Below are 71,727 nucleotides of genomic sequence, written 5' to 3'. Positions count from 1 at the left end.
ATTCCAGTCAACATACTCCCGTTGGTTTTGTTTGTGAACACTACCAGAAAGCAATGAATACCTTCTTTATCATACTAGCATTTTCAGAGAGTTAAATATAGAATTATGGAGGGTTGGAAATGAGTGAAAAGGCTATAATTTACGCTAGGGGTTCTGATGGCATCAAAAACCATGATAGCAGTTTTTAAGTAGTTTATGGATGTTGCCTCAACCCAGAGATTAAATTACAGCCTTCTACTGTCTACCATCTGTGTTTTCTTAAAAACAATATACACTGCACCCTCAGTAAAATGGGAATGATGCTAATGACTCTTAAAGTGGCATTGTCGCCACTAAATATGCCCTTCTAATCGCTTCCTGTGTATGTCTGTACGATGCACTGATTGCCATGCCTTAGGCCCCATGTTCTGGAATTCCTTCCCTAAACGCCACCACCTCTCCTCCTTTAAAACCCTCCTCAAAAACCACCTCTTTTTACCAAGGTTTTGGTCACCCCTCCTAATATCTCCTTCTTTGGGTCGGAGTTCATTTTTGTCTGAGAATAACCCTGTGAAATGCCTTGGGAGATTGTTCTACATTAAAGGTGCTGCACGATGTTGAAGATGTAATTTCTTTGATAAAACACCATTGTATAATTTGCACACAGCAAGGTCCCACAATTAGCAGTGAGATACATGACCAGATAACCTGATTTAATGATGTTTGTTGAGGGATAAATATTGGCCAAGACACCTCCCTTGCCCTCCTTTGAATAGTTCCATGAGATCTTTTATAGCCACCTGAGAGGACAGACAAGGCCTTGGTTTAATGTCTCATCTGAAAGACGGTGCCTCCGACAGTGCAGCGGAGCTCCCTCAGTACTGCACTGGAGTGTGAGCCTGGATTATGTGCTCAAGTCCCTGGAGTGGGGCCTGAATCCACAGCCTTCTGACTCAGAAATGAAAGTGCTACCACTGAGCCAAGGCTGACACCTATCAAACTGCTTATCCTAAAAAAAAAATTCTCTCTTCCTGTGAAGAAATGTCTGGTCTCCCCTTGGCAACTAACCTAAGTGACATGATTGAATTCAGAAGCTCACTGTGTGGAGAGTCACAAAGCAGGCCCCATCCGTCTTTGGGGCAACCTGGTACAGCATTCTAGAAAGTGGCACTCAAATAAGACATTGGTTGAGATTGTGATGTATAGTTAGTGACACTAGCTTATGGCATATTCGAAACCCCTCAGGTGTTTGCACTGAAGAGTTAACACTGGTATTAAAATAGTGGACAAAGTAACATCATACAAAGGTGTTAATCATTCTTCCACTGATATCTTTAACAGTAACATCTAAGCTCAAACTTATGCTGTGCTTAAATAATCAACAATATCCTTATTTATATTTATCTGTATAGATTTAACCGGCCAGCTAGGGAAGTGGCATTTGGCCCTCTTTCCACTAGAGGACTGTGTAAAGGAAAGTAGGAAATTAGATGAAATCTTCATGGTTTTTGCTTGAGCATCTTTGTTTGTCCTCACAGGATTATGGAGAATATTTAACAAAGGTAAGTGTTGGCCAACCAAAATGAGCTTCAGGTCTGTGATTGGTTGTCAACTTGAATTGCAAACTCTTAATAGGAACGTGTGTTCTTGCACGCTTCTAATAGTGTGAATTGTAAAAATTGAGGGCAAGCTGCATAAATAGGAACTGTATGAGGTCAGCACAAGAAATGTGTTTAAATGGTTTTTGTGGGTCTGCCTCTCTTTTGCTGATCACAAATCTTGTTCCCAATGGTCCCCTGTTTTTGACAGTTAAGCTGTCCCAGGTTTCCGAATCTCCTGGAGAAAGCCCAAGGCATTTCATGTGAGGATGGTACTGACCTGTACAGGACTGTTTTAACAACAACAACCATAACAGCTCGTATTTATTTAGCACCTTTAATGTAGTGAAATGTCCCAAGGTGTTTCACAGGAGCATTATCAAACAAAATTTGACACCGAGCCACATAGGGCGATATTAGCGCAGAAGACCAGAAGCTTGGTCAAAGAGAGAAAGACTTGCATTTCTATAGCGCCTTTCACGACCACTGGACATCTCAAAGCGCTTTACAGCCAATGAAGTACTTTTGAAATGGAGTCACTGTTGTAATGTGGGAAATGCAGCAGCCAATTTGCACACAGCAAGCTCCCACAAACAGCAATGTGATAATGACCAGATAATCTTTTTTTTTGTTATGTTGGTTGAGGGATAAATATTGACCAGGACACCGGGGATAACTCCCCTGCTCTTCTTCGAAATCGTGCCATGGGATCTTTTACATCCACCTGAGAGAGCAGACAGGGCCTCGATTAACATCTCATCTGAAAGACGGCACCTCTGACAGTGCAGCACCCCCTCAGCACTGCACTGGAGTGTCAGCCTAGCTTTTTGTGCTCAAGTTCCTGAAGTGGGACTTGAACCCACAATCTTCTGACTCAGAGGCGAGTGTGCTACCCACTGAGCCACAGCTGACACTTTTAAGGAGCGTCTTAAAGCAGGAACGAAAGGCAGCGAGGTTTGGGGAGGGAATTCCAGACCTTAGGGCCTTAGCAGCCGAAGGCATGACCGTCAATGGGGGAGCGATTAAAATCGGGGATGGTCAAGAGACCAAAATTGGAGGAGCGCAGATATCTCAGAGAGTTGCAGGGCTGGAGGAGATTACAGAGATGGGGAGGGATCAAGGTCATGGTGGGATTTGAAAATAAGGTTGAGAATTTTAAAATCGAGACATCGCTTGACCCCGACAGACTGAGTTGGAGACTGAACTGGCCCGAGTGGGCAGTTGGATCGATCAAGAGGTGTAGCACCAGGAGACAGACAATTTAGTGTTTGGGTTTAGCCCACAACAGATTCAAAGAAGTTCAACTAAATTTTCAGGTGCCAAGTTTATTCGTTTTTTTTTTTGCAATTTTCTTCCTTATTCAACCATGCTGTCCTGAAGGTGTTGGAGTACAATTTCATGTAGCACACATTAAAGTCAACTCTGTTCTCAGCGAGATATCACACACTTGATATCACATCATGCACCACCTACAAGATGCACTGCAGCAACTTCCCAAGGCTTCCTCAACAGCACCTCCCAAACCCGTGACCTCTACCACCTAGAAGGACAAGGGCAGCAGACGCATGGGAACACCACCACTTCCAAGTTCCCCTCCAAGTTACATACCATCCTGACTTGGAAATATATCACCGTTACTTCATCGTCATTGGATCAAAATCCTGAAACTCCCACCTTAACAGCACTGTGGGAGTAACTTCACCACGCGGACTGCAGCGGTTCAAGAAGGTGGCTCAGCACCACCTTCTCAAGGGCAATTAGGGATGGGCAATAAATGCTGGCCTTGCCAGCGTCACCTACATCCTGTGAATGATCCAAAAAAAACTTGAATCTGTCTCTAATCAAATACCTGAAAAGAAATCTTAGGGAAACAGCTCCTCCCAATGGCTGAGTAGGTAAATGCACCAAGTCCTACAGGCTAGAAGGTCCCAGTTATGATCAGTGGTCTTAACAGAGTGAGTTGATCTGAGCTACAATTGGCCTCAGGCAGGGTCACCAACCCTCCAGGACTGTCCTGGAGTCTCCAGGAATTAAAGATTAGTCTCCTGGACACTGCTCCTGGTTAAGCAGCGCCTCGATTTCAAAATTCTCATTCTTGTTTTCAAATCCCTCCATGGCCTCGCCCCTCCCTATCTCTGTAATCTCCTCCAGCCCTACAACCCCCCCGAGATATCTGCGCTCCTCTAATTCTGCCCTCTTGAGCATCCTTCATTCTAATCGCTCCACCATTGGTGGCCGTGCCTTCTGTTGCCGAGGCCCTAAGCTCTGGAATTCCCTGCCTAAGCCTCTCCATCTCGCTACCTCTCCTCCTTTAAGACGCTCCTTAAAACCTACCTCTTTGACCAAGCTTTTGGTCACCTGCCCGAATTTCTCCTTATGTTAGCTCGGTGTTAAATTTTTTGTCTTCTAATACTCCTGTGCAGCGCCTTGGGACGTTTTACTACGTTAAAGGCGCTATACAAATACAAGCTGTTGTTGCTATTGTTGCTGCAAGCAACCCAGGAGAAAATTCATCGGAGCATTAAAAATAATTGTAGTGGAGTGACTTTCTGAGTTTGGTGTTAAGACATATCATTAGGACAGAGGGGTTTTATTGTGCATGTAGCTGTACGATACCTAATGTGGGAGTGTTTGATGCTGACACTGGGTGACAAAAGTGCTCCATTGCCCAAAACTAACACCCCTCAGCCCAGCTGTGGATTGTAAGCAGCACTCCCCGATTGGTGCAGGAAGGCAGTGTTCCACGAGGATGGACACGTTGGGTGATCAATGGCGGGAGCCTGTGGGTAGGGCAGTTGGAGACGGGAGGTCATGGGATGAAACTTCCGGGAGTACATCCATCCAGAGTTGCCAATCCTAGCCTCAGGGCCTCTGCCCTCTGCCCTAAGGAGAAGGATTAACTAGGGTTCTTCCTCCAGATTGTATTCTCAAATAGTTTCCAGGAATAATGAACTGTCTATCATACCCATGACGGATAATAATCAATCCATATGAAATAATGTCCTGAAGCTTGCTTCGACAGCACCATCCAGTTCCGCAAACTGTGCCACCAAGAAGGTCAAGAGCAGCGACGTCATGGGAACAGCATCACTCCAAGTTCCTCTCCAACTCACATACCATCTTGACGTGAACATATTGTTGCTTCATTGTCACTGGGTCAAAATCTGGGAATTCCCTACCTGAAACCATCTTGGGAGGACCATCACCACAAGAACTGCAGCAAATCAAGGAGAACGCTCACCACCACCTTCTCAAGGCAACTATGGTCAGGCAATAAATGCAGCATTGTTTACGTCGCCCACATCCCAAGAAAAATTCTATTAAAGTATTAAAAATCCTACATCTGTGGACACTTCCTGACAATGTTTTACCATTTATGTAAAAAGGAAGAGAGTAGCAAAAGTAAACATTGGTCCCTTAGAGGCTGAGACAGGAGAAATTATTATGGGGAATAAGGAAACATTAAACAAATATTTTGGGCAGGATTTTCATTGGGCCGTGGAGGCGGGATTGGAGGCATGTGGGCGTTAAAATCTTGAAATCGGGGGGGCACAAAACCATCCCGCCCCCCAACCCACCCCCATGCCAGTTTCAATGGAGGCGGGTACCCGACCCGCGCTGGGACCCGCCTCCCCAAGGCGGGAAGGGGATTAGTGCCAATTAACTGCCTGTTAGCGGGTAGCTGTAGTTAACAGGCAGTTTTTAGCCTAATCCCTATTTTTATTGGTGAAGTGTGGGATTCCCGACGGCTCCAAACCGTGCCAAGTTAGCGAGGCGGGCCGTTGGGATGAAGGGCTTGGAGGGGTCGAGATGTCCGGTGTTCAGGTGAGTGATGGGTGCATGAGTGCAGAGGTAAGTGTGTTTGGTGTGTGTAAAGTGTTTAAAGAAGTTTTACTTACATGTACTTACCTTTACAGCCTTCCTTCCTTCAGGTCTCGGGAGTCCCTCATCTCACCGACACAGAAAGCAGAATGGCCGCGATCTGTCAAAATCTGCAGCTTTCTGTTCCGGAGAGATCGCTAAATCATTCTGAGAGGAAGGAATTAACTTAGAGTACAGATTGTCGGTGTTTGACAGCTTCAAACAGCTGGGAAATGCTGATATTTCATCTGTCAAAAGCTCTTGACAGATGAAATGTCAGTCTGTGACGTCACCTGTTGCTGGGTGGCCCTTAACTGGCCTGCTGAGCCCGCTGGGTGGGCTCAACAAGGTCAATCAAGTGAAAATCATGTGGGTTGGCCACAACTCGATGGAGGCGGGACTACAACCCCAAAAGTTGTAGTCCCACCTCCTACACGCCTCCTCAATGAAAATCCAGCCCTTTGTATCTGTCTTCACAGCAGAAGACACAAAAAGCATACCAAAAATGGTGAGGAACCAAGGGTCTAATGAGGTTGAGGAACTTAACATAATTAATATAAGTAGAGAAATGTACTAGAGAAAATAATGGGACTAAAAGCCAACAAATCCCCTGGACCTGACGGCCTACATCCTAGGGTTCTAAAAGAGGTGGCTGAAGAGAGAGTGGGTGCATTGGTTTTGATCTTCCAAAATTCCCTAGATTCTGGAGAGGTCCCAGCAGATTGGAAGGTCGCAAATGTAACACCACTATTCAAGAAAGGAGGGAGAGAAAAAACAGGGAACTACAGGCCAGTTAGCCTGATATCAGTCGTCGGGAAAATGCTGGAATCCTTTGTTAAGGACGTGGTAACAGGGCACTTAGAAAATCATAACATGATTAGACAGAGTCAACAGGGTTTTATGAAAGGGAAATCGTGTTTGACAAATTTATTAGAGTGTTTTGAGGATGTAACTAGCAGGGTAGATAAAGGGGAGCCAGGTGCTACATAAAAGATTATTACACAAGATTAGTGCTCATGGGGTTGGGGGGTAATATAGTAGCATGGATAGAGGATTGGTTAATGGACAGAAAACAGAGAGTAGGGATAAACAAATCTTTTTCAGGTTGGCAGGCTGTAACTAGTGGGGTGCCGCAAGGATCAGTGTTGGGGCCTCAGCTATTTACAATCTATATTAATGACTTAGATGAAGGGACCGAGTGTAATGTATCCAAGTTTGCTGATGATACAAAGCTAGGTGGGACAGTAAGCTGTGAGGAGAACACAGAGTCTGCAAAGGGATATAGATAGACTGAGTGAGTGGGGAGTAAGGTGGCAGATGGAGTATAATGTGGGGAAATGTGAGGTTATTCACTTTGGTAGGAAGAATAGAAAAACAGAATATTTTTTAAATGGTGAGAAACTTTCAAACGTTGGTGTTCAGAGAGATTTGGGTGTCCTCGTGCAAGAACCACAGAAAGCTAGCATGCAGGTACAGCAAGCAATAAGGAAGGCAAATGGCAGGTTGGCCTTTATTGTAAGGGGTTTTGAGTATAAGAGTAAGGAAGACTTGCTACAATTGTATAGGGCCTTGGTGAGACCACACCTGGAGTACGGTGCACAGTTTTGGTCTTCTTATCTAAGGAAGGATATACTTGCCTTGGAGACGATGCAATGAAGGTTGACTAGATTGATTCCTGGGATGAGAGGGCTGTCCTATGAGGAGAGGTTGTGTAGAATGGGCCGATACTCTCTGGAGTTTAGAAGAATGAGAGGTGATCTCATTGAAACATACAAGATTCTGAAGGGGATTGACAGGATAGATGCTGAGAGGTTGTTTCCCCTGGCTGGAGTCTTCTTCTTCTTCTTCTTCTTAGGCAGTCCCTCAGAACCGAGGATGACTTGCTTCCACACTAAAAATGAGTTCTCAGGTGACTGATGAGTCCAATGCGGGACCTACAGTCTCTGTCACAGGTGGAGCAGACAGTGGTTGAAGGGGCGGGTGGGTAGGGTTCTTGGGTTGACATGCGCTCCTTCCGTTGTTTACGCTTGGCTTCCGCTTGCTCCCGGCGAAGAGACTCAAGGTGTTCAGCGCCTTCCCGGATGCTTCTCCTCCACTTTGTGCGGTCTTGGGCCAGGGATTCCCAGATGTCGGTGGGGATGTTGCACTTTTTCAAGGAGGCTTTGAGGGTGTCCTTGAAGCGTTTCCTCTGCCCACCTGGGGCTCTCTTGCCATGTCGGAGCTCCGAGTAGAGCGCTTGTTTTGGGAATCTCGTATCGGGCATGCGGACGATGTAGCCCGTCCATCAAGTTGATCGAGCGTGGTCAAAGCTTCGATGCTGGGGATGTTGGCCTAAGTGTGAACACTGACGTTGGTGCGCCTATCCTGCTGATGGAATTGCAGGATCTTGCGGAGGCAGCATTGGTGGTACCTCTCCAGTGCTTTGAGGTGCCTACTGTACATGGTCCATGTCTCTGAAGCATACAGCAGGGCGGGTATCACTACTGCTCTGTAGACCATGAGCTTGGTGCTGGGTTTGAGGTTGTGGCCTTCAAATACTCTCTTCCTCAGGCGACCGAAGGCTGCACTGGCACACTGAAGGCAGTGTTGGACTTTGTCATCGACGTCTGCCCTTGTTGACAGTAGGCTCCCGAGGTATGGAAAGTGGTCCACGTTGTCCAAGGCCTCGTCATGAATTTTGATAATCGGGGAGCAGTACCGTGTGGCGAGGGCAGGTTGGTAGAGGACCTTTACAGCACTGTCTGTTCCCTCAGGCTCTGTGTTGTCTAAATACAGCATTATACAACAAGACTCCACCCTCCAATGGTGGAAGGGTGTAATTACAGCATGTAAGTTTATATAGGCAAGGGAGCCCCAGGTCGGCAGAGGAAACGCTTCAAGGACACCCTCAAAGCCTCCTGCCTGGAGTGTCTAGAACTAGGGGGCATAGTCTCAGGATAAGGGGTAGGCCATTTAAGATTGAGATGAGGAGGAATTTCTTCACTCAGAAGGTTGTGACTTTTTGGAATTCTCTGCCCCAGAGGGCTGTGAATGCTGAGTCTTTGAGTATATTCAAGGCTGAGATAGATAGATTTTTGGACTCTTGGGGAATCAAGGGATATGGAGGTCGGGCAGGAAAGTGGAGTTGAGGTCGATGATCAGCCATGATCTTATTGAATGGCGGAGCAGGCTCGAGGGGCCGTGTGACCTACGCCTGCTCTTACTTCTTATGTTCTTACTATAAAATCCAATGTCCACATTTAAAATGGAAACTGCCTATATAAACTTATCATGCTGTCATTACACCCTTCCACCATTGGGGGTGGAGTCTTGTTGTACAATGCTGTATTTAGACAGCACAGAGCCTGAGGGAACAACCAGTGCTGTAAAGTTAGAGAACATAAGGCCTTAGAGAATAGGTAGTGTAGTACAGTGTAAAGCATCAAAGAACTGATAAGAGTTTATTCCATGCAACAGACCTGTCCCATCTCAGTCATTTGGAGTGGGGCTCGTTCATTTTTGTTTAAAACCTGACCTATTTGATGTATTTCACTTAAAAAAAAGACAGCTTCATGTTTGTCTTACTGTTTTTGATCATAAACTACGTTACTAACATTACCTAAGAGTTAGCGGCTTTGATACAAAAGGTGTTGGAATTAGTGTGTGTTACCCTGATTCACGCTGAACTGAATGCAGTGTGTGTTATCTCTGATTCACATTAAGCTGGATTTAGTGTGTGTGTTATCTCTGACAGACACCGAGATAGAAATAAAAAGAGAAAATACTCAGCAGGTCAGGCAGCATCTGTGGAGAGAGAAACAGAGTTAACGTTTCAGGTCGATGACCTTTCGTCAGAACTGGAAAAAGTTAGAGATGTAACAGGTTTTAAGCAAGTGCAGGGGCAGGGAGAGGGGGGAGGGGAGGAAAGAACAAAAGGGAAGGTCTGTGTAGAGTGGAAGGCAGGAGAGATTGAATGACAAAGCAACCCGCTTGATTGGCATCCCCATCCACCACCTTAAACATTCACTCCCTCCACCACCGGCACACCGTGGCTGCAGTGTGCGCCATCTACAAGATGCACTGCAGCAACTCGCCAAGACATCTTCGGCAGCACCTCCCAAACCCACGACCTCTTCCACCTAGAAGGACAAGGGCAGCAGGCACATGGGAACACCACCGCCTCCAAGTTCCCCTCCAAGTCACACACCATCCTGACTTCGAAGTATATCGCCGATCCTTCATCGTCACTGAGTCAAAATCCTGGAACTCCCTCCATAACAGCACTGTGTGGGAGTACCTTCACCACACGGACTGCAGCGGTTCAAGAAGACAGCTCACTGCCCCCTTCTCAAGGGCAATTAGGGATGGGCAATAAATGCTAGCCTTGCCAGCGATGCCCACATCCCATAAAAACTAATTTAAAAAAAGGGATGATTGTACAAAGCAAAAGGAGATGGTAATGGGACAAGTAAAGAAACAAAAGATAAGTCTAACAGAGGTGTAAATGGGAATAACAGAATCATCAACAGCTGCCATGTGAAAAAATAGGGGCCGAGATTATAGTCTGAAATTGTTGAACTCAGTGTTGTGTCCTGAAGGCTGTAAAGTGCCTAATTGAAAGATGAGGTGTTGTTCCTCGAGCTTATGTTGAGCTTTGTTGGAACAGTGTAAGAGGCGGAGGATGGAGAGATCAGAGTGGGAGTGGAGCGGAGAGTTAAACATTGAGATAGACTTGGTATGTTATCTCTGACAGACACTGAAATAGACTTGGTGTTAGCTCATGGAGACTAAAAGGGTTAAGAGACAAAATATGTGGAAAGGCGCCCCTGATATATTTTTGCTGTTGCTCTGCTGTAGAGTGGGAGCGCGATTGTTAATGAAAGAGTATGTTCGCAGACGGTGTGGCATTTTGCTCGGAGAGGGAGTTACACTGATCTTTGGTGGAGGCGGAGGTCCCCAATGGAGGGCTCTCTACGCGGGAGTCCTCCCTTGTTCCATCGGTGACTTGGCCTGGAGGGTGTTGCACGGAACGGTCCCATGCAATATGGTTTTAAATAGGTTCACGGACTCCCAGGCCGCCTGTATTTTCTGCGGTTTGGAGGAGTCCGTGTTCCACGTATATATGGAGTGTGAGAGGTTGCAGCCCCTCTTTCATTACTTGAAGGGGCTGCTCCTCGATTTTTGGTTGCACTTCAGTCCCACGCTCTTGATCTACGGTCACCCGGTGCGGAGGGGAGCAGGCAGGTTGGAGGACCTCCTCGTAGGACTGCTCCTGGGCCTGGCTAAGAAAGCCATTAATTGGTCCAGGCAGCGGGCGGTCGAGGGGGTCGTTCAGCCAGATTGCCTGTCTCTCTTCCGCAGCCATGTTCGCGCCCGGGTGGCCCTGGAGATGGAGCACGCGGTGTCCGCCGGCAAGCTTGAGTACTTCCGCGACCGGTGGGCGCTGCGGGGACTGGAGTGCGTCATCGATTCGGACAACACAATTTTAATTTGATTTGTTAAGGTTTATTTAAAATTTGATTAATTTACAGACAATTTGTTTTTGGTCCAATCAGAAGAGTACACTGATCTTTGGCGGAGGCGGAGGTCCCCAGTGGAGGGCTCTCTACGCGGGAGTCCTCCCTTGTTCTATTGGGGACTTGGCCTGGAGGGTGTTGCACGGAGCAGTCCCGTGCAATATGGTTTTAAATAGGTTCACGGACTCCCAGGCCGCCTGCCTTTTCTGCGGCCTGGAGGAGTCCATTTTTCATGTTTACACGGAGTGTGAGAGGTTGCAGCCCATCTTTCACTATTTGAAGGGGCTGCTCCTCGATTTTTGGCTGCACTTCAATCCCACGCTCCTGATCTTTGGTCACCCGGTGCGGAGGGGAGCGGGCAGATCGGAGGACCTCCTCGTAGGACTGCTCCTGGGCCTGGCCAATGTGGCCATCAATTGGTCCAGGCAGCGGGCAGTCGAGGGGGTCGTTCGGCCCGATTGCCTGCCTCTCTTCCGCGGCCATGTTCATGCCCGGGTGGCCCTGGAGATGGAGCATGCGGTGTCCGCCGGCACGCTTGAGGCATTCCGCGACCGGTGGGCGCCGCGGGGACTGGAGTGCATTATCAATTCGGAGAACCAAATTTTAATTTGATTTGTTAAGTTTTATTTAAAGTTTTATTAATTTACAGTCAATTTGTTTAAGCACCCAATCAAAAGAGTACACTGATCTTTGTATCTTCTCTATTAGAGTTCCTAGACCACAGTCCTTCTCTCACAGAGACGGAAGGGTTAACTTTACTACCCACAGCGTGTGCGACTGTCAGCTGACCCGAGAGAGAGACAGACAGACATTGATCTCAGCTCAGTCTGAGCAGTGCTGGGACTTCCTAACCGAGGTAAGGTGCAGTGGGGTGGGGGAAGAAATCAGTAAACGATTGAGCATTTTTCCCACTAATCTCTCGCTACTAAATGCGGATGCCCGGCACACAATGTAAATGCCGCTCGCCTTGCAGGGGCGGGTTGCGTTGTCATTGTAAGGTGAATGGGAATCCGCCCAAAGCGGATCTGCAGGGCCCGGCTGTTGCTTCACATTTCACTCTGTTTTTGCACGAGTTTTTCCTGAGGTCCTGCTGGTTTCATTGCAATCTCGTTTTTTCTCCTCACTGGTAAGGATTCGGGCTAAAGACCACGAGTTGAAACATTGTGATCCCATCGGCAGTGACAGATGGATTGGGCCCGATGAAACTGCACAGAGCAGCTGGAAACTGACACTGATCTGTTACTGCAACCATTTAATAACGGTACAGTTACACTTCCGGTCATAGTTTGTAAGCGAAAAAAATCTTATAATCATCTGTCAGCCTTGGCTCAGCGGGTAGCGCTCTCGCCTCTTGAATTAGAAGGTCGAGGGTTCAAGTCCCACTCTAGGCTGACACTCCAGTGCAGTACTGAGGGAGTGCTGCACTGTCGGAGGTGCCGTCTTTCGGATGAGATATTAAACCGAGATCCTGTCTGCCCTCTCAGGTGAACGTAAAAGATCCCATGGCACTATTTCGAAGAGGTGTTCTGTGGCCAATACTTATCTCTGAACCAACATAACAGAAACATAATCTGGTCATTATCACATTGCTGTTTGTGGGACCTTGCTGTGCGCAAATTGGCTGCCACGTTTCCCACATTACAACAGTGACTCCACTTCAAAAGTACTTAATTGGCTGTAAAGCACTTTGAGACGTCCGGTGGTCGTGAAAGGCGCTATAGAAATGTAAATCTTCTCAACCTAAAACAGATTATCTGGTCATTATCACACTGCTGTTTGTGGGATCTTGCTTTGCACAAATTGGCTGCCTCATTTCCCGACATTCCAAGAGTACTTCATTGGCTGTAAAGTGCCTTGGGACACCGAGGTTGTGAAAGGTGTTATATAAATGCAAATTCATTTTTCTTTGGTACACTGTGCTTAAAGTGGGTGCGGTCTGTCTGGGTCCCCTGCTGTTCTGTTTATAGACCCCCCCTCCTCCCTGTTTAAAGAGACTAACACTCATTTAATTTCTTTCTTTAATTTCTTAATGGGAATCTTTATTGAAAAGGGACCAGTTTTCAAACATTGTGAGGTGATGGCACGGTCTGTGTTGCAATAATGTCCTTGCCTTTGCTCGTGTTGTGGTAGAATTCCACATGTGCCCCCTCGTACCCCAGCCAAAGGGCCATTCTCCATGCTTGAGCCTTGAAAGTGAGTGTCAGCAGGCTAAACAACTGCAGGAGGCAGATCCTGTCCACATGCACATTTTCAGTGGGGGTTGTTGAATAAGAATCAGGAGCAGGAAGATTGACTCCATTTTCTCTCTCCCGTAAGTCTGGGGCACTGAGGCCAATTATAGAACAAGTGCTGCTGCCTTGGCTAATTCAGTCATACCAGGCATCAGACCAAGGAGCTTCTGGGCTGAATATCTTGGTACTAAACCTATATTAGCCCACTGAAAGAGATAACTGTTCTTTCTAGTGTAAATTTTCAAATTAAATGGATATGGCAACTTTGCCTTTAGAGTAATAAAAGTAAATGGTGAGTTTATTTTAATATTCTTTCTCTGGATGTGGGTGTCACTGGCAAGGCTGGCATTTGTTGCCCTTGAGAAGGTGGTGATGAACCACCTCCTTGAACCACTGCAGTCCATGTGGTGAAGGTACTCCCACAGCGCTGTCAAGAGAGGGAGTTCCAGGATTTTGACCCAGTGACGATGAAAGAACACTGATATATGCCCAAGTTTGGATGGTGTGTGACTTGGAGGAGCGGGCAGGTGCTTGAGCTTTTATGTGCTGTAAATACTATATGTATGTAATCCTGAATATCCTTGTTTTCAAATCCCTCCATGGCCTTGCCCCTTGGTATCTCTGTCATCTCCTCTAGCCCCACAAGCCTCTGAGATAGTTGCGCTTCTCTAATTCCAGCCTCTTGAGCATCCCTGATTTTAATTGCTCAACCATTGGTGGCCATGCCTTCAGCTGCCTAGGACCTAAGCTCTGGAATTCCCTCCCTAAACCTCTCCTCCTTTCTACCTCTCTTTCCTCCTTTTAAGATGCTCCTTTAAAACCTACCTCTGACCAAGCTTCTGGTCATCTCCTTATGTGGCTCGGTGTCAAATTTTGTTTTATAATACTCCTGTGAAGCGCCTTGGGAATTTTTACTACATTAAAGGAGCTATATAAATACAAGTTGTTGTTGTTGTTAGTGTGATGCCTCTCTGCCCCACAGAATGGCTGCCAGCACTGTCTGTGCTCCCTCTTCCTGTGACTGCTTTGTTGCTCTCCCCCCGGCCACTGAAGGGAAAGAGGTGATTTTTGGGAAGAACTCGGACAGACCACGGGATGAGGTTCAGGAAGTGGTTTACTTTCCTGCAACTGAGCATGCATCAGGCTCCAAGGTGGAGGTAAGAGTTTGGACTGCAGCAATAGAATAGCCAGTTCCATAGTTCCCAGGTACATGTGGAATCTGACAAGTAGTTTATTGATTATAAATAAAAACAGAAAATGCTCGAAACACTCAGCAGGCCAGGCAGCATCTGTGGAGAGAGAAAGATTGGGTTAATGTTTCAGGCGGTGAGGGAGGGGAGTGAGACTGAGACAAAAGTAAAGTAGAAAGAGAGCAGGCTTTTTGCAGACTTGCCAATGCCAGTTTCCTTGGCTGGAGGGCTGAGAGCTTTTGGTGTTGCCCAGTCGGAAAAAGATTGAGAATGAGAGAGTTTTGTTCACATTTATTGTCTGGAATCACATTTGGCTTGAAAGAGCCCTGAGAGAAGGCACGTGTGGGGGCTTTGTATGGGTAGGGCGTGTGTTTGGGTGGGAATTTGGTATCTCTACCATCATTTTGTCCGTACACAGTATAAGTAAGTTCAAGAGACAAATGCATTTTTGGAACAAGGTGGGATTTGAATGCAAACAGATGGACTTGAGATATATTTGTTGAATCTAATGGCTTTTTCATGTTGCTAAAAATTATTTTATTGTATAAATTTAGTTTCATAATCTTATGTCAACATCTAGTATCCATATGCATACAATTTCTCAACATTCTCTGATACAGAATGACCTGATATAATTCTGGAAGTTGTTATGAGCTACAGTACTGCATGAATATTTTTTTTATTCGTTCATGGGATGTGGGTGTCACTGGCAAGGCCAGCATTTATTGCCCATCCCTAGTTGCCCTTGAGAAGGTGGTGGTGACCCCCAGGATGTTGATGGTGGGGGATTCAGCGATGGTAAGGCCGTTGAATGTCAAGGGGCGGTGGTTAGACTCTCGCTTGTTGGCGCGGATGTTACTTGCCACTTATCAGCCCAAGCCTGAATGTCATCCAGGTCTTGCTGCATTCGGGCATGGACTGCTTCATTATCTGAGGAGTTGCAAATGGAACTGAACACTGTGCATTCATCTTTGATCATCCCCACTTCTGACCTATGATGGAGGGAAGATCATTGATGAAGCAGCTCAAGATGGTTGGGCCTAGGACACTGCCCTGAGGAACTCCTGCAGCGATGTCCTGGGGCTGAGATGATTGACCACCTACAAGTACAACCATCTTCCTTTGTGCTAGGTATGACTCCGGCCAGTAGAGAGTTTTCCCCCCCGATTCCCATTGACTTCAGTTTTACTGGGGCTCCGTGATGCCACACTTGGTCAAATGCTGCCTTGATGTCAAGGGCAGTCACTCTTGCCTCACCCCTGGAATTCAGCTCTTTTGTCCATTTTTAGACCAAAGCTGTAATAAGGTCTGGAGCCGAGTGGTCCTGGCGGAACTCAAACTGGGCATCAGTGAGCAGGTTATTGGTGAGTAAGTGCTGCTTGCCGACGACACCTTCCATCACTTTGCTGATGATTGAGAGTAGATTGGCTGGATTGGATTTGTCCAGCTTTTTGTGGACAGGACCAACCGGGACAGTTTTCTACATTGTCGGATAGATGCCAGTGTTGTAGCTATACTGGAACAGCTTGGCTAGAGGCACAGCCGCTACTGGAGCACAAGTCTTCAGCATGACAGCTGGGATGTTGTCGGGGCCCATAGCCTTTGTTGTATCCAGTGCGCTCAGCCGTTTCTTGATAACACTTGGAGTGAATCGGATTGGCTGAAGACTGGCTTCTGTGATGGTGGGGACCTCGGGAGGAGGCCGATATGGATCATCCACTCGGCACTCTGGCTGAAGGTCGTTGCAAACGCTTCAGCCTTATCTTTTGCACTCGCGTGCTGGGTTCCGTCATCATTTGAGGATGGGGATATTCATGGAGCCTCCTCCTCCCGTTAGTTGTTTAATTGTCCACCAGCATTCACGACTGGATGTGGTAGGACTGCAGAGCTTTGATCTGATCTGTAGATTGTGGGATTGCTTAGCTCTGTCTATAGCATGCTGCTTCTGCTGTTTAGCATGCATATAGTCCTGTGTTGCAGCTTCCCCAGGTTGGCAACTCATTTTTATGTACAAGCAGTGCTGCTCCTGGCATGCTCTTCTGCACTCCTCATTGAACCAGGGTTGGTCCCCTGGCTTGATGGTAATGGTAGAGTGAGGGATATGCCGGGCCATGAGGTTACAGATTGTGGTGGAGTACAATTCTGCTGCTGCTGATTACCCACAGCACCTCATGGATGCCCAGTTTTGAGCTGCTAGATCTTAACATGTTCATTTAAAATTTCTCTCCCCACTAGTTTAATGGAGGTGTTAATCCGCTTAGGCTAACACCACTGTTAAAATAGCAGAGAGAGGAATTTGCAGTGACCACATTAAACATCCGTACAATATACAATATTTTCTAGGCTTTGTATATGGATAGGTCCCTGTTAATTGAGATCGCGAGTTCATTACTTTCTTTGTCACACTATTGTGTTTTCTGCATACTAATTTCTCTTGGCAATTGTTCAAGGCTCCTTTACTAATTGAGAAGCCACTTAAAATGCCCCTTGTTATAATGTGACATTTGTGCAGCTTTTCAATCCTGTTATACAGGAGTTTAAATGCAGTGGATATTCTGGCTTTTTCTGTAAACCTTTTTTGTGTGTGAATGTCTCCACCCCAATCAGTGGGGGTAACTGAGTTAGAATATCAGTGGAGTCCACAATCAAACCCAGGTTCAAATTCCCTCTAGCGATGATCCAGCTTATTCATGGAAGGGTGGAAAAGCGTGGGTGTTTTTTTCCCCCCAAGGCAACTGAATTGTACAAGGGACTTCTATTTATCCTTATCGCTGTGTGGCTATCTTCCTTCTTTGACAGTTCTTCTTCTTCTTAGGCAGTCCCTCGGAACCGAGGATGACTTGATTCCACACTAAAAATGGGTTCTCAGGTGACTGATGAGTCCAGTGCGGGACCTACAGTTTCTGTCACGTGGAGCAGATGGTGGTTGAAGGGGCGGGGGGGGGGGGGGGGTGCTTGGGTTGACGTACTTTCCTTCCGCTGTTTGCGCTTGGCTTCCACTTGCTCCTGACGAAGAGACTCGAGGTGTTCGGCGCCTTCCCAGATGCTTCTCCTCCACTTTGTGCGGTCTTGGGCCAGGGATTCCCAGGTATCGGATGATGCAATAGTCATGCAAGTTTCCAAAACACTGCAGTGAATATATAGCCGTGTGCAGCAGAAAAACCAACCCAGATAGTTCTGACAAAGGGTCATCGACCTGAAAAGTTAACTGTTTCTCTCTCCACAGATGCTGCCTGACCTCCTGAGTATTTCCAGCATTTTCTGTTTTTATTCCAGATAGTACTCCCTTTATTAGGTTCCTTAATACACAGGAACAGGAGTAGGCCATTCAGCCCCTCGAGCCTGTTCTGAGATTGTTAGATCGCGGCTGATCTGTATCTTAACTCCATTTACCCGCCTTGACTCCATAACCCTTAATACCCTTATCTAATAAAAATCTATCAGTCTCAATTTTAAAATTTTTCAATTGATTTAGCCTCAACAGCTTTTTGGGGGAGAGACTTCCAAATTTCCACTACCCTTTGTGTGAAGAAGTGCTTCCTGACATCACCCCTGAATGGCCTGGCTCTCATTTTAAGGTTATGCTCCCTTGTTCTGGATTGCTTCACCAGAGAAATTAGTTTCTCTCTATCTACCCAATAAAATACCTTAATCATCTTAAACAACGCAATTAAACCACCCCTTAATCTTCTGGGAGGTTCCATGACACCCTGTTTTGCAGTTGGTTGGCATGTTGCAATTCAATTAAGTACACTTCTCCTCCCCTTGAGTGCCCATTTCGGAAGAACGGCCTATGTTTGTTATATATCATCATTTTTTTTTTATATTGAACAGTGCACGTACATTGAAATCGAGCAGGTTGAGAAAACGTATGCAGTGATACTCAGCCGACCGGCCTGGCTATGGGGAGCAGAAATGGGAGCCAACAAGCATGGCGTCTGCATTGGCAACGAGGCCGTGTGGACCAAAGAGCCTATCAGTGAGAAGGAAGCGCTGCTTGGAATGGACCTTGTCAGGTAGAAACTTCTTTTTCTATTTTGAATTGCTTTGCACTCAAGTCATTAGAGTCTTGCATGTTAATTAAGTTGCAGATCAATTTTTCCATTAAAAATAAATGTTTTAAAACTCGTGCCAGCTTTAATGTGTTTGTACTTCAGGAGCTTGGCATGATAGTAGATTGGCGGTTAGGATCAGATCAGCCATGATCTTATTGAATGGCGGAGCAGGCTCGAGGGGCCGATTGGCCTACTCCTGCTCCTATTTCTTATGTTCTTATGATGGATTCCCAATGGGTTTAAATTTCAACACCACCTTTGACTCAGAAGCTATCATTGGCCGAGCTTCAGTTTTGAGCTCAGCGACTTGATGGGGCTCCATCTCGGAATGGTTGGCACTATTGGCTTTTGATATTTATCCTTCCTTTTATTACTGAAAATAATATATGCTTAGAAATAACTTGATTTTTTTCCTTGGAATGCAGGCAATTTTCACAAGCCGGTATTGCCTATCCCTGGTTGAACTTGGGGGCATTGAGAGTCAACCATGTAGTGTGGGAATGGAGTCACGTATAGACCAGACAGGGAAGGGGTGGCAAGATCTCTTCCTGGAGAACATTAGTGAACAGTTGCGTTTTTACAACAACCTGGTAGCTTGATAATGATTCTTTTTCAGATTTATTGAATTCAATTTCACAACTTACCATGATAGTATGGTACTAGTCCAGTACCATAACCACTGGGCTACCATACCCTAAATATCATATAATGTGAAATTCCTTTAACTGTTACTTTAGTGCAGGCATTAAATCATTTATTTTAAAAAAAATGAGTTAACACCTGTATTAAAATCGAATAGGCTGCTTTTAAAGAGGAGATGGTTCGGGTAAGTCGAGGTACATTCCCACAAGGGGGAAAGGTCGGGCAACCAAAGCCAGAGCTCCCTGGATGATGAAAGAGAGAGAGAGTAAGATGAAGCAGAAAAAAGGGGCGTATGACAGATATCAGGTTGAGAATACAAGTGCGAACCAGGCTGAATATAGAAAGTACAGAGCTGAAGTGAAAAAGGAAATAAGAGGGGCAAAGAGAGAGTATGAGAATAGATTGGCAGCTAACATAAAAGGCAATCCAAAAGTCTTCTATAGGCATATAAATAGTAAACAGATAGTAAGAGGAGGGGTGGGGCCGATTAGGGACCAAAATGGAGACCTACGCAGGGGAGTGGGACTAGTTGAAGTGCTTTTACAGAGAGCCAGCATGGGCTCAATGGGCCGAATGGCCTCCTTCTGTGCTGTAACCATTCTATGAAAGCACTTTGGGACGTCCTGAGGTTGTAAAAGGTGCTATATAAATGCCAGTCTTTCTTTATAGGAACTTGTTGAGCATTCATCTGCTAATATTGCCAGCAATAATTTCAATTTTTAAAAAATTAAAAGCGATATCTACTTGATAAAAGTTTTCGACAACCCCTTTGATTTTTGTTTGTAAATACATCACAATAATGTAAGCTGGATCAAAATGCATCACTGGACTATTTGTATGTGATGTTATAATTAACCTGATACACAAGCTTCTGGTTCTTCCTTATCCCTGAAGAAAGGTTTGCCAAACACTTTGTCTTGCTGTTATTGTGCATGGTATAGATTGTAGCTGCTTCCTATTTTTATATACATTATCCTATTTCCCATTCCTCTGCTAGGCTTGGACTGGAGAGAGGTTCCACTGCTAAGGAAGCCCTGGATGTTATTACCTCCCTGGTGCAGCAATATGGCCAGGGTGGGAACTGCAAGGAGGCCCCAGAAGCATTCATCTACCATAACACATTTTTGATTGTGGACAGAAAAGAGGCTTGGGTGCTGGAGACATCTGGGATATACTGGGCTGCTCAGCAAATTACAGGTTAACTGTGTACAAAGATTGAAAAGCGTATTGTAGTTATTCTGTGTTCTGTCTATAGTGTGGTATTAAGGAGGTCACAGCATTGTGGTCTGCAAATCCCAAATTGTGGGGGCTTCTCGTCATTGCTGTACCAAAGCAAAGCTCCCAATACATTTCACTAACAAATAATTCATTTTTGATACCCAAGCTGCTGCAGGGTTATGTGATGTCTCTTCCAAAAAGAAACCTATGATGCATGATTCCCACTATTGGATGTGACTGACACATGACTGAATAAAACTACACCAACCTTTTATATCGGGTGGCATGCAACATCGCTTCCATAAAGCTATTAGTCTAGGCCCCAGTATCATCCATAATACAGTATAATCTTGGTTTGGTCCCTCTACATAATCACAGCAATCTTTACGTATCTATCATCAATCATTTCTTTACATGTCTGAGCCCCCCGGAGGTGACACATTTCTGATTGTAGACAGGAGAGAGGTTGGGAGGTACTTGGTGATTTGGCCCAATACCATGTTGCTCAGCTCGGGTTTCTTTCGTTTGTTTCTAAGCCTGTATAGAGTCTAGAAATGCCTATAGATTGTGTCTTAGAAGAGCCATTTCTGACAGTAACAATATTTGCTTAATTCTGCCCTAGGGTGTCACCATGTTTGACTATCATGCGGTAAATTTGGTACTGTAGTATCAAAGTTTCATATAAACGGAGTTTGGTTTGCAAACAGATACTCCTTGTTTTCCATATCCTGTCCAGCTTGTAGCAAATGGGAGCTACTAGGGAAGTTCTTCTTCATTACAGCTCTCATCTACTGAAATTATTTGCCTAGATATACAAATGTATCAGTGATCCTGGGGTATTTCACTACAGTGAGATCATCCATCTGAATGGGTCCATTTGAATGGCTATTCCTGTCATGTCTGCTACTGATAATATTGGGTAACAATGTTGTGCCTGAAGAGTTGTGCTCACACTCTAAATTATGTTGTGTATTAGAACTTCCAGAGCCTGGAAATTGTACAATGCCTGGGCGGGGTGGCAGAGGGATGGGGGGCTGTCGCAATTTGGGGTGGAACCCGGATTCACGAGATCTCTGCCCTTCTCTCAATGCCCAATAAATTACACTCTGAGGAAGTGGTCGCGTCCTCTTCCTCTATGGTGATAGAATCACTATAATGATTTGGTCTTATTAATTATGGTCGAGTTAGCTCTCCCAAGGGCTCTGTTGTTAAACACTTTTTTTGTATGGCAGTGAAGTTGAGTTAGCTGATCTCGGCCAGAGGAACAGTAGAATTGGCTTTAGCACCCCTTGGGTTAGAGAGGAGGAAAATCGGACAGAGATCCACTCCTGATTGCTAACTAGCTATCCATGCTGGAAGGTGCATGTATGTGGACGTGAGTAGGGATAAGATCAGGCTGGCCGTGATGTCTCTAATGAATGAATAGCTCACTCAATGTCAGAAATTGCACAACTGTTGGTGGGGGGGAGGGAGGGGGGGCTGGGCCGGGCTGGGCATGGTGTGGGGTCGCAGCTTTGGGTGGCACCCAGAATGACAAGATTCTGCCCTTCTCAAAATGCCCAATGAATTACACTCTGGGGAAGTGGGCGCTTTCTCTTCCTCTATGGTGATAGAATTGTTATAATATGTGAAGGATTAGCCACTTGAATGACTACCCAGAGGGCAGCTGGTACCTGTGGACAGGTACGCCAGCATGATTGAGGACAGAATTGGAGGGGGTGGGGGGATGAATTGAGCCCGAGTGATTCAGGAACACAGCCTGTACACTTCCACAAAGAGAGTTCCCAGAATCTTTATACTCCATGTTCTTTATACTTAACAGAAGGTGCAAAAAATATCTCCAATCAGCTGACCATCACCACAGAGATCAGTGTCGAGCACCCTGACCTCCGAAGCTATGCCCAGAGTCAGGGATGGTGGAGCGGTGAGGGAGAGTTCAACTTCTCCCAGATTTTCTCTCTGACTAACCCACCAGTGAGAATGGAGGCTGCAAAGGTTCGTTACTGTGGAGGCAAGGAGCTACTTCGTAAACAAGAAGGTGAATAAAGTTCAGAGCATAAAATAGCACACTATTATTGCATATTAGAATTGCCAGACAGGTTCGGGAAAACTGACTTTTGCTGGACTTATGGCAATACAATTATTGGTACTCCCAAGTTTTTATACTGCAAAAGGGCAGAATTGGAATTTTATACCTATGATTTTCTATGAGGCAAGTTGTGTCCTGGTCAGACTGTTGACAATACGGAGCCATTTTCCTACATCACAACAGTGACTACACTTGAAAAGTACTTCATTAAAGCGCTTTGGGACATCCTGAGGTGGTGAAAGGTGCTATATAAAATGCTTCACCTCCAAGTGAGAGAGAAAAATCAGCAGGTGAGCTACCCTCAGCTTGCTCTTGTTTGTCTTCTGGTGGCAGAGGAGAAGCACCCTGATGGGACCATGGGCAAAGGCATTGCCTGGTGTAGCACTGTCTATACAGACCACAAGGTTAACTGATTAATCTCGATTGGGGCACGACAATTGTCCACAGCACCCTTGGGTTATGTAGAGGAAAAATTACCTAGGGTTTCCATTCCTGTTTATTGTCCATTGATTGACTCCAGCTGGAAAATGGACCTGTCTGGACTTTGAGTGAAGACAGGATAATGGAGTTATTGACTAATCATAGCAATCGATCTCCATCAGTTAACGTATAACGGACCCAAACATGACACAAGGAAGACCCTGTGATCTAGAAGTCTTCAGGAAACTAAAAATGATCATTCTATAATAATCTATCATTGCATCACAGCAGGTAGCATCCAAGCTGAGACGATCATGGATATCCTTCGCGATAAGGAGAGTGGAATCTGCATGGACTCTGGTGCCTTCTGTACCACAGGCAGTATGGTGTCCATCCTACCTCAGGATGACGGTTTACCCTGCGTGCATTTCTTTACAGCGACCCCTGACCCTTCGAGGTCAGTTAACCAACGTTGGTAAACACACTCTCTCAGAAACAGTTTCCTTTACCAGTACATTGTGCTTACAGTGGACATTTTCTCAGGGCAGCATCTTATTATAGAAACATAGAAGATAGGAGCAGGAGTAGGCCATTCAGCCCCAGTATATTACCAGTATGTTAAAGTGTAGCACTGAAAGATTCTGCTAATGGGACAATCTGCTATTTTACCCACTATCTGGACAATTTGCTACTCCGCACCATTACACCTCTCATCGTCATGGCCTTGAAGTGAAAATTTAAAAAAAAATTAGTAAAATCTGCGTGGGCAGAAATAAGAACATCATAAGAACATAAGAAATAGGAGCAGGAGTAGACCAATCGGCCCCTCGAGCCTGCTCCGCCATTCAATAAGATCATGGCTGATCTGATCCTAACCGCCAATCTACTATCACAGAACCATCTCCTGAATCTAACAGAATTAGACACACGAAATAGCAGGATCAGGCTACACGGCCCCTGGGCCCACTCCGCTACCCACAGGGCCATGTCCGATCCGAACCTAGACTCGTCCAAATTCCTGCCCGCTCCCCGTAACCCTTAATTCCCTTTACTTCTAGGAAACTGTCTATTTCTGTTTTAAATTTATGTAATGATGTAGCTTCTACAGCTTTTTGGGGCAGCATATTCCATGGACCTACCACCCTCTGAGTGAAGTAGTTCCTCCTCATCTCAGTTTTGAAAGAGCAGCCCCTTATTCTAAGACTATGCCCCCTAGTTCTAGTTTCACCCATCATCGGGAACATCTTCCCTGCATCCACCCGATCCAACCCCTTCACAATCTTATATGTTTCAATAAGATTGCCTCTCATTCTTCTGAACTCCAATGAGTAGAGTCCCAATCTACTCAACCTCTCCTCATATATGTCCATCCCCTCATCCCCGGGATTAACCGAGTGAACCTTCTTTGTACCGACTCGAGAGCAAGTATGTCTTTTCTTAAGTATGGACACCAAAACTGTATGCAGTATTCCAGGTGCGGTCTCACCAATACCTTGTACAACTGAAGCAATACCTCCCTATTATATTCTATCCCCCTAGCAATGAAAGCCAACATTCCATTGGCCTTCTTAATCACTTGCTGCACCTGCATACTAACCTTTTGAGTTTCGTGCACCAGGACCCCCAGATCCCTTTGTACTTCAGTACTTTCCAGTTTCACTGAATTTATTTCCCAGTTTGCTTAGTATAATTGCTGCATGTGAGCTGATCTGATTTTTTTTATTGTGTGCGCAGGAGGGAAAGAAATAAAAAATAAAAGGTTTGTAAAACTACACTCGTGTATGGGGGAGGCGGAGGCAGAGAAAGCACTCTTTGATTCAGTTTAGTGATACCATTGCATGATTTCTCTCTCTGCACCTTTGCACTGTGCACATCTGATTTTTTTTTAATGTATTTCTTTTATTAATAGATCTGTCTTCAAACCCTTCATCTTCATCGATGATGTAACGCCAGTGCCTATGGTGATTTCTCCGAGTTATGGAGACGAGGATCCAGTAAGGAAGCAGCCTCGGTTCCAGAGCAAACCGGACCGTAGGCATGAACTGTACAAGGCACATCAGCAGGCCAAAGCCACGATGGATAGTGGACAGGTATTATGTTTTTTCATTTGGGAAAGAACTCCTCTGAGATAATGTTGACTGGACCGCTGATGGCTGCTTAACATGGCTTTGGTCATCCAGTAGATAATAGGATAATCTGCCCAAAGTTGGTAAATATCAGCATAGCTACTAGTCAATCTGATATCTAACTATAGGAACCAGGGATGGAGCGGGGGGGGTGAGGAAGTGGTTAGGGGGAGGTGGGTGGGGTGGGGTGGGACGGGGAGACAAGCTAGCATCTTCTGGAAGCACAGACTTGCCAGATTCCACCTTTCAAGAAGTTGCCACAGCTGGCCTTTATTGCAAGGAAGATGGAGTGTAAAAGTAGGGAAGTCTTGCTATAACTGTACAGGGCATTGGTGAGACCACATCTGGAGTACTGCGTACAGTTTTGGTCTCCTTATTTAAGGAGGGATATACTTGCATTGGAGGCAGTTCAGAGACGATTCACTCGGTTGATTCCTGAGATGAAGGGGTTGTCTTATGAAGAAAGGTTGAGCAGGTTGGGCCTATACTCATTGGAGTTTAGAAGAATGAGGGGCGATCTTACTGAAAGGTCTAAGATTCTGAGGGGGCTCGACAGGGTAGATGCAGCGAAGATGTTTCCCCTCGTGGGGAATCTAGATCTAAGAGGCATAGTTTCAGAATAAGGGGTCGCCCATTTAAAACGGAGATGAGGAGGAATTTCTTCTCAGGGTCGTGAATCTTTGGAATTCTCTACCCCAGAGAGCTGTGGAGGCTGGGTTATTGAATATATTTAAGGTGGCGATAGACAGATTTTTGAACGATAAGGGAGTCAAGGGTTACGGGGAACGAGCAGGAAAGTCGAGTTGAGGCCAAGACCAGATCTGCCATGATCTTCTTGAATGGCGGAGCAGGCTCGAGGGGCCGAATGGCCTACTCCTGCTCTTATTTCTTATGTTCTTATGCACTTCACTGGAAATATCCGCAGTCTCAAGTTGCTTGTTACATTGTGCTTAAATAATCCAGTGTTGTACGAATTGCATTCCCAAATTTACAGGGTTGCCTAGATTCAAAGGCATTCTGCTGTCCACTTAGTTACTCGGAGAAAAATGCAAACACTCCATTCCCTTGTGGGATTTTTCACTGTCCTCCTATGTGAGCAGACCATCTGTGAGGATTATGTGGGTTGTAATTATTATTCCATGCAGCTGACATCAGACACTGCAGCTCATTCACAGACTTCCCACTCGGCCTGTATCCAGCACTAAAACTTAGGGTTGCCAACCCTCCTGGATTCTCCAAGAATTAAAGATTAATCTCCATGACGCTGCTGCAAATAACCCAGTAGAAAACTCATAGGGGTCTTAAAAACATATCGTTTTCTTCATTTTCTTGGAACACTTTTGCTTGTTGTTTTTAAAAAAAAAAAAAAAAAAAAATATTGGAGAAGGGGAAAAACTGCTGTTTCATTAGGTGGGAGGACATGTGCTTAAACCTCCAGGAATACATCCAACCCGCGTTGGCAATCCTACATTCACTCATTCTGATCTTTTTCTCGTGCTCGCTAACTCTTTCTCCCACAAAAGCAAAATACAGCGGATGCTGGAAATCTGCAATAAAAACAGAAAATGCTGGAAATACTCAGCAGGTCAGGCAGCATCTGTGGCAAGAAAAACAGAGTTAACGTTTCGGGTCAATGACCATGACCCCGCTACCGAACATCAAGCCACCGTTTCCAAGACTGTCACTGACCTCATCTCCTCTGGAGATCTTCCCTCCACGGCCGCCAACCTCACAGTTCCCCAACCCCACACAGCCCGCTTCTACCTCCTTCCCAAGATCCACCAACAGGACTGCCCTGGTAGACCCATCATTTCAGCCTGTTCTTGCCCCACGGAACTTATCTCTTCCTATCGCGACTCTATTTTTCTCCCCTAGTCCAGTCACTTCCCACCTACGAAGGGTCATCGACCTGAAACGTTAACTCTGTTTCCCTCTCCACAGATGCTGCCTGACCTGCTGAGTATTTCCAGCATTTTCTGTTTTTATTAACTCTTTCTCCCAATCACATCTCTCCATTTTATCAATGCTATGAGGAACAGTATTCCTTTAGACTGTCCTCCTTTTTTTTCTTAAGCTATGAATGCTCCTCCGCTGCATCTTCGCTGTGTTGGAATCGAGGATCATTGCACTGTCTTCTACTCTAATGAATTCTTTCCCTGCCCCTAAAACTTTGGAACTCTTTTCCTCCCTCAGTCCTTCCTTCCTTCTACAGTCCTCAAGCTTTTAAAGCCAATTATTGGCATTACCTAAACACTACTTCCTGATTTACTTTGTCTATGTTTTCCAAACTTGGTGCTGTCCTGTACTTTGGGCTTTAGCTTCACTTTAGCTTCTCAATAAAATAAATTATTGCTGGGCTGGGTAAATGTGTGGAGTGGTGGGGAGAAGAGGCATTGGGATAAGAACATTACGAGGGCATTTATTTGCACCCTGCTGACGTATGCCATTGTAACATATGCTTGTTCCCTTTTAGGAGCAAGGTGTAAAGTTGCACCAGACTATGCAGAACCTCGAGAGACAGGGACTGAAAGCCATCAAGAACATGTTGACTAGCGGAGGAACCTTTGACCCAGAAGAAATGGCAGATCTGTTCTTTGACTGTGTTGACACGGAGATCAAATTTTACAAATAAGCTGTCAAGTGTGTTACTTCTGCAAATCCCCCTTTAGGTACTTCTCACTCTCTGCTGCTTTTCACTTAATCTACAAAATCCATTTCAAGTCCAGCTCCGGGACTGTCCTTGCAAAAGGTCCTATTTAGAAATGTGTGTTGGAGTTGGGGGGGGGGTGTCCTACATTTGTCCTCAATGCGGATGAGATAGCAAGTGAATGAGGTGGGAGAAGGGGAAATTAGTCAGAGTAACCAAATCTGATCACTATCCAGTGCCCCCTGTTAGCATGCATGTATAAACATCTAGGCCTGGGGTTTCCTCCTTGGGTGCAACCTGGAAGTTAGACCTGAAAATGCGCCCAATCTTGCACCCATTTTGCCGATGTCCAGTTATGTCCAACTATCTTTGCAATCGTGTTAGAATACGCCCAAACTTAAAATGGGCGTAAATCAGCGTAAACAATCTGAGTCCAAGGAAAGCGCCAAACCCACATGCTTATATTTCTTTAAGTATGAAAATTTATGTTTCAACTTATTTAACCATCAGGCACAGCATATTTAGGAACCTACAAATAAGGGAGGTGTTTCAATTTTTAATGTGACTTGTACTTAAAAATGCCATAAAAACCCATTGCAACAGTGACTACACATCAAAAGTACTTCATTGGCTGTAAAGCGCTTTGGACGCTTGAGGTTGTGAAAGGCGCTATATAAAAGCGAGACTTTCTTTTCAGAGGAACAGAAAATTTAGAGCCGGTCTCGGAGAAGATACATTTTTTTAAAGAACAGTCAGAAAATTGCAATTGAACATCAGAAGAATTACTTTCATTCCTGCGGCGCCTTATAATCTGGTTGCAAAGTTAAGAGATCCCCAAACAAAAGTAATTGGAGGATACTGGCATTTCAGAGTTGGGGGCGTGGGCAGTGATTGATGAAGGGTTTGATGGACTGACGTAAAAGATAGAGGAGAGTTGAGAGTATTATAGTTATGCGTGTAACTTGCTTACACCCCAAACTGCGCAATCTTTTAAACCATGCAGTTGGTCTGTGCCCTGGTTACACGTCTCGCTATGTGCAAATGCAGAGGAAACTGCTGTTGAGCGTAAGATCAGGTTTGGTTCTGGTGTTTGTCAACTTGTTGGTCTATGCTCACAAAGAATAGGGCAAGGTGAAGGAAGGCTATCGGTGCTGGTAGAAACATATCTGGAATGAGTCACTACTCACAAGACAGAGAGAAACTAGGAGGGATAAAATGTGTCATAAACAGCTCTCTTGAGTAGAATTTACAAGTTGCAGGAAAAACAGCGTAAAATAGCTTATGTTTGTTAAAGAATTGTCAATCAATGAATGAAAAATTGATTGACTTCTTCCAGTTGCCCTCTTAATACATTTTATTATTCTATTGATTTTCAGACAGAGGTTGATCAACTGCTGGACCATTGACCCGAAGAAGCAAGTCAAATGGATGTCTTCCTTGAAGCCATTAGTTTCTGTAGAGCTGACATACGCGCACACATACACACCACAACCTCTGAGCTAAAAACTCTCTTGTCTGTCCAATGGATTTGTTGTTGTATTTTGTTAACTGACGTCAAAATTGCCTTTTGTAGCTGCTAGTCTCGAGACTGCCTGTGAGCTGACTAGCGGTCAAGCATCTATTGAGATATACTTCTATTTAAAGAGACAGTATCCCTGTGTAGAGTTTAACACACAGCGATCCTAATTGAAGCTAACTAACAAGACCCACTAAAAATTGGATTAGTGTATGAAGTAATTGGCTGAAGTTTGATTTAGGTTTGATTTTTAAATCAACTGGTCTTAAGTTCAAACACAGTAGATGGCAACGTCCTTGTGTTGGGAAGTGTGCAGGCAAACTCGGGCCTGGAACAACCCAGTGCTAAAACTCTGCGTCGAGCCACCATGATGGCCACGGTCTGGGAAATTTCATGCTGCAGCAAGCACACGTCGTAGTGAGTTTTTTTATTTAGTTAAAATTAATGGAGCCATGATTACTGTTGAATTAAGTCACTTGAGCATTCCTTAGCTTTCTGAATCGGTAACGTGGGCCATGAGGTGTGTTCCCATGATGTCCATGCCCTTTTCAGCTGCCGGTGTTTAAAGCTGCCCAGCAATTTCTTAATTTTTTTTTCTTTCCTTCTGGAAGTTTGCCAGAAAAGTAAGTTTTTCTGCAGAAAGCAACAGCTGTATGGATTGTTAAAAGGAGGAAGGAACGGGAAGGTGCCAGGTTTCATCCTGATCCGTGCTGAGTAAGTCGATTGTTAAGCCAGATGATTAGAGGTGCTGCAATTGTCTCCGGTGTCCTGTGATAGGAAGAGGAACCTGCCATAATTCTGTTTTGGTGCATCAACTAAAAAAAATGAACTTAACCAAAAATACAACTACTGAGACTTAACAAATTAAATTAAAATTTGGTTGCCGGGGGTGATGATGCACTCCAGTCCCTGCGGTGCCCACCGGTTGCGGAAGGCCTCGAGTGTGCCGGCGGACACCGCGTGCTCCATCTCCAGGGCCACCCGGGCGCGAACGTGGCCGCGGAAGAGAGGCAGGCAGTCGGGCTGACCGACCCCCTCGACTGCCCACTGCCTGGACCTGTTAATGGCCACTTTGGCCAGGCCCAGGAGCAGTCCCACGAGGAGGTCCCCCGACCTGCCCGCTCCCCTCCGCACCGGGTGACCAAAGATCAGGAGTGTGGGACAAGTGCAGCCAAAAGTCGAGGAGCAACCCCTTCAAATAATGGAAGAGGGGCTGCAACCTCTCGGGAACCTGCCATAATTGCTGTTCCTAAGGGCAATCCAGGAAATCCTGCTTGAAAGTGCATTTGTGTGGACTTTAGGTGAGGAGAGAACTGAGCTTGGCATTCCATCCTCCTCAAACTTGAATAGTTTACTGACATTGTGCAGTCTTGCGCATGAAGACTGTCCACTTGGGTGAAGTACAGGAGGGTATCTGGTGCCCATGGAACTGTACCCCAGCAAGTATTAGGGCAGGTGCGAGGAGAAAGGTATTGGGGGGGAAAAAAAAGACTAGGCTACCTTCTGAACAAAATCCTGCCCATCTATGCTTAAAAATTGGATAAATGTACTTGTTAGAAGCTGTCTTTTAATAGTGTCCTTTTACTGCTGCAGCGATCCACTATTTAGAGTCTCCACTCACATGCTGAGTCACTCGCGTGTATCATTTATAAGGCCCATGTGTATCCTGCAAACAACTCTGTTAATTTAAAGACTGCCGTTTGATCCAGTGCAAGGGGCGACCACAGAGGGAGTCTTGCTCTGCCCAACAGTAGCTGCTTCCTGCTGCACTTAGAATTTTTTTTTAATTATCTGGTGACTTGAAAGAACTCTTTTTTTTGTGGGGGGAGGGGTGGGGGGTTACTTTGCCAAAACACTGTGTTTCTGCTATTGTACAAATGAAACAATGAGCCATCTCACTCCGAACAGTACCATTTTACTTCCCTCCCATGAGTGAAATTATATTTCTGTCGTCCTTGGGGGGCGGGGGAGGGGAAAGGTAAGAAATTGTCCTGAATTATTTTTTTTTTCTCTCTGTACTTAATTAAAATGCAACAAATTTTCCCTCATTTCTCTTGTACAGAATGGGCAATCTAATGGAGATATTTCAATTGAGAATCATAGCATGGTTACAGCATGGAAGGAGGCCATTCGGCCTGTCTAGCCCCTACCGGCCCTCTGCAAGAGCACTTCAGCTAGTCCCACTCCCCCCGCCCAAGAGTAATAAATCAACACACTCTCCAGCAATTCTAAGACACAGACGCTTTAAAATTTTCCAGACTTTAGAAAAGCTCGGTGCAGACTGTGCAAAAACACTTGGATCCAGGGTGATGTATATATATTTTTTTTAGCAGTCTTTCCCTGGTCAATGGGGCCACTTTATTCCTGGGCCCCAGGTCCAGCCGGTGGATTAAATGGTGGGTTTGAAATTCACGCCAAGTGGGGAAACCGGCCTGTGCCGTTTTTTAAGTTATTTTCAGGTGAGAGTCGCCGATTTCACCGTCGAAAGAAAAACCGAGACTCCTTCCACTGTGTCTGGCTCTTTTTGGGGAGGTGGGTGGGAAAGAAACTGTAAAAGGGAATTAAGCCAGGAGGGTCTAACAGCCCCTACCCGCGTGCACGATGGGCGGGGATGACCTCGGGTTGTGCTGTGATGCCCTTTACGCAGAGGCATCACTCCGGGTTTAGGCTTGTGCATGAAGAGTAACCACTTGGATGAGATACTGGAGGGTGGAGGGTGTTCATGCAACCGTACCCCAGCAAAGACCCAAGGCCTTCGGGAGAGGTGGGAGGGGGGGCAGGGAATTGGGAGGAAAGAAAGGAAACCATTGCCGTCTTAATGACAGGATAGATTCCAAAAAAGCCTTGCCACACAAGAGGGGCACATAAATGCCTTTGCAAATGGTTTATAAAAGAAGGAAAGACCTTGCCTAACAAAGTTACAGGGCTGGTCCTACCCCTTTTTTTAAATAGACAGTTGCACTCATTTCAGCCTTGCAATATATCCCTTTTGAAATCCCATTGTTGGGAATGATCCGGCTTCGGCAGTTAAGGGAAAATTGTACAGCGTTTATACCCAATTTAAAGGGATCCTGTGTCTTGAGGGAGCCATTTACATTTCAGAATTAATTAAAGGGGAAGTGTAATCTACTAAATTGCCGCATAATCCTGCATGTTGGAAAGGTACACTTACTGGCGTCTCCCTGTCTCTCTGGGTTCTGTGGGGGTGAAATTCCTCTTTTAACGAAGAACAGGAGACTGCCTGTTTTTCCCCGGTAATTAATGACCTCGCTACCAAAGCCATTCTCAAAAGATCGCACGTTTGGAAGCGTGGCGTTTCTGTGACTTTTCATTGTTGTGTTTTTAGTTACAGAGAGAAAAAAAGCACGTATTCTGTTTCTTTTTTTTTTAGAAGTGAGCTTCTGTTTGAAGTATTGACATGGCTGGGGGCACAGACATTTTGTGGAAAATTTCCCCCTTTCCAATGACCTCATAAATTGGGACTACCACCTTTGACCATCTCTTGCCCCCTCCTCTTTCCCCCTCCCCCCCTCCCCCCCCCCCCCCCCCCCCTCCGCCATTATGATGTTGATGCAGTCGTGTTAACACTGGGAGGTTTTGGACCAGGCACTCTGGTTGTTTGCGTGGACTGTGTGAAAATTTCAAAAATATAAACTGGAAGCCTAAAGTTTTTTTCCTCAAATAGTAAACTGTTCCTTTCTGTATCCTGTGATGCAGAAGCATTATTTATAAATAGTTTTCACTGAATTTTAATTTGTTGCCAAAAGAGGTCACGCTGCCTTTGATCTCTCCGCCTCTGCCCCCCGCCTGGTTTTGGACTGGGCAAAAGGTGGCAACCCTGCCCTAAAGGAGTTTAATTTACCCTGCCCAGCATTTTTAGTGCACTTGTTAATGTATTTACCCTTCAATTCCTATTGAACTGTTTTAACACAGTCTGTACCTGTTGCAACGTGGTAATACCTGCATTAATATAGCTCAGACAGGAATTGAACACAAACGCACTAACAATGGAGAAGAGAGGACAGTAAACCCTCAAACATGTCTGCGCCAAGCTTATGTTTGACCAAGGGTTTCAAAGCATAGAAATACGAGAAGGTATTGATAAATGTCCAGATGCCTCCCGCAGTATTCAGCATTATGTGAGCAATTCAGATGAATACAGTTGCCCTTTTGCAGACCAGAATGTGAGATAAAACGGAAGGAAAATACATGTTCGTTTAATGCACCAATGTTAGTGAAGCTCATGGTGTGCACTGCTGTGTAAAGGGGAATCCAGTGTTAGAGAAATGTTCAGAGGACAGCAGCAGAGCAAGTTTACTCTGCTGCAGATTGTAATGTTTCTTATTTATGATGCTGTTCACTAATAAAGTACAGGAATGACTACAAGTGTTCATTTTTTCGGTGTACGTGACAGCTATAAGAGCAGCAAAATAGAGCAGCAGAATACCAGTACATAACATTATTGTAAATTGAAAATACTTGTTTTATCCCCCTCCCTAACAATGAATCAATTGGTAAATGCATTGCCCAATATGGAACTGATCCACACAGATGAGGGAGGTCCTGAGTCTGCGCTGAGTTATCTGATCTCAGCCAGGGAGAAGTGGTAAAGGTCCTAAAATTAGCCTCGGTCCTTTAGCTAGGGAAGCATAAAAACGACAGAGTCTACAGCACAGAAACAGACCATGCTTCACACGAGCCTCCTCCCACCCAACTTCATCTAACCCTATCTGTTTACCCTCTGTTCCTTTCTGCCTCATGTGTTTATCTAGCCTCCCTTTAAAGGCATCTATGCTATTTGCCTTAACAACTCCATGTGGTAGCAAGTTCCACATTCTAATCACTCTACTGGGTAAAGAAGTTTCTCCTGAATTTGTTACTGGATATATTAGTGACTATTTTATATTTATGACCCCCCCAATTCTGCCCTCTTTCTCCCCATCTCAAAGTAGAAATGTCTTCTCTAGGTCTACCCTATCAGAACCCCTTCATAATGTTAAAGGCCTCTATTAGGTCACCCCTTAGCCTTCTCTTTTCTAGCACCCCAGCCTGATTAGTCTTTCCTGATAGGTATAAAGCTCCCAGCTTTGATATCATCCTTGATCAGCTGATGAGAAAGTTTGGTCTTGAGTTCTTGGGGAAATCTAGCAGTGGGGTAGAGTTTAATCAGTTCCCATCTTGGCCACTAGGTGGAGCCACTCTCTCGGGCAGACGCGAGGAGAACGCGCTTGTGCACTCGTTGGCGTCAGCTGAGGGCAGGCACCCGGTTGCCTTAGTAACGGGAGGCCGAAAGCGGCGAGGCGGCATGGAGCCGGGTAGGTGCGGGCGGATCAGGCCGCTGGCGTGGAGAGTGGGGACGCTTTCACCTTGCCCCGGTGGCGCCCCGCTGCCCGAAGGCCACAATCCTGCCGCAACTTAAAAGACGACAGGCTTGCATTTCTCGAGCGCCTTTCCCAACGTCGGGGCTTCACGGCCAGTGATGTCAGTTTGAAGTGTAGTCACTGCTGTAATAGGAGTGCAGATACTCAATAATGCAGGAGTTACTCAGTGCAGGAGTGTATGTCACTGTCAGCCGTGGCTCAGTGGGCGGCGCACTCTCTCGCCTACTGAGGCAGAAGGTCGGGGGTTCAAGTCCCGCTCCAGAGACTTGAGCACAAAAATGCTAGGCTGACACCCCAGTGCAGTGCTGAGGGAGTGCTGCACTGTCGGATGAGACGTTAAACCGAGGCCCCGTCTGCTCTCTCAGGTGGATGTAACTGATCACAGAAACCCCACAGTGCAGATAGAGGCCATTTCGGCCCATCGTGCCTGCACCGATACATATCCCACCCGATCCCCGTAACCCCTACGCCAACACATATCCCACCCCTATCCCCGTAACACTAAGGGTCAATTTTATCATAGCCAATCAACCTAACCCGCACATCTTTGGACTGTGGGAGGAAACCGAAGCACCCGGAGGAAACCCACGCAAACACGGGGAGAATGTGCAAACTCCACACAGACAGTCGCCCGAGGCCGGATTCGAACCCGGGTCCCTGGCGCTGTGAGGCAACAGTGCTAACCACTATGCCACCGTGCTGCCCAAAAATTGCTTCACTAACCCGGAATCGAACCCGGGCCGCGGCGGTGAGAGCGCCGAATCCTAACCACTAGACTACCAGGGAATACTGTGGCACTAAGTTCTCCCTGGTGTCCTGGGGCCAACATTTATCCCTCAATCAACATCACTAAAACAGATTATCTAGTCATTATCACATTGCTGTTCGAAAATTGGCTGCTGCGTTTCACTACACTTCAAAACGTACTTCATTGGCTGTAATGGGAGGTCCAGTGGTCATCCATTTATAAAGGTGCTATATAAATGCAAGTCTTTCTCAGTGTGCACCATCAGTGTGTACCATTTACAAGATGAGTTTGTCAGTCTCAGCTAGAGCAGTGCTAGGCACTCTTGGGATAGAGACAGAAAAGTATCAAGCCAGATTCTCGCCCCTGATTGTTATCCAGCAATTCCAGCTGAAAAATGTGCCTGTGTGCAGGTCGAGCGAGGACTAGATCAGGTTGGGGTGTGATGCCTCACATTGTCAAATAGTCAGCTGGCACTCACTGCCTAGAGTGACACATGAAGAATGGCCACTTGGGTAATGTATCATCGAGTGCCTGGATCCATATTCCACCGTAACTAAGAGACTACAGAAGAGGAGGGGAGGGAATTGAAAATAAAAATAAACCATGAAATGAATAAAGGCCACTCAGCCTATTAAACCCATTGGTGCAGTATGGGGTGGCCTTATGAGGTTGGAGCTGAGATACAGTACATTGTTTGAACAGAGTAGAGGAAGTTTCACTTTGTATGTAATCATGCAATAGCTTACCTGGTAATGCTTGATGTTGACATTAACTATCTGAAATCGGGAAGTATTCCATTCTCCAGTGCCAACAGAGCTTGCCTTGATGAGCATAAAATTCCAAAAAAGTGTGTGCGTTTTATTAAATAACACTGCGCATCAAATAAACTGAATGCAGTAACTGGAAGTAAAGTGATTGGTGCTGCTTAGTAGTTTAGTCTGAGTAAACCACTTGTCCCACATTGGCTCTGGGTTAAGCAATGCCTCAATTTTAAAATTCTCATTCTTGTTTTCAAATCCCTCCATGGCCTCACCCCTCCTTATCTCTGTCATCTCCAGCCCTAAAACCCCCGGGATATCTGCACTCCTCTGATTCTGGCCTCTTGAGCATTCTTGATTTTAATCGCTCAACCATTAGTGGCCGTGCCTTCAGCTGCCTCGGCACTAAGCTCTGGAATTCCCTCCCTAAACCTCTCCGACTTGCTACCTCTCTTTCCTCCTTTAGGATATTCTTAAAACCTACCTCTGACAAAGCTATTGGTTATCTGCCCTAATATTTGCCTCACTCTCAAATTTTGTTTTGTAACACTCCTGTGAAGCGCCTTGGGATGTTTTACTACATTAACGGCACTATAAATGCAAGTTGTTGTTGATGAAAGTGCTCCATTATACTTATATACTGGTTCTAGATTCGAACTTAAATTGCAAAGGACCTTGCACTAGAGAGCGATTTGCCAGTTTTGACTGAGAAACCTGGTCTCTTCTTGCATCACTCACGGATCAGACAAGGAGAGTCACCTTGATGGCACCTCTGGGTTAGGTTGTCCCAACTTCACAGATGAAGCACAGGGAGGTGGGCGGAGGGTAACTTATGAGTAAACCCTCCAGGTTTAACCAGATTTCTTCAGTACCTGACGAAGGATTGTATCAGCCTGAAACTCCCTTGAACCTTTGATCAGAAAGTTGCCAGATTCTCTTTCCAATTCTGTTACTCTCCATTTGGTATTATTGGAATAGAATCTGTTTACTGTGTTTACCTAGGATGTGTTCATGTTGATTTCAGACAGCCCATGTGAATCGGAGAAGTTGGTGTACATTTCCGTGTCACTGATTGCTAAGCGAAATTTGCAACTCCCTGCAGAAAAACAGACAACAGAAGACATGTGAGTAGCAGCTCAGCAGTGGGAGTCCATAATAAACAGCACTGTGCCTTTAGGACTGGATATGGTAGTAGTAATGATGCAGTTAGGCTCCCCCAATCAGTTAGTGTTAACGGTCTTGCCCGATGTGGCACCTAGCTATGCCGATCAGAAGCTTTCAGGGTCACTTCTTGATCTGTCCTGAGGTTGATTATCACAGCCTGGATTTTTCCCATTCCTGATTGCTATCCTGCGAACCCGGCTGGGCAGCACCTGTGTGTGGGTATTAGGTGAGGACAAGATTGAGCTCGATTGTGGTACTCCATGTGGTGGAATAGTGTGCTGAAACTCACTGCCTGAGCTCACACGTGTAGAATGGCCACTTGAGCGAGGTACTCCAGGGCTGCCAGTGGAACCGCACCCCAGCATGGGCCAAGGGGAAAAGGGGAGAACAGAACTGATTTAAAGAGAGGCATTACGCAATAAACCACGAGCTGGTTTCATGAGGCTGGACAACTTTATAATGCTGTGATGACATCTACACATATTTAAAGTAGCGGTTCAAATGTAGCATTCTATTGATATTGGTGACTTTGTTTGAATTTTTAAAAATTCTGTAAGATTTATAGGATAGATGAGCTGTGAATTGAAGATGCAGGGTGCTGAGATGGCACGTTATGTTGGTGAACCAATGTGCTGTGGCACAAGATGCACCGGAACACAGGAATCCCCAATAGACCGATCTGCCTGAGGGAGGTACTGTGCTGAGACTGGATGCTTCCACAGCAAGAATGAGAAAGCTCTGAAGGACAAGTTACCCCCCTGGGTTTCTCTGTCACATCTCTGGGTGCCACTGGCGAAGGCATGGCAGCAGGAAGTCATCTCATGCTGTTTGCCAGATAGACATCTTGGGCACATAATCCAGGCTGACATTCCCAATGCAGTACTGAGGGAGTGCTGCACTGTCAGAGGTGTCGTCTTTCTGATGAGACATTAAACCGAGGCCCCGTCTGCCCTCTCGGGTGGACGTAAAAGAACCTATGGCATTATTCAAAAAAGGGCATGAGAGCTTTCCCTGGCCTCCAGGCCAATATTTATCCTTCAACCAACACCTAAAACAGTGTATCTGGTAATTTATTTCATTGCACTGTTTCAGGCAGTTTACTGTGTGCATATTGGCGTTTCCTACATTACAACAGTGACTACACTTCAAACGCACCTCATTGGCTGTAAAGCACTTTGGGACATCCTGAGGTTGTGAAAGGCGCTATATAAATGCAAGTCTTTCTTTTCTTTCTTTGGGGGAATGCAGGTGAACCATGTTCATATACACAGATACAAAAAAACCTTCTAGAAAAATTGTCACTCTTGTTATTTGGAAATGGAGTCCGGGTAGGGTAGGGTTACAGAAATTACCACTGAATGAGGCTGGACCCTAGTGATTCATGTGAAGCTCAAGTATAAGAGAGGACCGGCCCTGTTCTGCTTTTGCCTTAGCCTGAAATATTGATGCAAACAATATCTTCCCCACGTTTAAAATACAGGAAACTTTGGTTTATCCGGAGGTTGTATGTCCGGAAACCTCGATCTAACGGCAGAAATCAGCAGCCGTTTTGGTTAGGTTTTTTTTCTTCTCCTAGCATTTTTTTAACAGTCAGGCTCTGGAAAGCGTCTCTGTAGCTTAGCAACAGCTTCAGAGATGCTTCCAAGGTACGGGCCGAGTGTTTACAAGCTGTTGCTAAGCAACAGTGTTTGTTGTCAGATACGGAGATGAAAACCTCCGTATCCTTCAACATTAGCGCTGGTCTATCCGGAAGTTTTGATAGATCGGCAGCAGCTCGGTCCCGTCGGTGCCGGATATCGCGAAGTTTCCTGTAAATGTAATAAAAATTATATTTTACAATTTACGATACACTGGCTTGTCTCCCAGTCGAGGCCACTAGCTTTGCAGCATTAAAGTACCACATTTCTTTGCTTGGCTTCAATTTCAGTTCCTTCTCCCTCCCCTGGATTTGTTTCTTTCAATTTGTAAATACGTAATCCAAAATTACAATTTGAATTGTCAAAATGAGTACAAGGACTCCATCTAGTGGTTTCTCTTAGTACAACCTTCCCGAATTCAATATAACAAAGGCAAGAAAAAAGTTCTCTTCAAGTACAAAAAGAAAGACTTGCATTTTTAAAGCGCCTTTCATGACCTCAGGACATCCCAAAGTGCATCACAGCCACTGAAATACTTTTTGAAGTGTAGTCACTGTGGTAATGTAGAAAACACACCAGCCAATTTGCGCACAGCAAGATCCCACAAACAACACTGTGATAGTGGCCAGATAATCTGTTTGTGATGTTGATTGAGGGATAAATATTGGCCAGGACACCGGGGATAACTCCCCCGCTCTTCTTCAAAATAGTGCCATGGGGATCTTTTACATCCACCTGAGAGAGCAGACGGGGCCTCGGTTTAACGTCTCATCCGAAAGACGGCTCCTCCAACAGTGCAGCACTCCCTCAGCACTGCACTGGAGCGTCAGCCTAGATTTTTGTGCTCAGGTCTCTAGAGTGGGACTTGAACCCACAACCTTCTGATTCAGAGGCGAGCTGGGCCATGATTGTCCTCGTTGTCTCTTTAAGTCTGACTCCGTGACACCTTTCATTGGATCTGCTTTTATTAAAGTAAAACTCCTGGTGCTGACAAGAAATTCTACATTTTCTGTACAGAACAGAAGCTCTGGCAAAGCTGATGACTGTTCGACTAGACAGGGAGAATATTGGTGCCCTTGGAAATTTTGAGTGCTTGGGAGATGTCTACAACCTTTACCTTCAGCAGGTAATTATCTGTCTGCAGCTCCCCACAGATGGTTTCACTGAATTGGTTGAAGGGTAAATGGCCAGGCTCCTTTTGATAGCTCAATGGGTCAATCCACCACCCAGTGTAGTATTAGCCTTACAGATTATAGAGTTCCAAGATTGCATCCAGCCTATGAAGAGTTAGTTGATCTCAGTCAAAGTGGTGGTGGGAGTGCTACAATTGGCCTCAGCGCCCTTGGGCTAGAAGGGGGACAATCCCGCCTTGCTAGCCTGCTGCTGGAAAATACCTTTATGGATATTAGGTGAGGAGAGGATCAGTCTCGACTGTCACAGTCAAATTTCCTGGCAACACTCGCTGGCTTGGACTGGGACATAAGTGGGACTAATTGGATAGCTCTTTCAAAGAGCTGGCACAGGCACGATGGGCCAAATGGCCTCCTGTGCTGTAAGATTCTATGACGAAAGACCATTGTACAATTTACTGGAGAGCAGACAGCGCCTGCAGAACTGGACCTCATTATGAATCAGGAGCGGAGAGGGGGACCTTAAATTGTTCAAAGAGTTGTTGGTAACTTTAACCTTTCTAACGATGGATATTAATGAGGATTATTAAGCCCAACAATGTGGAATAGTTAAACTAACATGAGTAGAGATGCAGTCAGTTACCCAGATGGGAGTTAAAAAGCGAACTGCAGTACAGGGGTGAGTATGACTAGCAAGCTCGTGCACCCAGAAGAGTCACAGTACTTATTAAAAATAAAATTAGTTTTACAAATGCTGCTGTGTCTTCTGTTCATCCATTTTTGGGGTCAAAAATGGAAACAAGCACCTTGAAGTCACACATGCCAAGGAGATCCCTTATAAGCAAAAGAACGCCGAAAAGGAAGAATGAGACAAAGTAATCAGGCCCAACATCCCACCTATCCCACAGATGCTGCAACCTCACACACCATACCCCACCCACGAGCAATTCTGGCTCCTCGGAGAGGCAAAAAGCAGAAAAAAAACCTCTGGCAAATTCAGAAAAATCTCTTGGAAATTCCACTCTGATTCCCTAAGGTAATCAAGGAAGCTCCAGGAGAGCCCAGTTTCCTGCGAAGCACCCCTTTGAGGATGAATACTTCTTAACTCGTGTGGGGCTGAATGGCCTGTTTCTGTGCTGTACATTCTATGTAATTAACATCCAAGCCATTGTGATTTGTCAGCAAGAAAATGAAACATGGGCCGCCTTTTCCCTCTAACACCTAAAAATGGGGAACAATCTATAAACAGATTGAACAAACACCAGTTAGGAAGCAAAAACACTCCAAACAACACCAAGTTCTAGGTAGAGATAACTGCTAGAAATCGGAAATGAAAACAAGATGCTGGAAATGCATAACTGGCCAGTCTTAATCTGAAACTGAAAGTTAGGTTAATGCTTTGGGTATAACTCCTCATCAGAACTAGGTAGATTGTAGGCAGTTTGACCAGTAGGTCACAAGTCTTAACACCAGTAATGCAGCAGGTGATCATTCCGCTTCAGAACATGAACATTGAGCCTCTAGCTAGAAGTTTGCATCAATCATTCACTCACCCTTTACGTTTCTTCCTTCTAATCACAGAATCAGATTAAGAAGATAGAAAATTTAGAATTGTTTCACAATTTAAGGTGAGTACAATTTAATGTGAAAACTAGGTTCACTGTTAACAGATTTTGTCACTAGCAACATAGTGAGTTCATCACTAGTAATGCATGTGCATAGTTTTTGTTCATTCAGTATGAGAGTTCCTACTCACAGTGAGTGTTCCCACTCACCCAGTGTAAGAGTCACTGCTTGCTCAGTGTGAGGGTCACCAGCCCTTTAGTGTAAGAGTCATTATTCATTCAGTATGAGGGTTTCTACATGTTCTGTGTGGGAGTCAGTACTCACTTAGTGTGAGGGTCACTATTCACTCAGCGCCAGGGTCCACAATCGCTCAATGTGAAGGCCCGTACTCACTCTGTTTCTAATCGCCCAGTGCGGGAGTCCCTTCTAGTTCACAATGAGGATCCTTACTCTGTGCAATGGTTTTCGTGACTAGCTAAAGAGCCATGTTGACAGAGAACCCATGCAAAATGCAGGAGGACCTGAAAGGAAGAGGGAAATATTAAGCTACCTAATTTCTCTGTTGCAGATTTTTGACGCTGGCTGCCAACAGAATCCAGAAGGTGGAAAACCTTAAATCTTTACAGAAACTGGGCTTCTTAGATCTTTCAAATAATCAGATTGAACAGCTGGACCCAGGTTGGTCAGCTTTAGTCATCATTTTACAGTTTAAAGTAGATATTCTCGGGAGACTGGATGCTACAATCGTTTAGTCCTCTGCCGTTTCACTTCTGGAAGCTATTTGAATCCAGGTCAGATCAGTGGGATCAAAGTTTCCTCTCACTGATGGCTCTGAAGGTCAATAATGAGATGGGTTGCGGCAGTCTCAACTCAGTTCAAAGTGGGACAGAGTCCAGCATACAAAATTATCCATAACGCAACACAAATTATCACCAAAATTTCAGTCTCACTCAAAGGGAAAAGAAATGTGTGTGAAGGGAAAAGAAATGTGTGTGACGGTGCAGGGAATAGAATCTCCCAGTGGTGCTGTGCCATGTTCTGAGGGTTAAGGCACATCATTGGAGGAGGGTAGAGAGAGCCTCTGACCTGGCTGTGACCTACTGGCTTGTGAGTGCTTGATGCTGAAAGCATGGAAGTATTTCATTCGCTAGCACTGACTCTTCTCACCTTGATAAGCACAAAAAAATCAACTAAATATAGATCTGTACTATATAAAACATATTTTCCTATTAAATAAAATTATCTAGTTCTCTCAGTTCATATCTTAAGTGATGCAGCTTGCGTCAGTCTCAGGGCTATTATAAAGCTAGAAAAAGTGTGGGAGTTAGAAGCACAGGGAGAAGGTCTACATTAGCACCACTTTTTACGTGCACATTATAATACATGAATTATTTGAAAACTTATATTAATTATAAATGTGCTTTTCATCCATAAGTCAAGATTTGTATCTAGCTCAAGTACAAATCCCTGGCTGTGGTACATTACTGGTTGTGCGCTGATGCCTGTCTGCATTCAGACAAGAATTGGTTGCAAGGGGACTGAGCCATAAATAAAGGCTTTGGGGCAACGAAACTAGCAATATTACAGAGATCCATGGCATGTTGTGCAGTAAGGGAACCAGAGGGTTGGGATGTTTTCATTAATTTGCATACTTGACACAGAGTGCAAAAAATCATAACAATATCGAATTGCTAAGGCAAATTAACCCAGGCCAATCTCCCTCTCAAACCTCGAGCACTTATCGGTACATTTTCAAACCGGCCTGAAGACTGCATTATGAGACCTGTGTTACAAACCGGGAGCTCTTCACAAGATGACAAGATAAATACAACAAGTGCGCATTCTAACCATTGATCCAGACGAACATACAATTCTCACCTTAGCATCCAACAGTTTCAAATGATTCTAGGGCTTTTGACTCCACTGCCTTACCTGGAAGTCCATTTCATGTGTTGATCACTCTTTGTATAAAGAGCTTCCTTTAATCAGTCTTAAATTTGCCTTTTACTAGTTTGAACCTGTGACCCCCTTGAGCTACTGTTATGGTGTGACTTGTATTAGTGTGAGAAATTTGCCTTTACTATACCGTGTGTTATGTTATATACCTCAGGTTTTCAGTCTGACAATTGTTTTTACAAGAATAAATCTAGATTCCTGGTGTCACACAGTTGTCGAGGCTGATTTGCATCAGGCTACTCCAAACAGAATGCAGATCTCCTGCATGCACTCATCACATGCTTTGGCACTGGCTAATGTGTGCAGTGCAAAGAGATGAGTTCAAACAGATCCAGAGTATGTTCCCTGTGCACCATTCACATCTTCCTTATCCAAAACGAATGGACCTGTAATCATAGAATCATGAGGCACTGGCACCAGTACTGGGGAAAGAGGGAGTTGTTCCGTTGGGACGGGCTCCACTTAAACCAGGCTGGGACCAGTGTCCTGGCAAATTGAATAACTAGGGCTGTAGATAGGGCTTTAAACTAATGAAGGGGGGTTGGAGGATTCAGGAAAGGGTAAGTTCAAAAGCAGTAAGAGAAATGTCAAGGCTGTAGAGCAGAGTAGCGATTTGGGTAAAAATAAGCAGACTGGGTCAGGAAGGGACAGAGAGCTTTTAACAAAGGTAATAGGGCATTAGTGACTAAGGTGACATCCGGGAAAAATAGGAAAAAATTAAAGCTAAAGGCACTATATCTGAATGTGCAAAGCATTCACAACAAAATAGATGAATTAATAGCACGGATAGAAATAAATTGGTTTGATCTAATAGCCATTACAGAGACATGGTTGCAGAGTGACCAAGGTTGGGAACTAAATATTCCAGGATACTTGACTTTTAGAAGACATAGGCAAAATGAAAAAGGAGGGGGAGGTAGCGCTAATAATAAAGGATGGGATAAAGACAGTAGAGAGAAAGGATCTTAGCTCGGAAAATCAAGATGTAAAATCACTTTGGGTGGAGCTAAGAAATAGCAAGGGGCAGAAAACATTGGTGGGAGAAGTTTATAGGCACCGTAGCGGTGCCGAGCACAGTATAAATCAGGAAATTAGAGGAGCATGTAACAAGGGTAATACTGTAATCATGGGGTCTTTAATCTTCATATAGACAGGGTAAACTAAATTTGCAGTAATAGTGCAGAGAACGAGTTCATGGAATGCATTTAAGGTTTTCTAGATCAGTATGTCGAGGAACCAACTAGGGAATAGGCTATTTTAGATCTTGTATTGTGCAATGAGACAGGGTTAATTCATAACTTTGTAGTAAAGTAGCCTCTGGGGAAGAGTGATCATAATATGATAGAATTTTATATTGAGTTTGAGAGTGATTTAGTTAAGTCTGAAACTAAGGGTCTTAAATCTGAACAAAGCAAACTATGTCGTTATGAGGGGCGAGTTGACTAAGGTAGATTGGGAAACGAGATTTAAAGATGATGACAGTAGATAAGCAATGGCAAACATTTAAAGAAATAATTTGTAATTCGCAATGAATTTACATTCCCTTAAGGAATAAAAACCCCATGGGAAAAGTGGCCCAACTGTGTCTAACAAGAGAAGTTAAAGATAGTATTAGATTAAAGGAAGTGGCTTATAATATTGCCAAAAAGAGTAGTAAGCCTGAGGATTGGGAGGATTTTAGAATTCAGCACAGGATGACCAAGAATTGATAAAGAGAGAGAAAATAGAATGAGACTAAACTAGCAAAAGACATAAAAACAGATTTTAAAAGCTTCTATAGGTATGTAAAAAGAAAGAGATTCGCCAAAGTAAATGTGGGTCCCTATCAGGAATAGACAGGAGAAATTATCATGGGGAATAAGGAAATGACAGAGATATTAAACAAATACTTTGTATCTGTCATCACGGAAGAAGACACAAAAAAAATCTGAAAATAGTGTCACAAAGGAGAACACAAATAACCTCCCAGAGATGTCGGGGAACATAGGGTCTAATGAGAGGGAGGAATTGAATGAAATCAGTATTTATAGGGAAATGGTGTTAGGGAAATTGACGGGTCTGAAGGCCGATAAATCCCCAGGGCCTGATAATCTACATCCTAGGGTACTTAAGGAAGTGGCCCTAGAAATAGTAAATGCATTGCTGGTCATCTTCCAAAATTCTATAGACTCTGGAACAGTTCCCATGGATTGGAGGACAGCTAATGTTACCCCACTATTCAAAAAAGGTGGTAGAGAGAAAACGGGGAATTACAGACTGGTAAGCCTGACATCGGTAGTGGGGAAAATGCTAGAGCCAATTATAAAAGATGTAATAGCAGAGCACTTGGAAAACAGTGACAGGATCGGACAAAGTCAACATGGATTTACAAAAGGTACATCATGCTTGACTAATCTACTGGAATTTTTTGAGGATGTAACTGGTAGAATAGATAAGGGAGAACCAGTGGATGTGGTGTATTTGGACTTTCAGAAGGCTTTCAATAAGGTCCCGCATAAGAGATTAGCGTGCAAAGTTAAAGCACATGGGATTGGGGGTAAGGTACTGACTTGGATAGAGAACTGGTTGGCAGACAGGAAGCAAAGAGTTGGAATAAACGGGTCTTTTTCCGAGTGGCAGGCAGTGACTAGTGGGGTACCGCAGGGATCGGTGCTAGGACCCCAGCTATTCACAATATATATTAATGATCTAGATGAGGGAACTAGATGTAATATCTCCAAGTTTGCAGACGACACAAAGCTGGGTGGGCGTGTGTGCTGCGAGAAGGATACCGAGAAACTCCAGGATGATTTGGACAGGTTAGGTGATTATACTGCATCTGCCATGCATCTGCCCAATGTGGATAAATGCGAGGTTATCCACTTTGGTGGCAAAAACAGGAAGACAGATTATCTGAACGGCATTAGATTGGGAAAGGGGAAGTGCAACGAGGGACCTGGGTGTCCTTGTACACGAATCACTGAAAGTTAACATGCAGGTACAACAAGCAATTAGGAAAGTAAATGGTATGCTAGCCTTTATTACAAAAGGATTGGAGTAAAGAAGTGTTACTGCAATTATATAGGGCTTTGGTGAGACCACACCTGGAGTACTGTGTACAGTTTTGGTCTCTACGTAAGGGAGGATATACTTGCCTTAGAGGGAGTGCAGCGAAGGTTCACTAGTCTAAATTCTGGGATTGGGGATTGTTCTATGAGGAGAGATTGAGTGGACTAGGTGTTTATTCCCTACAGTTTAGAAGAATGAGAGGTGATCTAATTGAAACGTATAAAATTCTTAAGAGGCTTGACAGGGTAGATGCTGGGAGGAAGTTTCCCCTGGCTGGGGAGTCTAGAACTAGGGTTCACAGTCTCAGAATAAGGGGTCGGCCATTTAGGACTGAGATGAGGAGAAATTCCTTCCCTCAAAGGGTTGTGAATCTTTGGAATTCTCTACCTCAAAGGGCTGTGGAAGCTCAGCTGTTGAGTATATTCAAGACAGAGATGGATAGATTTTTGGATACTAAGGGAACCAAGGGATATGGGGATAGTGCGAGAAGGTAGAGTTGAGGTAGAAGATCAGCCAATGGTGGAGCAGGCTCGAAGGGCCGAATGGCCAACTGCTGCTCCTATTTCTTATACAGCACAGAAGGAGGCCATCCTGCCTATCATGCATGTGCCAGCTCTTTGAAAGAGCTATCCAATTAACGTACAAATATACTGAAAGATGGGTAAAAAAGGATCATCAGACCCATCAAACCCATCGTATCCAGTTAACTCAGGCACAGTTCATCCACCCGCATCTATTTTCAGGAAGAAGGAAAAAGAACTCAGGAAAACCTCTGGGAAATTCCCCTCCGACTCCCTAAGGCAGTCGGGCAAATTCTGGAAGACATGCGGTTGCCCATGACTCTTCACAATCACAACTAACTGACAACTTACCCCCTATAGCTGGAAATTGCCTCATCTCTCAGGAACCTGCCCAGTTCCCTTTTAAAGGGCTGTAGCGTCTCCATACTCACCACATGTCTCAGAAATGTGCTCCAGAGACTAATGACTCTCTGAAAAGTAAATACTTGCTGGCATCTAACCTGACTCTTTGCTACTCTTTGCTTACAGATTGTGTAGGCATAACCTCTAGTTGTACTATCCTTATCTATTTCAAATAAACAATCCAACCAACCAAACTGTATGTAATCCCAACATCATTTTTAGAACCTCAGAAAACCTCCACAGAGCTACCTGGTTGCCTGAGGCTGCAACTACATTGTGACAGTTGACATAGCAAAATTAAATAAGAAATGTTGACATAGCAATTTACAATGGGACTTTTTTTTTACTCATTCACGGGATGTGGGCGTCGCTAGCAAAGCCAGCATTTATTGTCCATCCCTAATTGCCCTTGAGAAGGTTGTGGTGAGCCGCCTTTTTGACAACTGAGTGACTTGCTAGGCCATTTCAGAGAGGCAGTTAAGAGACTGTGGGTCTGGAGTCACAAATAAGCCAGGCCGCATAAGGACGGCAGGTTTCCTTCCCTAAAGGACTTTAGTGAACCAGATGGGTTTTTCCGACAATTCGGTAGTTTCATGGGCACCATTACTGATACTAGTTTTTTATTCCAGATTTATTTAATTAACTGAATTCAAATTCCCCAGCTGTTATGGTGGGATTTGAACTCGCGTCTCGAGACCATTAGGCCTCTGGATTACTAGTCCAGTACAATTTACAATTTTACAATTTAAATCGCTTTATTGGCATGATAAGTTACATCTTATGTTGCCAAAGCATCAAAATACATTTATGGTTTAGCACATAAACGCAGTTCTATTCATACAGTGTATAAACAGGTATATCCCTGAGTGTATAAATATACATTCGCATTGTTTATATATATTTTTTTCTTAGTTTACTGGTTGTCCCTCTGTTCATGGCAAGCTGTAACATAGTGCGCCGCCAGTGTTATACAGCTTCTCTCCTCTCCCAGTAGGAATGGGAGTTTTTGGTTGTCATTCAGATTTCTGAAATCAGGGCATATTTGTGAGAATTTTTGGTAGAAATTCTCCCTGATGCCCTGATATTTTCCACAAGCTGTGAGGAAGTGCATCTCTGTCTCCACCACTCCCTGACTGCAGTGAGAGCATATCCTGTCCTCTCTTGGCAGCCTGGTCTGCCTGTGTCTGCCTTTTTCGATCGCTAGGCTATGTTCGCTAAGTCTGTACCTTGTCAAGGTTCTTCTCAGTTTGTTATCCTTTACCATGGTCAGGTAATCAGCTATGTTGTATTGTCTGTTTAGGGCCAAGTAGCAATTGAGTTTGCTTTGGGTTTTTGTTGTTTCTGCCCAATATGTCAGATATTTTTCCTTTTGCTTAGCGACGATTGTGTTGGGTCGAATTCTTTGTGTTACCCTGTCACTGTCCTGGGGCTGGTTATTGTTAGTATTGTTAGTAGTTACTTCACTGAGTCCCAGGACTAATTGACTGAGGGTATTCTTCTTTATGGTCAGCTCTTGGCATTTCAGGGCGTCGTAGTGATAGCATTGGGGATTGCTCATTTGTAGGTGATTCCAAAATTTGGTGGCTCTTTTTTGGATAGTGATTATTAATGGATATTGGCCTAGTTCCGCCCTGCATGCATTGTTTACTGTTTTCCTTTGAGTCCGGAGGATACTTTTACAGAATTCTGCATGTAGGATCTCAATTGGGTGTTTGTCCCATTTTGCAAATTCTTGTTGAGTTAGCGGTCCCCATACCTCACTGCCATAGAGTGCAATTGGTTCAATTACTGATTTGAAAATTTTGAGCCAAATGCTAATTGGGATTTCTATTTGGATTGATTTTTTGATGGCATAGAAAGCCCTTCTTGCTTTCTCTTTCAGTTCATTCACAGCCAGTTTGAAGTTTCCCGTAGAACTGATTTTTAAGCCCAAGTATGTGTAGTTAGTGGTTTGTTCAATTTTGGTTGTTCCTACTGTGAAATTTATTTTGGGTCCCTGATGTTTGGATCTTTGCTGGAACACAAGGACTTTGGTTTTTTGGGGATTTATTGTCAGGGCCCAAGTCTGGCAGTACGACTCCAGCAGGTCCAGGTTTTGCTGTAGCCCCTCTTTAGTAGGTGACAGCAGAACCAGGTCGTCTGCATAGAGGAGGAATTTAACCTTGGATTCATATAGGGTGAGGCCGGGTGCTGTAGATTGTTCAAGTAGTTTTGCCAATCCATTTATGTAAATATTAAAGAGTGTCGGTGAGATTGGCGAGCCCTGCGTCACCCCCCGCCCCTGTGGGAAGTATTTTGTTTGTTTGTCTCCAATTTTAACTGCACATTTGTTGTTTGTATACATTGATTTAATTACATCATATGTTTTCCCTCCTACCCCACTTTCGATAAGTTTCAGGAATAAACCGTCATGCCAGATGGAGTCGAAAGCCTTCTGGAAATCTACAAAGCATGCGTAGATTTTGCTTTTGTTATTGTGAACGTGTTTGTCAATTAGGGTCTGTAGGGTGAAGATATGATCGGATGTTCTATAGTTTGGCAGGAATCCAATTTGGCTTTTACTCCAGTAACATAACCACTATGCTACCGTACCCATAAGTTGAGAGAAATGTATGACCAAAAATCATGACAACGGGAATAAGGTCTGTGGGCAAGAAATATTTTTAATTTATATCGATATCCACGGCAGATGTACTGATAATGTCTGAAAGTGTGATGACTGTCACGTGAGGTGCTGAGGTGCTTACCTCCTTATTCACATTTATTTCTGTCCTTTTATGCTAAGGTGAATTTCCAGAGAGTCTCATAATTCTGAATATGACAGGCAATGACTGCACAAAACAGGAAGGATATAGGTGAGACAAGAGCCCTTGTATTAAAAAGTTACATTCCATATCTTGAGGGGGCGGCAGGGAATATAAAAAGTTTGACTGGCAGAGAATAGTTGATATGTACTCTGCACACTGTTGCATTAGCCCTGTTTGATTGAAAGGAAACAGGGAGTGCAGAATGTACTTTGTTGACTCTATCTGAATGAGAGGGAAAAGAAGAGGTTAATTTTAACATAACACGTTTGGCGGGACACTGATGGAATCAGGCCAGCTGCCCATTTTACACCCCTCCCGATTTCCCGTTGACTTCAATAGAAAGTAAAATCAGGCTGGGTATGAAATGAGCGGCCAACGCGATCGCGACAGTTTCCCGCCGGGCAGGTTAGGTTAAGATTGCCCTCATAATCTCTATACTGTAAGATTGCTAATCTGACTGACAGAACAGGTGGTACACGTGCTCTATCCGCGCTGTCACACGGTATTTGCTTTTGCTGAGGGGGACAGGTAATGGGGCAGTTGCTCACCTTCAGTCCGTGATTGCCAGTATTTTACAGGGAGCAGGTGATACAGGCTCTCCCTGTCCTCCAGCAGCTTGACGGTAATTCTGTCCAAAGGAGGAAGGATCCAAATGAAGCTGGTGAAGAAGATGGAGATGCTGGTGATTTAGATGATTCTGAAAGTGAGGAGGATACAGAAGAACAATATGACACTGAGACTGAGAAGGAGGATTCACTGCCTGAAATCTCTGTTTCACTAGGAAAAGAAAAAGGTAAAGACTATTTACAGTATGATTCATGGATTTGTATGTGTGATTAAATCCAAGATATCTGGGGTTCCCACTGTGGTGCAGAAAGGATATTTTACGTTAGTACTGGAAGCACTCAATCCTGCATGAGGGAATTACCATCCTTTCCCCTCAATCCTGGATGGCAAAATCACCTACACTTCCCAACTCCCCTATCCTCATTGAAAGACTCAGCCGCCATTTCCCTTCACACCTGGTGTAGGAGTAGCCTACCACATGCTGTACTGTCCTGATTGCAAGAATAGTGTGCAGAGAATAGAAACATCAAGTGATTCTAAGACAACAGTCTAATGATGAGAGCTGACTGGTTTACTGCCTTGAAATTACTCTGTAGTATTCGTTATCTTAGATACAGGGGTGGTGCCAGAGGACTGGAGAATTGCAAATGTTACACCATTGTTCAAAAAAGGGTGTAAAGATAAACCCAGCAACTAAAGGCCAGTCAGTTTGACCTCGGTAATGGGGAAGCTTTTAGAAACAGTAATCAGAGACAAAATGAACAGTCACTTGGACAAGTGTGGATTAATTAAGGAAAGCTAGCGCGGATTTGTTAACGGCAAATTGTGTTTAACTAACTTGATTGAGTTCTTTGATGAGGTAACAGAGAGGATTGATGAGGGTAATACAGTTGATGTAGTGTACATGGATTTCCAAAAGGCGTTTGACAAAAGTGCCACATAATAGGCTTGCCAACAAAGTTGAAGCCCATGGAATAAAAGGGACAGTGGCAGCATGGATACTGAATTGGCTAAGTGATAAGAAACAGAGTAGTGGTGAACGGTTGTTTTTTGGACTAGCGGAAGGTACACAATGGTGTTCCCCAGGGGTCGGTTCTAGGACCACTGCTTTTCTTGATATATATTAATGACTTGGACGTGGGTGTACAGGGCACAATTTCAAAATTTGCAGATGACACAAAACTTGGAAGTATAGTGAACAGTGAGGAGGAGAGTGATAGACTTCAGGAAGACATAGACAGGCTGGTGAAATGGGTGGACATGTGGCAGACGAAATTTAATGCAGAAAAGTGTGAAATGATACATTTTGGTAGAAAGAATGAGGAGAGGACATATAAACTAAATAGTACAATCCTGAAGGGGGTGCACGAACAGAGAGACCTAGGGGTATGTGTGCACAAATCGATGAAGGTGGCAGGGCAGGTTGAGTAAGCAGTTAAAAAGGCTTCATAAATAGAGGTATAGAGTACAAAAGTGTGGAAATTATGATGAACCTGTATAAAACACTGGTTCGGCCCCAACTGGAGTACTGTGTCCAATTTTGGGCACCACACTTTAGGAAGGATTCAAATTGGTGCATTGTCCTCTTCATTCAGATGGCATGCTGACATTCACTGCAAAGACTGACGTGGCGAATGGTCATATGGGTGATGGGTCGCAGGTCTGACACCACCCACGAATCAAAGCCCAGCAAGAGTTGGTATTCAAATTGGAAATAGCGTAAAGAAATAAAATCTTTGAAGATCACCATCAAGGACCAAATTTTTGAAAACAGGAATTTCTAGCTTTAAAAGCCACAAATTCCTACTGACAGGTCAGCCAAGTGGCTATGAAAATACCTCCGTGTCTACAAAGTTATTTTAAAAATTCTTTCTAACCTACAAACAGTTGATCAGCGCTCCAGCCACTGACTACCCACTAATATTTTTTGAAATTATTCTGTGCTGTTGTACCAAGAGAAATTCCACTCTACATCTATTGAATCAAAGCACTGACTGGCTCCTGCCCGAGCTGTGAATAACTGTACAATGTTCTGACGCATTCCATAACCTGAATATTTGCCTTACTTTTCACTTCATTGTTGATTTGGCTCTGTGCTGAAACTGATAAATACATAGATAACAGTGCTATTTATTTTGCTGATATTATTCAAAAGCAAAATGGGTACAATAAATGGTAAAAGAAAAATTGGGTGTGTTTATTTTCAATATTTGGTGCTGCTTTTCAGAGAGTGTCTGTGCTTATAGTTGATTTGCTGCCACAATGCAGACGGCTAAAACTTTAGCTATTTTGTAAGATGCATTAACCTTCATTAATAAAATGTCATTCATTTATTTAAATTTGAAAGTCAAATTACACTTTTTTCTTATTTTGATGGGGTATTGGGTTAAGTCTCTCCTTTATTTCTGTAGGGTACTTGAGTATGCTTTGCCTTTATCTTTATTTTTAACTCATTTCTGGTTTCCACCTGGCTCCCAGGCCAGTGCTCGCTGTAACCAGCCACCAGGAGGCACCAGAAACCGTCAGGTGTGACTTCTCCCTGAATCTTTCCCTTTCTCCACTGGAAGACACCACTGCCTCCACTTTAGGCCTCTTTTTTGATCAGGTTGAGAACGGAGCAGAGCAGCATTCAAGCCTGCATCTGTGCCAGTTCCCACTGCTTGGCCTCAAGCTTGAGCATGTTAACTTTCAGCGCTGCTTGCCACTTTGAAGCTCCTACCTTTTAATCTCTATTGCTTTGTCTCCCTAGCCAATGTTTCCACTCCAGCTGACAGGGTGGGCAGACATTACTTCCACCTCTCTATCTATTTCACCCGGTACCAGCTACTAAGAAATGTATAAGCATTACCATGAAATTACAGTCTCTCTCATTGCCCCCTTCCACAGTAAGGAGAAACATACACAGCCTCTGCTTGGCACTTTCCCACATCACTACCACTGTGTTTGAAAATGCAGCACTGCGGGGAATGACAGGTACATACATTACCCCCCACTTAGATCACAGGGTTAGTGCTGCAACATACTGCATCACCAGCAGTACAATGCAACTTCAATATTTACAGAACACATTCATTTAATTAAAAATGTGTTAATGTTTGTTGAGGCTATATTTTTCATTTAAAACTGAAACAGGATGTCATATTAAAATGTTACTCTCATGGCAGGAAATGCTCCTTGAATAACTTCAAATCCCAGTTTAATGGGGCTGTTTTCATTAGAACAGTAAAGGCTCATTTGACAGAATTATTTAAATTATGAAGGGAAGGGACAGAGTAGATAGAAACAGCCTGCTTCCAGTGGCTGAGGAGTCTCTAAACAGGGCCCAGAGATAACAGTGTGAGCACAGAGAGCAGGAGAAAGTTTTTCATATAAAGGGTTGTGAGGCTGTGGAATGCACTGCCAGAGTTAGTGATTGAAGCAGAGATCATGTCAACATTTTAAGAATAGTGTAATGTATTATCACATGGTTTGGTATGAGCATGCTCAGTTCGCTCTGGCCTAATAAAGCAAGCACATGGACAACAACTCACCGTGTCTCTGTTCATCATTTGTTCTACCTACGTATATTACAGTTTGGCGACGAGGATGGGATTCCAAAGCCATTCTTAGGGATCATGGAAGGACACATTGTTCAACCTTCAAGTGGACAAGTTTTAGGCGAATTTGTGACACCTAAACTGAATTTGTGCGATGTTTTACCGTTAATACTCATGCAGAATCATCTGTGCTTCGCCTTCGCGTGTGTGTATACACAGCAACAGCGGCGTTGATTCCCATATGTACGCAGGTAGCGTGCTGAGTCACTGTTTGACGGGATCAGGACAATCATGGCCGCGCCTACGGGATTCATCGGAAGCCTCGGCATGTATGACCGAGCTCACAAACCATTCAGTTCTTACATTGAGCGGATGGAGATGTTTTTTAAGGCCAATAACATTATTGAGACCGAAGGAGTTTAGAAGAATGAGAGGGGATCTCATTGAAACTTATAAAATTCTGACAGGACAGGACAGACTAGATGCAGGAAGGATGTTCCTGATGGTCGGGGAGTCCAGAGCCAGGGGTCACAGTCTAAGGATAAGGGGTAAGCCATTTAGGACAGAAATGAGGAGGAATTTCTTCACCCAGAGAGTGCTGAACCTGTGGAATTCTCTACCACAGAAGGCAGTAGAGGCCAATTCATTAAATATATTCAAGAAGGAGTTGGATATATTTCTTAAGGCTAAAGGGATCAAGGGGCATGGGGAGAAGGCAGGAACAGGGTACTGAATTTGGATGATCAGCCATGATTGCATTGAATGGCGGCGCAGGCTCGAGGGGCCGAATGGCCTACTCCTGCTCCTATCTTCTATGTTTCTAGGTGCAGATGAGAATGTTCAAGCTCAAAATAAAGTAATTCGTAAACGGAAGAAAGCAATTTTTCTAACGGAGATCTGGCCAGATGTCTACGGAACTTTGACAAACCTACTTGCGCCAGGGAAAGCGAAGGATGCGTCATTTGAAGACAGTCGAGAAACTTGAGGACCATTTCGACCCAAAGCCATTAGAAATAGCAGAGAGCTATAAGTTTGGTACCAGAAACCAAAAAGAAAGTGAAACCATCAGTGATTACATTGTTGCTCTTCAGAACCTGTCTTTGCAATGTAACTTGGGCACATTTTTGGATTGTGCCTTGCAAGATAAGTTTGTGTGTGGACTGGTGGATGAGCGCACACAGTCCAAGTCACTGAACACTCCGAACCTAACATTTGACATAGCATGCAAAATTGCCCTATCTATGGAGATGCCGTCTAAGAATGCTAGGGAGCTCTGTCCAACTCAAGTAACCAGTGCAGCTGAGGTCTACAGTCACAAAGCCACCGCCAAACCTAAAGCTGTGACACCGTGTCAACAGCATGTCAGTGAGAGCAGTTCAGTGAATTGTTATTGCTCCAATGGAAATCACTCACCACAGTCCTGCCAATACAAAAATGCAAAGTGCTTTCACTGTCAGAAGCAAGGTTATATTTCAACAGCTTGCAGAGCTAGATCTAAAGCAGGAAGTAAGAACCATTCTAGTGGCAATGCAAAGCAGGAACAACAGGCCAACTCTCATGGGCAAAGACTGGTTGAGAAAGTTAAAGCTAAACTGGAAAAACATCCTCAGTGTAGATGCTTCAAAGAAGCGATTCAACACAATGCTCAACAAGTATAACTGTCTGTGAACATGCTTTTATGAGGGCATCACTGGGTATGACGTGCATATCTGCATCAAGTCCAATGCGAAGCCTGTCTTTTGTAAGGCAAGGCCGGTCCCCTATGTATTGAAAAGTCAGGTGGAGGAAGAGCTAGTGAAGCTCAGAGAGAACGGAGTGCTAGTAAAAACTGACAAAAGTGAATGGGCTACCCCAACTGTGGTAGTGCCCAAAGCAGACAAAACTGTACGCTTGTGTGGTGACTACAAAGTTACTATCAACCAAGCAGTTGATGATGAGCGGTACCCGTTACCTACATCGCAAGATTTGTCTGCATCACTCTCTGGGTCAAAGGTTTTCTCCAAGCTTGACCTGTCGCAAGCTTACGCTCAGCTGAATTTTGACAAAGAGAGTCACCAGAATCTCACCATCAACACACACAAGGGACTGTACTCATACACCAAGCTGCCATATGGTGTAAAGTCCTCCCCCAAAATCTCCCAGGCTACGATGGATAAGATTTTGCAAGGAGTTCCAAATTGCTTATGCAATCAAGACAATGTACTGATCGCAACAAGCAGCGAGGAAGAAAATCTAGAAGTGTTCGATATAGTGCTTCAAAGGTTGAATGCCCACAGTGTCAAATTGAAAAAGAGCAAATGTGCTTTTGTGTAGCCTGAGGTTGTGTACCTTGGTCTGAAAGTTGATGCAAATGGCTTACAACCAGTGAATGAAAAGATGATGCTATCATCAATGCTCCAAAGCCACAGAACGTGTCTGAGTTAAGATCTTTCCTTGGAATGGTCCAGTACTACGATCGTTTCTTACCTGAGTTAGCGACCATGTTAGCAACATTGCACAAGCTCCTCAAGAAGGATGTCCAGTGAAAGCGCAACAGGAAGCTTACGACGCTTGTAAGAGAAGTCCCTCTAGCGATGCTCTACTTGTGCACTACGACACAGAGCATGAGCTTAAGTTAGCATGTGATGCTTCCAGCTACAGTGTGGGAGCTGTCATAAGCCACGTAATGGATGACAGCCAAGAGAAACCAATCGCGTTCACATCGCGAACCCTCACAAAGAGCAAAAGAACCTACGCGCAAATTGAAAAGGAAGCACTCGCCATAGTTTGGAATCAAGAAATTCCAACAGTTCCTGATCACAAACCGCACCTAGCAATATTGGGGCCCAAATCTGCCATCCCTGCAATGGCCACATGAAGATTGCAGCGTTGGGCAGTGTTGTTGTCACAATATGACTACATGACTGGAATCACACTTCAAAACAAAATGCAATCGCAGATGCCTTGTCCAGGTTGCCACATGAGGACTCATGTGTTGGGAGTGAAAGTGCAATTTTCACGCTAGGTGCAGTTGACAAAGACTTTCCCACGAATGCAACTGAGATTGCAGATGAGACTCAAAAGAACTGAGTACTGAAAAGAGTGTACGAAAGCACCTTGAAAGGATGGATTGATCACTGTATGGACACAGAATTGAAACCATTCCATAACCGTCGTACTGAATTGTCTTGTGAGCAAGGTTGTATCAAGTGGGGAAACAGAGTGGTGGTACCTACTACTTTGATAGATAGAATTCTGGGCAAACTTCATACTGAACATCCAGGGATCGTCAGTATGAAATCAATTGCAAGAAGCTTTGATTACTGGCCTGGATTGGACAGTGATCTTGAATCATTTGTCAGCAAATGCAGCATTTGCCAAAATTGCAGAAACAAACCACCCAAATTTCCACTACAACCCTGGCCATGGCCAAGTAGACCTTTTCAGAGAGTACATGTAGACTTCTGTGAGAAAGCAAATTATTATTTCCTGGTACTTGTAGATGGTCACTCAAAGTAGATTAAAGTGTAACACATGGGTTCAAATACTATGGCCTCGAGTTTAACTGAGCCGTGGAGGCGGGCTTGGAGGCGTGTGGGGGGTTAAAATCGCAAAAACTAGCAGGCGGGACCCCCCCCCCAGGCCTGGTTCCCGACTCCGAGCCATTTTTACTCAGGCGTGTCTGATGGTCCTGAATCCGTCCCGCATCCAACAGGCAGGACTGGTCTTTAAGGCCCTTAATCACCACTAAATGGCCTCTATAATGCCATTTTAACAGTCCCTTGCACTTTTAACCCTTTTCCCACGTAAAACACGCCTGGTGGGAATCACGCTTGTGAAACCTGGCGGGAGCACTATTGGCTTGCTGACTATCAGCTGCAGGTCAACCATTAAAGAGGAGATTTGATCAGCCATCATTTGCAGGTGGCAGGATTTTTTGTCTCAGGCCTGGGGCAACTTTTACCAGGCTTAACCACACCTGTGGAAGGTTGGAGCCTCACACACATCTCCAGTGTGAACTCCTGGGAAACCTCTCTCGCCACCTTCACTCAGCGCTTCCTCAACAGAGGCATATGCCAGAAGCATGGGAGCCATTTTTTTCCTTCCCTTCTGGGCATTAGAGGAGCTCGAGCACCAGGCGCGGCAGCAGCAGAACCAGGAACAACAGCAGCAGAAGCGACAGGCTGCTGCTCACCCACCTGAGGCAGCACAGGCCAGAAGGGGCCAGCGCCTGGAAGCCCGTCGGCGCAGGAGATACCCCCCAAACAGGGTCTACAGACACAGGGTCAGCTACCTCAACATGACTGAGCAGCAGTGCCAAAGGCGGCTCCGACTTTCGCGAGAGGTAGTGACAGACATCTGCGCAATGCTACAGCAAGACCTGCTGCCCAGAGGACCAGGTGGACACGCATTACCAGTGGCCGCCAAAGTCACCACCGCACTCAACTTTTTTGCCTCAGGCTCATTCCAGGGATCATCAGACATCAGCGGCATTTCCCAGGTGGTCGCACACACTTGCATTACGCAGGTAACCGATGCCCTCTTTGCCCTCGCGCACAATCACATCCATTTCACCAAGGATCGCGCAAGTGTCACAGTGCGAGCGGTTGGATTAGCTCATCTGGCAGACTTTCCAAGGGTGCAGGGCATCGTTGACTGCACACATGTGGCCCTTAGGGCACCCCATCGCAATCCAGGTATTTTTGTCAACCACAAGGGCTTCCACTCCCTTAACGTTCAGCTGGTGTGTGACCACAAGAAGGAGATTTTGCATGTCTGTGCCATGTACCCTGGCAGTTGCCATGACTCCTTCATACTGCGCCAGTCTAGTGTGCCTCCGCTATTCAGGCCGCCAGACCAACTTCACAGATGGCTACTTGGAGACAAGGGCTATCCCCTGAGGACTTGGCTAATGACGCCATTGAGGAGGCCAGCCAACGAAGCTGAGGAGCGCTACAACTCCAGCCACATTTCCACCAGATCCATTATCGAACAAACCATCAGTTTGCTGAAGATGCGCTTCAGATGCCTGGATAGATCAGGTGGAGCCCTACAGTACTCAGCAGCCAGGGTCTCCAGAATCGTCGTGGTTTGCTGTGCACTTCCCAACATGGCACAGCGTCGTGGCTTGCAGATTCCTGAGGACCAGGTAGCTCCTCACATACCCTCCTCAGATGATGATGCTGAGGAGGAGGAGGAGGGCGAAAATGACCATCCTGCAGAGGACCAACAACCAGCAGCAGCATTACGCCAGAACATTGCTGCCCGGGATGCAAGGAACGCACTCATCTTGGCCAGATTTGCTTAGCCTAGCCAATCAAGCACTTTTGCCTCGCAGCTTCTTACCTGAGCATCGACAATGGCCAAGACCCTGCGGATTCCTAGCTATTTGTCCAGCATACTGACAATTGCAAGTAATCCTAAGCCCTCAATGTGAAAGTCCCATTCGCCAAATGACACACGCCACAAATACAACAGTAGCCATCAGACTTTTTATTGACAGAATTCATTTGATTTAACAATACATAAAATTTCACCCAAGTGACTACCCTTGTGACTACTTGTGCTTTATTTTCCTCTTACGCGTGCTCCTACGTCATGGTTCCCCTGTGGCTTCAGCAGATGTGGAGGCCCCTTGCTCACTTTCCTGCTGCTCCTGTCTCGACACCTTTGGCGGGCATCCTCTGGGGTGGCGAGCCTGTGAGGGCTCGTCAACAGTCTGCTGCTCCTGCGGCTGTGCAGGGGTTGAGACCTCTATCTCACTTGGGTGTGGACTCCGGTGGGGCTCTGACCGAGGGCTCTGCAGTGGCATGGAAGTGTGAGCGCCTGGAGAGGAACGCCCACGCCCTTGAGGTCTGCCACCAACCTCCCTCTCATGGGTCAGCTCCCCCTCCGCGCCTGCAAGTGGCTGGAGAGCACCTTGCTGCACATCAGGGGGGTCATGGGGACCCGTATCTGCAATGGCAATCCTACTCGGAAGGACTTCCATGAAGGTCTGGTTTCTGTGTTCAATAGATGCCCATCGCTCCTCAAGAGATGTCATTCTATTCTGAACACTCACCATGTTTTCCATACCCTGACGACTAACCTCCTCCATGGCCATAGCCCTCCTCTCCTCTACCGTAGCCAGCCTTACCACGGAGGCAGCAATCATTTCCACGTAGGTAGCCATCCTTTCTGTGTTGATGCGTTCATGCGCCAGTGACTCCACAAAGGCTCTGCTCATGTTCGCTGTGGACTCCTCCATTCGCTCCACACTCACAGCGACCCTAGAGACAAAACCTGCCAGAGACTCCTGCATCTGTGCTTGGAGTTCCATCACCTCTGATCTTATGGATGCACCCAGAGGCAGAGGGTCGACATGCAGCTGAGCCAAGCTGGCCGAGTCCTGCGCCCTCCGACGAGCACTCACCACTGCTGTCCCTATCTCCACAATCTGCTGATGCTCACTTGTGAGCTGTGATACACCAGGTGACAACACTACTCTATGTCCCGAAGGTCCCCCCGAGGTGTGAGTGTCTGCGCTGGTGCTGGGTGCGCTTATTTCTGCTGACGCTGTGCCCTCAGAGGTTGCAGATTCCTCTGAGGAGTCTGGAAGCTCAGGCTCTTCCTCCTGGACAGTGGGGACAGGGGCTCTCGATGGTCCTGTGGGGGAGTAAAGGAAAGAGTTAGAGATGTGAGGTCAAGGTTACATGCACATTGCATATTGCAGATGATCATAAGTCCATCTGTTATAGCTTCAGAATCATTATCAGCGACTCATGCAATGTCAATGAGAGAGATGAAAAACTATTCTGTCACCAGCTTGCTGTGATGCACCCGTCTGTCCGTCCCCAACGTGCGCATCTTTTTCAACCCCGACAATCTCCAGGACGGCTTCATCCCAGGGGGTGAGCTGGGCCAATGATGGTGGGCCTCCTCCTGTCCTGGCTCTTTCCCTTTTATTGTGAGCTCTCTTTTCCTGCAATGAGGGAGACAAGTGGAGGTTGAGTGAGAATGAAGGAGTGAGTGTAGAGATTGCATAGCATAGATACTTAGAAGGAGACAAAGATGGAGTGAGGTTGCAAGACCAAGGGCCCTCCCTGTGTGTTGTCAGTTGTGTTCAAAGCATCAGAGTGATAGGGAGTGTGAGGGCTGCATGGTGGAATAGTTATGTGATTGTGAGCATAGAGAGAGAGGGAATGGGTAAGGGTGCATGGATGTGAGTGTCAAGTGGGATGTGGAGGAAGAGATTGCTAAAGCTGAGTGCTGGTGAGGAAAGGCAATGGGGATCAGAGTGAGGATGATGGGAACTTCATACTTACTTTTCCAGTGCATTGAAGGTCATGGAATCTTTTCCTGCACTGCATCCAGGTGCGCCGTGTGACCCCCAAGGAGTTGACCTCCCCAGCCACCTGTAGCCACACAGCCTTGGTCTGACTGGGAGGCCTCTTCCTCCCTGATGAAGGGAACAGGACCTCCCTGTGGGCCCTAGCCCCATCCACCAATGCCTGTAGTGCTGCCTCGTCAAACTTAGGTGCAACTCTTGGCCTCCCGCTGGCCATTGTTCCTGCAGGTTCCCGTGCCATCAAATGGAGAAAGCTTGGCAGTCTGCAGAAGGAGCAAGGCTTGTTGCAGATCTTAAATGCAGCAGCAATGATGATGTCATCGGAGGGGACTTTCAGTCATGAGAAACCCATTTGCAAAGGCTTCCCACATGTTGGAAATCAATTGGCCAATTGAGTTAAAATTGCATCAATCTCCCACATCCATTTAGATTCGTGTGGAAAACACGAAATTCGGGGAACACGCCAACAGCCCGCACCTGAGTTAAAATCGAGGCCTACAACTGAGCATACCATCGATGAGTTGAGGTCTATCTTTGCACATCATGGCTTACCTGAAGAGCTTGTTTCTGACAATGGCCATCAGTTCCATTCTGCGCTATTCCAAGAATTCATGAAACAGAACGGTATCAAACACATTCTTGTTTCACCATATCATCCAGCTTCAAACGGAGCATCCGAAAGATCAGTCAGAATAGTGAAAGAAGCTCTCAAAAAGCAAGTGTTGCAGGATTGTTCAGGACTCAGCATGAAGCAACGTTTGGCACATTTCTTGCTGAAGTACAGAACTACTCCACACACTACAACTGGACATACCCCAGCAGAACTCTTGATGAAGAGGAGATTGAGAACACGATTGAGTCTTGTTCAGCCGAATTTGACCTCAAGAGTTGAACAGAAACAGTTGAGTCAGAAACGTTATTGAGACATCAATCAGAAAGAACGCAGTTTCAAACAAAACGAGTGTGTTCGTGTTCTCAGTCCCCCTGGCAAGTCGAGTTCACACAAGTGGGATGTAGGAACCATAGTAGAGGTTGGTGGAACCAAGAGATATTTGGTTGAAATTGGTAACAAAATCCGAAGTGTTCATGTAGAGCAAATGATCTCTGCTAGAGATGAACCAAGACATGATCGTGAATCACTTGATCATGAACACATACATGAGTTTGATTCAGTTCAGACTTCAGTAACTGAAATACCAGGTTCAAACAAGTCTGAGATAGAAACAGGATCATATTTGAGTTCGGAACCAAAACAAAACAGCCCGAAAATTGGTTCAACACCAAAACTTTCTGAAAGGCGATCAGGAAGGCTCCGCAAACCTGTTATTAAACTGGATTTGTAGTTCATTTGTAGAATTTGTAGTTCATTTAACAGAAAAAAAGCCAGGAGTGTTTGTTATGTGGCGCATGTAATGCTGGGAAAGGTGGGACCAGAGTTTTGTTGTATTTGAGAGGGGAATACATACATTAAGGGGCAGTGTAATGTATAATCACATGGTTTGGTATGAGCATGCTCAATTCGCTCTGGCCTAATAAAGCAAGCACATGAACTAGCAACTCATCCTGTCTCTGTCCTTCATTTGTTCTACCCACGTATATTACAAATAGGTTTGATAAATGATTGAAGGAAAGGGGAATAAAGAGATTATGGGAACTGAGCAGGCACATGGGTTTAGGATTACTGCTCACGTGGAGAGTAAACACCAACACCACTGGTTGGGCTGAACAGCCTTCTCCATGTTGTAATTTCTATGTAATTTTATATAATATTGTGGGCCACTGCTGCTCATAAGAACACATTAGTGCAAACTGCAAAAAACTGCTAATAACTGAATATTAAACAGCTGTAATAATGGTCAGCTTTGACAAGGCTACAAATAGAAACAGCTGTGCCCCCCAAGCAAGTCCAAAATGCAAGCAAATCAAATGAAATGCCAGAAATACAGGTAGGGCAAGCTTACCATTTCCCTGTAAGCAAAATACCCAGTTTATTCTCCATGTGAGCAGTAATCCTAAACACATTTGCTTTTGCAGAAGATTTATCTCAACTGTGGTTCTAACATGCTAAACCAAAAATATACCCTGTGCTATAGCTTAGAATTTTTGGAGCAGAGCAGGTGTTTGTCATACCAGTTACCAGACCTGGGACCTGCTGGTCCAAATAGCTTTGTGTCCCACCATATGTGCACTTACCACACAACCGTCCAGGCATCTGCACTCCTTAGACTTCAGAAGATACTAATGTCAGCTGTGGCTTAGTTGGTAGCACACTCATTTCTGAGTCAGAAGGTTGTGGGTTCAAGTCCCACTCCAGGGATTTGAGCACATAAAGCTGCTAGGCTGACACTCCTGTGCAGTACTGAGGGAGTCCTGCACTGTCGGAGGTGCCTTCTTTCGGATGTGACATTAAACCGAGGCCCCGTCTGCTCTTTCAGGTGGATGTAAAAGATCCCATGGCACTATTTCGAAGAAGAGCAGGGCAGTTATCCCCGGTGCCCTGGCCAATATTTATCCCTCAACCAACATAACAAAAAAACAGTTTACAGGAAACTTTCTGGTACCCGGCACTGACGGGACCGAGCTGGTGCCGTACCATCAAAACTGCCGTAGAAACCAGCGCTAATGTTAAAACATACGGAGCTTTTGAGCTCCGTGTGAATCAACAAACCCTACAGCTTCAAAACAGTCGGCCGCAGCTTAAAAGCGTCTCTGTAGCTAAGCAACTGCTTCAGCTGGACCTTGCAGAGCCTGACTGGAAAAAAAAAGCAACGAGAAGTAAAAAAACTTATAGGAAACGGCTCCTGAATTTTGCCGGTAGATAGAGCTTTCCGGACATTTAACCTCCGGTTAAACGAAAGTTTCCTGTATTTGGTCATTAGCACTTTGCTGTTTGTGGGACCTTGCTGTGCGCAAATTGCTGCGTTTCCTACATTACAACAGTGACTCCACTTCAAAAGTACTTCATTGGCTGTAAAGCGCTTTGAGATGTCCGGTGGTCGTGAAAGGTGCTATATAAATGCAAGTCTTTTTTTTCTTTTTAACTGGTATTCATTGTAGGTGTCCAGAATAGGTACAAACTTTAGTAAAATGCTGCAATCAAGAAAATTAGTCTTTTGTCAAATATTTCAGCAGAAGGCACACTGGCCTAGAAATTATTGCCAACAGTATTACCGGACAAACACTTAATGTGTTTGTATGACGGTCCTCTAGCCACGATTTTAATGCAGGTATTAACTGTTTATTGTAAATGGATTTGTGCTTCTGCTACAAAGGTGGATAAAGCAGTGTCATATGAAAGTGTTAAGCATTCAGCTGCTGATAACACCAGCAGTAATTTCAAGGCTGCTATATCTAGAACAGCTCATAAAAATGCCACGGGTGCGGTAGGTTTGATTGAAGGAAGATTTCTTTTGTTCTCTACTTCTCAAAATTATTTTGTCATAAATAGCAAGGAAATCATTCCCAGTCTCTTTGGTGCTTAAAAAATGACAAGTTGTATCTTGTCTGATATATAAATTATCTTGGATTAAGTGCCTACCATAACTGTTTAAATAATTACAACCATCCTCTATACAATACTCTACTCACTGTACTCATGACTTTACTTTTGGTTTCATAGACTTCTTTGCTGAGATTCACAAAGAAATGGTTTGTCGATCTCAACAGCGAAAGAAGGAAGCTGGCGCTGAACATTTATCAAGGCTGAATGAACTGCAGGAGATCCGTAACCAGATAGCTCGAAGACGGTATGAACCAGTGAGAATGAAAAAGGTTTCTAGTTACCAAGAAAGTGATCCGAATGTTGGTTCAAGTGAAGGGGGCCCGAGGGAAATGAAGAGCAAGGAGCCGTGGCTGAAACTCTTGACTGACACGCCAGGGGAACAGTCGCAAGGCTAACAGGCAAATTAGTTCAAAGCAATTCAGCTACATTGACTGTCAGAGTACGTTCCATCTAGTTCAGCCATAGGCCAAAAGAATGCGGACTCAATCACATTTACAAAACCTAGCCAAGGTCTAAGGAGCTGAGCAATTTTCCCATTGAAGAGATAGTAAATTATATTTGGATCAAAAATGTTAAAATAATAAAAAACCTTTCTTCCCCCCCTATTTTTTCCTTTGGCTCAGTTGGTTAATGTACTGGCCCATGTGTAGCTGACGAATACAGACCAGGAAGGTCCCAGCCAGGTTTATTCTCTCGTCTGTGCTAATTTTCTACTGCACAGTAATTGTAATTGAATGGAGTGAGTGTTTATGATGCTCAAAATCTGACAGGCCCTACAGTGGTTCAAGATGTAAATGCACTGTGTGATGTTGTACTGAGCCCTACAGACCAGGAAGATCACAGGTTGGATCTGTAGTCTGGCCTAAGCTGAGTCAGTCTTGACCAAGGTGGTGGTATTACAATGGTAATAGTATTTACAGCACAAAAACAGGCCATTCGGCTCCACACTAGCCTCCTCCCACCCTTCTTCATCTAACCCCATCAACATAATCTACTATTCCTTTCTCTCTCATGTGTTTATCTAGCTTCCCCTTAATTGCATCTTTGCTAGTCACCTCAACTACTCCTTGTGGTAGGTACAGTAAACCTTTTTTTGGGGACTATATCCACATTTTGACTTTTTGCCATTGCATCAAAATAAAGCAGATGTCTGGGAATCTGCAATAAAGCAACTGATATACTTGACGGGTTTCAACGGCAGCCAAGCATCAAGAGTTTATTACATCCTTGAACACGCTCCCAACATTCAAAAAAAATCTTTCACTACTTACACTAGTTATTTTGTTACCGTTGCCCATCAGAATGGTTGCCATGCCTTGCCATGTTACAGTTGTAAGAGGGTAAGATGACTGAAAGATTTTTATTTTGAATCTGGAATATGCTTGTTTTAATGAGCTTTGAGAGACACAAAGCATGAGTCAAACAGCCACATAAAAGTTCATGCGAGTCAGTCTGGGTCACACGGTACATCCGTGAGCTTGTTGAAGTTGAATACACTGGGGATTTAATTCAGCTCACCCATGATGTCATTCCTTACATGTGAGCCTAGACAAAGAAGGTCGGCAGGCTGTTCAACTTTGGCTGTTACTCGGTCCGCGCCCTGTGCCCACATGCATGCATGTACACACACTTTCCAGCAGAGATTGCTGCATAGCGTTCAGGAATATTGACTGCAGCTGATTTTTCCATTCCCTAAGCCAGAGACATTGAGCCAACTAGTGTCTGTACTGTTGCATCAACTGGATTCAGCCAACTCAGAACTGACCACGGTTCAAATCTGGAATCTTCCTGGTCTGCTTAAATCATTACCAAACATTGGAGTGGGAATCTAATAAAAAATAGTATTTAGGAACATATTTTATCACGAAGAAACTGTCTTCAGTGACTCTATTTACACAAAGCCAATATTTTTTGTGATAACTAAGTTAAATTCTGCTACCCATACTCTATTCTGTAATACGTTCCTTTCACCAAACACCCCTATCATCAATAATGTCTATTTACTCCCCATCCTTCAAACTACTCATCCTCATCTACAAATTCCTCCATGCCTTGCTCCTGCCCTACAATGCTGTTCATGTTCCTCATCTTTCCAACTCTGGTCTTGGTATCAAGCTGTGGCTCATTGGTAGCGCTCTCACCTCTGAGACAGAAGATTGTGCGTTCAAGTCCCACAGCAGAGACTTTAGCACAAAATCTAGGCTGACACACCGGTGCAGTACTGAGGAAGTGCTGCTCTGTTGGAGGTGCTGTCTTTTTATATGAGACGTTAAACCGAGGCCCAGTCTGCCCCCTCAGGTGGACGTAAAAGATTCCACGGCACTATTTCGAAGACGAGCAGGGGAGTTCTCCTCGGTGGCCTGACCAATATTTATCCCTGAACCAACATCACTTAAAACAGATTATTTGATCATTATCACATTTCTGTTTGTGGGGCCTGACTGTGCGCAAATTGGCTGCCGCATTTCCTACATTACAACGAGACACTTCAAAGTCCTTAATTGGCTGTAAAGTGCTTTTTGCTGTCCTGAGGTTGTGAAAAGCACTATATAAATGAAAGTCTTTCTTAATTACTGTGTTTTTTCCTCCCACCCCTCGCTCCACCATTGGTGCCACTCTGGAATTCTTCCCCATAACCTCTCTGCCTTGCCTCTCTTTGCACCTTCAAATGCCTCTTCAAAACCTAGCTCTTACTACCCCCAATTCCTTCCTACTCCTACTCCAGTCTGATCCTCAGCTGTGAAGCCCTTTGAAATCTTCTGCTACATTAAGGACATTATAACTTGTAATTGAGAAATAGAACAAATCATGACACTAATATGTACAGAGATCTTTGGTCAATTAAATTTGTACAGCGTATAAAATAAATGGCCAACAAATCCTGGGACTTACCAAATTTAGGATGTTGTGGCGTACCGATCACAGAAAGGACACAATCCGCTTTCCGGTCCGTAGACTATAAATCAGGCGTCATGCCTTTAAGAAGGATCACACCTTTAAGAAACTCGATCTGCAACATAGTTAAGCCCAGAGCGGGGGAGGAGCAGTCGAAGCTGTGCACTGATGAAAGGCAGTCGTACTTTGTGTAGTCTCTGACTCCATTTTGTGTTCAGCATGCAGCCTCAACAATTAAACCTTTTCTGTTGAACCTCTCCGAGTTCAGTATTTTTTGCTAGGAGTACGTAGACTCCTACAATGTACCATATTGACTGATATCTACCAGGAATAGAACCTGATGATCTTTTAGCAATTGGCCATTTTGGGCAATTTGTTTGATAGTGACTAACTACCATCTAGCAGCACATCAACAGTTAGTAAAAATTATTTTAACCAGAGATAGTCTACCAAAATTAGGCGTTGCCACAAATAACTAGGTGCTAAATACGGCAGCAGGGTTAGCAGCTAGAAATTAGTCTCTTCCGTGTACATGCCTGATAATGACAAGCAGTCATTTCAAGGATTATCATCGCCGTGTGGTCTTTAGACAATTACTGTTGTATGCCCAACAAAGTCCTACAAAGAGCAATGAGATGAATAATCATTTTCATTTCATTTGTGGTGGTGTTGGTTGAAGAAGGAGTATCGGCCAGAACACTGAAAGAACTGGTGGTGTTGGTTAAAGGTGGGGTGTTTCCCAGGACACAGGGAGAACTCCTTGTTCTTCTTCAGATAGTGGCGTTGAATCTTTAGCTTCTGCTTGAACCACTGGAATAGGTAAATGGGACCTCTGTTTAATATCTCATCTGAAGGCTGGCACCCTTAACTAAGCAGTACTATATCAATACTACAGTGGAATGTCAGCTGAATCCATAACCATCTTAACACTGAGCCAACCCTACGCTGACTGAAGTTGATTCTTTCCACATGCCTCTGTGTGTATAATCCACCCGATCCTGGAGTCTACCCAACTTGTTTAGTCACCTGAAGAAATGTGCTGCAAAGTTTCTTTCCACCTCCTACAGTTAAATCAAGCAGAAATCCAGAATACCACCCAACCCCACATCAGAGATCACCCCTCCCTATGGCTTACTAGGGTAATGGTCAGTGGTTACTGAGTCATATAAGGTGAAAGGACCCAGGTCCATTCCCCAGGTATTGCTTTATTGTCGAAATAAATGACTCACCACTGCCATATCCTATTTTTGAGTTCCTCTTCCGGCCTTTCATCAACTGCAGAAAAATGTAAAATACCAACTGAGGGAGGAGTGCAGGATTTATGTTATGCAACTGTTTCGTTGGGAGGCGGTGGAGCTAATTCCCAGCTGATGATGCGTCACTTTCATGAGTTGTCTGATTCACCTGCAATATTTTCACTTTTTATTCAACAGCAAGAACAACTTATATTTATATGGTGCCTTTAACATAATAAAACGTCCCAAGGCGCTTCACAGAAGTGTTATCAAAAAAAACATATTCCATATGTTTCACTTTTTTAGGTTTCCTCTGTGCTGTGTTATTCTGTGTCTGCGCTCATACTGTTATAAACAAAGAACATTCTGTTTGTCTCTTTTTCCGGTGTTCGTGTCAGTATGTTTGCCAGTATTGACGACACAAAGCCTCTCCCTCCCCACCATCACTCCACAAATAAGTCCCTGCAGCTTCCTCCCCTTCAGCCAACTTCTTACTCATTCCAGGTTTTACCATGAACGCCTCCTGCCCCTGCTTTGAGGTTAAGCAGCAGCCTTTCATGTGGAACTTTGTCACAGTTTCTTTGACAGTCTAGAAACACAGTGTTGTACAACTTTCCACAGTTTGCTTGGGATAGCACCTTCTTTAAAGAAGCCAAGTAGGTTAGCCAGGCAGGATCTTCCCCTTCTGAATCTGTGTTGACTGCAATTTAATAAATGATCGTACACATAATCATTAAGCTTGCTCCTGAAAATCAATTCCATTATTTTATCCGGTATTGATGTGAAACTGCTGGGTCTAGCCGTTGGCTAAAATCAAAGGATTAAAGTGTAATGAAACCATTCTCAAGAACTGTACAGTACAGATTACAAAAACAAACATATTCACTGAAGTGAATTCATCTCATCTAATTCTGGGGAGATAATCGCTGTAGTTCACTCTCATGGTTTACAGACATAAGAAATGTTAGAATGAGGAAAGGCCATTTGGCCCCATCACTCACTCTACTTCCACAGTCCATGCCAAAGTGCCACATGAAAGGTTGCTGCTTAACCTTAGGCAGCGGTGGGATGGAGGGCATTCATGGTGAAACCTGGGAATATGTAAAAAATAGGCTGACGGGTAGGACGCAGGTGGTACTTGTTTGGGGAGTGAGCGCAGTGTGGGGGGGGGTGGCGGGGGATACACTTTGTGTAGTGTTTCAGGCTTCAGTATTAGGATCCCTATTGATTCTAATTTGCGTTAATGACTTGAATTCAGGAATTCAGTGCGTACTAGATAAATTTGCAGTCAGTTATGCCCTGCGCACCCCCCCAGCCCCCTTTACCAAAATGTCACTTGAACCTGTCAATGGGAATACTGTCTCACCATCCCTGAGACCACTTCCATCAGGTGGGAGGTGAGGGGAGTAAGAGGCTGGTGGCCTGAACTGTTTTCATAGTTGCGCCTAATTTGCATTCCATCGGTGAGCTGCTTGCCCTCTTGGGGCAGTTCACCGATTGTAGGGGGTGAGAAATCTGGCAGCTCCGCTGTGGAGCCCTGCCGCTGCAGGTAAGTTAAAGGGAGGGCCACAGAGGGTCTAATCGAGGTATTAAAATGCTAACAGGATTTGATAGGGTGGACACGGAGAAAGAATTTCCTCTGATCGGGTAATCCAGAACAAGGGGACATAATCTTAAAATTAGAGCTGGGCCTTGGTGTGCATGTACATAGATCCCTGAAGGCAGCAGGACAGGTAGATAAGGTGGTTAAAAAGGCATATGGGATACTTGCCTTCATTAGCCGAGGCATAGAATATAAGAGCAGGGAGGTTATGATGGAGCTGTACAAAACGCTAGTTAGGCCACAGCTGGAATACTGTGTGCAGTTCTGGTCGCCACACTATAGGAGAGATGTGATTGCATTGGAGAGGGTGCAGAGGAGATTCACCAGGATGTTACCTGGGCTGGAGCACTTCAGCTATGAAGAGAGACTGGACAAGCTGGGGTTGTTTTCCTTAGAGCAGAGAAGACTGAGGGGGGACCTGATTGAGGTGTACAAAATAATGAGGGGCATAGATAGGGTAGATAGAAAGGAACTTTTCCCCTTAGTAGAGGGGTCAATAACCAGGGAGCATAGTTTCAAGGTAAGGGGCAGGAGATTTAGAGGGGATTTGAGGAAAAACTTTTTCATCCAGACGGTAGTTGGAATCTGGAACTCACTGTCTGAAAGCGTGGTAGAGGCAGGAACCCTCCAACATTCAAGAAGCATTTAGATGAGCACTTGAAACACCACAGCATACAAGGCTATGGACCAAGTGCTGGAAAATGGGATTAGAATAGACAGGGCTTGATGGCCGGCGCGGACACGATGGGCCGAAGGGCCTCTTTCTGTGCTGTATAACTCTATGGGGTCGATTTTCCTGGAGCCGTCAGGCGGGGTTTCAGGCGTGTGGGGGGGGAGAAAATCCTGAATTTGGGGGTCCCGACACCATCCCGCCCAAAACCCCGCTCCACGCAAGTTT

At 44.9% G+C, this 71,727-nt stretch overlaps 2 protein-coding genes across 4 annotated transcripts; both read left to right on the top strand.

Annotated features, from left to right (window-relative positions):
- Positions 1-11,674: 11,674 nt before the first annotated feature.
- LOC147101262 (secernin-2-like) lies at positions 11,675-37,067 on the top strand. 3 transcript variants are annotated; one of them, XM_085966550.1, is made up of 11 exons: positions 11,675-11,789; positions 12,065-12,194; positions 14,147-14,321; positions 18,189-18,370; positions 20,049-20,248; positions 22,092-22,307; positions 23,067-23,235; positions 24,688-24,868; positions 27,378-27,573; positions 28,928-29,781; positions 36,979-37,067. In XM_085966550.1, exons 3-9 carry the CDS (start codon positions 14,148-14,150, stop codon positions 27,534-27,536), a joined length of 1,281 nt encoding a protein of 426 aa, XP_085822676.1. In that variant the 5' UTR covers positions 11,675-11,789; positions 12,065-12,194; position 14,147; the 3' UTR covers positions 27,537-27,573; positions 28,928-29,781; positions 36,979-37,067. The 3 variants fall into 3 exon arrangements, with proteins under 3 accessions (XP_085822676.1, XP_085822677.1, XP_085822678.1); XM_085966551.1 differs by lacking the exon at positions 12,065-12,194; XM_085966552.1 differs by lacking the exon at positions 36,979-37,067 and having other exon boundaries at positions 28,928-33,453.
- On the top strand, positions 34,269-69,606 carry LOC147101261 (leucine-rich repeat-containing protein 46-like). Its single transcript, XM_085966553.1, has 8 exons — positions 34,269-34,382; positions 36,979-37,078; positions 39,773-39,881; positions 41,467-41,513; positions 42,020-42,129; positions 50,164-50,233; positions 50,764-50,978; positions 65,214-69,606. Exons 1-8 carry the CDS (start codon positions 34,373-34,375, stop codon positions 65,489-65,491), a joined length of 939 nt encoding a protein of 312 aa, XP_085822679.1. The 5' UTR covers positions 34,269-34,372; the 3' UTR covers positions 65,492-69,606.
- Positions 69,607-71,727: the final 2,121 nt, after the last annotated feature.

This window comes from Somniosus microcephalus, chromosome 24, assembly GCF_052327205.1.
Source record: "Somniosus microcephalus isolate GS21.2 chromosome 24, FLI_Smic_1.0, whole genome shotgun sequence".
Taxonomy (NCBI): domain Eukaryota; kingdom Metazoa; phylum Chordata; class Chondrichthyes; order Squaliformes; family Somniosidae; genus Somniosus; species Somniosus microcephalus.
Note: the sequence above shows the minus strand (reverse complement) of the source record. Positions and strands in the feature narration are given on the sequence as shown.

Coding starts and splice junctions, on each gene's coding strand:
- LOC147101261 (XM_085966553.1), top strand. Junction 37,079..39,772: donor AAACAGACAACAGAAGACAT/GTGAGTAGCAGC, acceptor TTTTCTGTACAG/AACAGAAGCTCTGGCAAAGC. Junction 50,979..65,213: donor TTCACTAGGAAAAGAAAAAG/GTAAAGACTATT, acceptor TTGGTTTCATAG/ACTTCTTTGCTGAGATTCAC.
- LOC147101262 (XM_085966551.1), top strand. CDS start 14,148: ATGGCTGCCAGCACTGTCTGTGCTCCCTCTTCCTGTGACTGCTTTGTT. Junction 20,249..22,091: donor GGCTGCTCAGCAAATTACAG/GTTAACTGTGTA, acceptor TATACTTAACAG/AAGGTGCAAAAAATATCTCC. Junction 23,236..24,687: donor GCGACCCCTGACCCTTCGAG/GTCAGTTAACCA, acceptor TTTTATTAATAG/ATCTGTCTTCAAACCCTTCA.